Source organism: Nicotiana tomentosiformis, chromosome 9, assembly GCF_000390325.3.
Source record: "Nicotiana tomentosiformis chromosome 9, ASM39032v3, whole genome shotgun sequence".
Classification (NCBI taxonomy): domain Eukaryota; kingdom Viridiplantae; phylum Streptophyta; class Magnoliopsida; order Solanales; family Solanaceae; genus Nicotiana; species Nicotiana tomentosiformis.
This window is the reverse complement of record NC_090820.1, coordinates 26,206,150-26,278,238: the sequence shown is the minus strand read 5'-3', so window position 1 is coordinate 26,278,238 and position 72,089 is coordinate 26,206,150. Positions and strand designations below refer to the sequence as shown.

Below are 72,089 nucleotides of genomic sequence, written 5' to 3'. Positions count from 1 at the left end.
AGGCAAAAATCTCGTTAATGGGAAACTGGTCTGATAGAGGAGACCACAAGCTCTTTCAAGCGTAAGCTTTAGATTTGGGATAAAATCATTCAATGTTATATTTCTTCAAGTTGCGTGACTTTATACTTGAAGAGTTCCCAAAAGATTAGCAACTGACAGGAACTAAAGGTTGTTTAACTATTGCAATTGCATCCTAAAATAAAGGAAATGGATCTGCTCATTAGCTACTCCTAAAATAAAGGAAATAGAGAACACAATTTGAATGACTTTTAATAACTAGGAAATAGTTAGCTAAAATTACTGCACGTGATAATTTCGCTCATGACCTATACAAAATGTAAATTTTATCTTCTATTTTATTTTGGGAATCTTACATAAATGTCCCAAAAAGTCCCAACTTACCAATCTTTAGCCATTAATCATAAACTTACCAAAACTAGCCAAGCACATATAAAAATTAAAAACCTAAAGAAATAAGGTTCTTTCTCTCCAAGAATCACACACAAAGATCTCCTTCCATAATTTAAAGTGTACCCTTTAGATGCAAAACGGAAAATAAATTTCATGGATGAGGTAGCAAATAAGGTGATGAAATACAATATATATAAGCAAAAAAGGACTTTTTTCAATGGGTATGGTTGAAATTCATTGAAAACATATATATGAGTCAATATACAAAATTTGAGGAAGATTGGAGATGATTTGGATTGATTTAGTATCAAAATTCGTAGTTAAAATTGAGTTCAATTTTTTTTTCCAGCGACACATGTATCAAACATGTATCACGCATGTATACATGGATATACATGTGATACATATTTGATACAAATATGATACATATGTGATACACCTATCATTTTTTTCATGTTCATCTTCTGCTTCAAAATTTCAATTCAAACCACCTCAAAACTCTACCAAATCATCCCAAAACTGAGATTAAAGTTCCTTAAGATGTACCCAATCTATTGAAAGCAAAAATTTGACCTTTTTTTGCTACAAATAGCTAATTGGCTAATATTAGTAATATTTTATGCATTTGCCAATTTTTGTAATAAACTACTTATAAATGGACATATCTGGTATTTTTTATTTTATTTTTGGCACAAAAATGCTCTTACGTCAATTAAATAGCTCAAAATACTCTCATCATTAGCTAAGTAGCTTAACATGCCTTGCCCACTTACGGTGGGCGTCAGTCGGTTCGATTCGATTTTGTAAAAGTCCGATTTTCAGTTTGTGATTCTAATAAATCGAACCAAATTTTTTTCGGCGCGGTTCCGATTTCTTACGATTTGGTGCGGTATTTGATTTGATTTTTCGGTTTTTGGCTTCTCAAATTAGACTTCTTTCTTAATCAATAAATGAGCCTCATAATTAAATTCTTACAAACTTTCTGAGGCTCAATGCATGTGCTCGGCAAATTGTCCTACACTGTGATATGCTATAATATGAAATTTAACTAGGAAATAATAAAATATGCACTAAGACTATTTGGCCATCGTAGTTGCTAAGAATATTAATGGTTTATTAGTAATACATATTTTTTTATTGTTTAATTTGCAATTCAATATTTTCTTAGTAACAGTCGTTATGATTTGCACATTGAAAGTAACATAAGAGATTTATGTTATCGTAGGAACCAATAAATATCATAATCTATGAAATAATGATTATGGTGTGCTTACGGTCATTAATTGATGGACACTGCAACTTTGGGGTTAGTCGAATTTATGAAAGTATGACACTTGAGGTTTGGGCTTCAATATTCATTATCAATTAATAAATGATTGGGCTCATATTTAACATGTTAAGACTTGAGAGTTAAGATGAGCCCAGAGACTATAGGACCCATACTTTAAAAAACGGGGTGAAATTAAAACAATAGCCAGATTTACAAGTAGTAACTGAAAAATAGCTATGGTTTCAAAAGTAATCGAAATTTAGTCACTTTTCATGTGAAGATAAATCTGAAGAAAAACACTGTTCAAAATTCGGAAAATATTCCAGCATAATATACTGGAGTTCGAATTTTTTGCATGTGAACTTCCAGCACAATATACTGAAGGAGTTCCAGCATAATATACTGGTCCAACATAATAAGCTGGAAGTTCATACACAAGTGCTCCAATCTTCAGTATAGTATGCTGGAACTTTCTGTGTGCTGGAGTTCAAGTTCATACATAGGTGTACCAATCTCCAGTATATTATGCTGGATCTTTTCGTGTTGCAGCAAAATAGTGGCTATTTTTCAATAACTTTGCAAACGCTTACTAGTTTTCAATTACTAGTCCGAAAACTGACTAGCCCATGCTATTTTTACTTAAAAAACTTCATTATTTTGGTTAAACGGAAAAACTAAGATACTAAAACTGAAAATCCAATTGAACACCAAACTTTTACTTGATTAATGTCAAGGGCAGTTTTGTGCCAAAAACGAAATAAAAGGTAAAATTATTCATTGCGAATAGTTCAAGGGAAAAATAATAAGTCAGATCTATAATCATAGTCCAGCATGTATAGTTCAATGTGTAGATTTTTCTGATTTGACTGTCCAGATTGTACTGTTAATAAAGTACACGTAACGTTGTTATGCACTAATGTCTGATCGATATTAAAATTATCTCCTTTTGCATGCAGCATGCATTTGCTTTCCCAGCATATATGTAGAATTAATTAAAGCCGCTATCTTCCTACTGCTCTTAAAACAAACCATAAATATCTATCTATGGGGATCTTTACGCGCAAATAATTATTTACCTAATCACTTAAATTAAAAATATTGACGGGCGCATAATATATATATAATTTATGTGTAATATGTATATAAACATATATAATTGATGTGTAATCTTTATCTACCACTTAAGAAAAGTAAACAATAAATCAGACAAACTATTTGAATAAAGATCCAAAACAATATAGCCAATCATTTCCACCATTATGTTATTATTCTGTATTGCTATAATAAATAATTAAACTTTTTGAAAAAACAAAACAAAAAGTTAGTAATACTTGTTTAACGAAATAGATTCTGGAAAACAAGAAAACAATATAGGAATAAATCGAGCCCACTGAATACACAGTGTGTCCTTAAGGAAATTATTCCCCTCAAGTACCCGATGTGCTGGAATATATCCTCCTAGGATAGAACGATTTAACTCACCAGTGTATAGGTACCAAAACTCTGATGAACTGCGAACCACTCAATGGTCGTAAAACACACTGGAAAATATTGTGTAGAAGAAGAAGAAGAAGAAGCAGCTCAGAAAATTTCGTGAGGAAAGATTCTGGGATTCAAACTCTATTTATAGAGTTGATGGCAATGTTTCTGAAAAGGTTTGCAACCTTTCAGAAACAGCCATCCGAAGCCGAAGCCGAAGCCGAGCGACGACGACGGCACGGGACTTGCCTTTTTCTTAACTCTTTAAGAGTTAGAAGAAAAGCAATCACTACTAGAAATTCGGCAAAAACCGACCAAGGTCGACCGACCAACTTTGGTCGGTTTTTCAAAATATTTTTTTTAAATTTTTTTTTTACGAAACCGACCAACTTTGGTCGGTTTTCTTTGGCGCAAAAATGCGGGAAACTATTTTTGCGTCCCGCGAAATTTATGTTTCAAGAAACCGACCAACTTTGGTCGGTTTTTCAATTAAAATAAATAAAAATTAATATTAAAAAAACCGACCAAAATTGGTCGGTTAATTTGGCGGGTCATTTTAAAAAACCAACCAACTTTGGTCGGTAATTTTACTTTTTAATAAAACTGACCAACTTTGGTCGGTTATTTTCGTGCGAAAATACAATTAAAGAGTATAAATCAAATAAAAGACAGTCTTAAAATAAAATATACCAATGGTCTAGTAGTAGATTAGTATCCTGCCACAGTACAGACCACGGTTCGATTCTCAGATGGTGAATCTTTTTATTACATAATTAAAATACCGACTAACTTTGGTCGGTTTTTTTTGCAATATTTTTTTTTTGAATTTAATTGACCGACCAAAGTTGATCGGTAATTTCCGACCAACTTTGGTCGGTATTCCTTTCCGACCATAAAAATACCGTCCACATGTAAATGGTCGCGTTTTGATCATTTTTTTGCCATTACCGACCAACGTTGGTCGGTTTTTACCGGATTTCTACTAGTGAATTATATATATATATATATATATATATATATATATATATATATATATATATATATATATACCCATCAAAAACCTTTTCTTCCTCCGACATGGGACAATGTCCCTTTCCCAAGGGAAACTCAAATATTTCATTTTTCCTCCATTTCTCATTCACCCTCTTTAAGCTACACAAGCTTAAAATTCCAACACATTATTGATCAAACAATCCTTAACGATACAATATCCAAAGGCAAAGCATATCAACTTTCATTAAAAAAACCAAACTACTCCAATAAAAAAGATGAAGAAACACACAAAAAAGAGCAAAATCACTCGCAAAAATCCTATAGAAAAAAATTATCTTATAGGCCTATTAATTAACCCCAATTGTAATGCAAACCACATCCTGATCCAAAAGGTAGACAAATTCCATCTTCACGTATATTCCAAACGCAAAACTTGTCTTGACATAACTTAGCAATGTTATCAAAGTTAAACAATTGGAAAACTCCATGCTTTGGCCCTGAACTTATGTTGCATACAATAGTATTATCTCCTTTGATAACTATGGGAATAGTTATTGTGTATTCACCTTTTTGTTGTATTGGATGGTTTCCAATATCTTTCCCTCCTACAGAACATTGCGTTTGAACCACGTTCGGAGTTTGGTTGTATATAAGAATATTGTAATCAAACAATGTTACTGAAGTAACAGGCAATGAAAACAAAGTTAGTACTAAGCAAAATATGAAGATGGGATATAATAATAGGGAAGACATGGTGAGTTTTTCTATATTCTTGAGGGTTAATTTATCACCTATTTTATAGTGGTGGACTTACCTTCTCATGAATGGTAATTACAATAATTTTGGAAGATTGTTAATTAGTGAGATGATGTAAATAAGATTTGTTTCCTTCAATGTAGTTGACTACCATTATAACTGGATTCTCCATGTAAAACTGAAGATTTGACCAATAATATGAGATGGTTATTCCCAAAGGCAAAAGAATCACTTTTTTCCCATTCCATATAAAAATACCGAAGTTATATATAGAGAAAATTTTGAAAAGAAAAGGGAAAAAGATGTAGAAAAACATTGTTGTAGTAATTGTTTACACGTGCTTGCATTAGTCATATAAGAGAAAAATATTCTTGCATTTAAGAGTACTGTGAAAGCAGGAATTTATAGTCTTTTTGAGAATTTCCAACTATCAATAATTTAAGTCGTGCTTCAAAAATTTCCCATTCCACGGGGAAATACTTGTAATTAGTAACGAATTTTGCAAATATTCCCATGAGCTTGTTATGAATTATTCCATGAATCTAAAAATCATCAAACTTCAATATTTTTTAGTATCCAGAACCCACGTCCGACTAATCCGATTTCGCAACAAAATGCTTCCTACGAAGAATTTCTCCATTATTAGGACTCGACCCGAGACTTCTTCTAATAACGGGTGGTAGCAATGGTGGTAAATTCCAATATAAACGAAATCGACAACTTTCATCAACCACAAAGCAGAGCGCTTCATCTTCAGCATTCAAATGACAAACATTATTTTCACAAGAACCACCATCTCTATTAAAATCAAACAATAAAAAATCTCCAGTCTTGTCTCCACCTGGACTATGCATAGCCATATTACATACAATTGTGTTATCTCCTTTCACAACAATTGGAATACTAAGATTGTAAACTTCATTGAATCGCAATGGGTGAGGGCCAACATTTTCTCCTGCAACAGTGCAATTAGTATCCACTAAATATGGGGTTGTATTGGAAATACTAATTTCATAATTAAATAAAATCACTGAAGTGACTGAGATTGTATAAGAAAATAATAGAAGGCTAAGTATGAAGACATGAGAAACTGGAAAAGACATGATAATGAAGTGTTTTTTTTCTTTAGTGTTAATAGAGACTTAATTTATAATTATTAGGTCTAGAGCAATGAATGACAATTAGATGTTTCAATCTCGGAATATATAGGAAAAATGATCTGATTGATTGCTCAAATCAAATGATATATTCAAATATATTCAAAATTAAAACGGATGAAAAATGAAAATGTCATGCTCTGTATCAATGTATCTACCAAACATTAAATTTCTATAAGAAACTGCTCCCTTTTTGTTAACTAACATATAGATAGTAGAAGAGTTTTTATTTCAACAGATGGAATTGAAATTTTATTGATATGCTTATTAAATTCTCTAGATGATCTTACAATAATTTATTTCCTTATAATGCATATAGACACACATAAACAAACGTAATAAAGATAATTTAATTTTCTTCTAAACTTATTTATTGCGAGAATTTATATTGGAAGAGAAGTAGCGTTATCGATTTGTGCTTAACATGATTTTTAATTGTTATATTAAACTTCTCTAATATAATTATGTAACAGACGTGTTCCTAACAACATTAATACTCTTATTTGACTTCACAAAAATAAAATACCGAAAATTAACTCAACTGAATCAAAACCAAAAAGAAATCGATTGAGATGATTAGCATGCTGCAAAAAGTTTAATTTTAATTATACACATAAATTAACCGAAAAATTAGTATGATATAATTTTTTCAAATACTCGATTGAAATGAACGAACCGTTGACTCCCCTATGGTTAGCGATCGTAATAGATAGAGTAGCGATAAAAGATGCATTCACATGAATCATTGAGTGAACAACTTGATGATATTTGAGAATTTGTCCGATATCTGAATGATCCGGGCCTACTAAAAACTGATAGTAGTTATAAAAAAATATATTACAAGATGAGATCTGAATAATTAAGATATTTCAAACTTTTATTAAATGAAAACTAATAGAACTTTACTAAACCCAAAAATTAGTTTATAAGATGCGAATTATCCAATGTCGATGATGTTTGGCTATAATTATATATTTTTAGTGTATTACTTATCTTATATTTAGGTGCTTTAATACTAAATTATCCTATATTTGTGCTTAATTTAGTTTATTTTATATGTAGATATTTTTGGAGTTAAAATTGTGAGCAAAGCAAATATTTTGGCAGTATATTATATGTATTTAAGAGAATACGCGCAATTATTGACACAAGAATTAAAGAATGAAGGTTTGGAGATTACCTGGCAGCTCTCAAAAGCAACGAGCTTCGAGAGAAAAAGTTAGGCAACAACAAATTGGATAAGCAGGCGAAGCGAGACTTTCTGCTCGCGTTTCAGCTCGTGAGGCGCGGTTTGCGGCGAGATGCTTCGCGCATTTCGCGTGGCGACGCGTGGTCCGAGTCTCAAGCCTATTTTGTCTCCTTTTTGATTTTGAATTTGGTTATTTCATCTAGGCCTTTTCCTACACCTATAAATAGTCTTTAAACACCATTTTTAGAGAGGAGACTAAGGGAGAGCATGGAGTCGTCGTGGAGGCCGGAATTCATCAGATTCCATCTTTCTTCCATCAAACTTAATAATCTTTACGTTTCTTTGGATGAATTGTCTTTTTGCTACCATGTCTATGTGAAGCTAAATTTCGCGTTCTTGGGTTATGGTTGTCATGAATATTGAAGTTTATTAATTATATTACTGTTAATTCGAGTTATCATCTTTGGTTGTTTCTCTAATTCTGTGCATAATTGCTTAATTGTTTGGCCAGCAGTTGAGTTCTATTTACTATCTATGCTATGCTTGAGAAAGCCGTGTTTAGATTAGAGTAGAATTAGAGATAGCTTGTTTCTGAACCCGTGGCACAGGGAAAGATTTCGCGGTTAGGATAGGAATATACCTAACAGTCTTGCTTAGTTGAATACCGTATTATATTTGTTCATGATAGATTCAAGACCATAGGAATATAAGGTTGATATATTATGGATAGACGGATAGTATTGTTGGAACATGCTATTTATATAAACGATCCGATCAACTAACAATAATAGATAATGTGGATTAACATGTGTAATTACGAACCTAATAGGATTGACAAACCGACCACAACCCTGGAATCTATATCTCCCTTGGTCACGTGTATAAATTTCGCGATAGTAGCTGTAATAAGAAAACCAAACTTTTGATTATCTTGGACAGTTAATTAATTTTAGTTTGCTTAGTTAATGATTAATCTAAGTCTCTGTGGGTTTGACATCCAACTTTCGAGTCACTTTATTATTTGACGGCCACATATACTTGCGTGTACTTGGAGAACCAACAAGTTTTTGGCGCCGTTGCCGAGGACTTAGTTCTTGATTGTTATAAGCTTTTAATTGGTTTCTGTTCAAGTTTGTAATTTTCCTATTTAGTTATTTTTCTAGATTAGACTTTTACTTTTATCTTTATAGGTTTTTCTTATTTTGTCTTTTTGTAAATATTTTTATTTTTATAACAATTTATTTTTTCTCTTTAGTGTGTTCATAGTTCTCTCAACATGACATCTGGGGATGTAATATTCGGAGGTAAGGTTATTGATGAAGACGCTTGGTTAGCGGAAGACTTTTATGCCTCGTCTTTTTAAGTTTGTTATGACCTAAACTCCGGGAGGTCTGAATTTGAATATGGGAGTAAGGGTTGGTATTGGGACGGATATTCACGATTAAGAGAATACGCGGAACGACGTTATCTTCTAACAAAGTTGGTGAATGATTGGTCGAAGAAGAGAGTTGATCTTACACAAAAAATTGACAAGTTTGGCTTGGCTTTGCACAACTTGGATGCAGATTTGAGTGTCAAAGTTGATGCGTTCAACACCAAATAATTTAATAATGAGTTGTGTGAAACTGAAAAAAATCTTCTAGACCAAATTGAGGAGCTAAAACAAGAATACCAAGCATTAGACCATATCTCTCTTGAGGATGCCAATGTTGAGAAGAGTATTCTAGAGTCATTTGAAGACTCTAGTATGGGTACATATGAGGATATAAATAGTGACGCAGTTCTAGAGTTGGAACGCATTGATCCTCATCCCATATATTTTTTGACATTGTGTTTGGATGATGATATAAAAATTGAGTCATTCGAGCCTTTGGAGGAGCCAACGGACGAGGAACAAGGTGCTTACATTCTGAAATTTATCGTGCCATAGAGACATAATTACATACCTCATCTGAAGGCCAAGAAGTGTAGAATGCGAAATTGGTTACTTGGCCCGATTACATTTGTCCCACCACCCCGCGAGCATAGCAAAAAACTTGAATCCAAATTGGGGGCTCAATTCATAAGTTCGATATGGAGACAAAAAGTGCTTCAAATCTTGCCGCGATGTTAAATCAAGCGCTTGTTGGGAGGCAACCCAACTTTACTGTTTTCTTTTATTTTTATTTTTATTATATTATTTTTGTAGTGTCTGTATATATTTTGTAGGATTATAAGCATAGGAAGCAAAGCCATTGGAAGAGTGCAAAAGCGAGCTAGATGGTGAGAACTAAGTGTGGGGTGCCCACACAAAGGACCATACTTGAGGGAAGTCTGAGTACCTCGTGAGCCGCTATTGCTTCGGCCTTTGTCCTTTCAGGGAGTTTTTTGTCCACCCTCATTATTGTTTTACTTTATTTGTGCATTGGGGACATTGCACTTTTTTAAGTATGGGGTTGAAGAATTCCTCTAGATAATTAGTAGTAGTATGTTAGAAAAATGTTAACTTCTTATTTTGATTTTAGCTTCTTATTTTTTATTTTCGTAGTTGTGCAGTATTTTAGTAGCTTAAATAAAGAAAAATAAAAATAAAAAAAGGTAGAAAAATTGAACTTTTCCCGACGATGGATCTCCTAGACAGTTTTCTTTAGGGATTAAAGTCTAAACAAAAATCCAATAGGATTGACAAACCGACTACAACCCTGGAATCTATATCTCCCTTGGTCACGTGTTTAAATTTTGCAATAGTAGCCGTAATAAGAAAACTTGGATAGTTAATTGATTTTAGTTTGCTTAGTTAATGATTAATCTAAGTCTCTATGGGTTCGACATCCGACTTTCGAATCACTTTATTACTTGACGGCCATGTATACTTGCATGTACGTGGAGAACCAACAATAGCCATCTTGTTTTCTCAATATAACACTCTAACACAGAGATACATCAATATAAGAAGGACTAAATTTTTTAATACCAATGTATTTGTAATGAAACAATAAAGAAGAATATTGCAAAGAAAGAGAGAGAATTCTTATTGATTTGGGATGAATTACAATAGAATAGAACACCTCTATTTATAGAAAAAAAATGGCTTAGCCACCAGGTAACACATCCTAAGATCTCTCTAAAATATAAACATTCATCTTAAATATAATTCTATTTATAACACTCCCCCTTGCATGTCTATTCAATAGATAATGTGCCTTGTTCAAACTTTAACTAAAATAAAACCTAGTGGGAAAAAATTCTAGTGAAGGAAAAAGCGTACACATGTTTAGAAATACGCTTTTTGGTTGCCTCGTTAAAAACCTTGCAAGGAAAACCTAGTGGGACAAAACTCTGTAAGGAAAAAAGAGTACAATGCTTATTAGCTCCCCCTGATGAGAGCATCAATTCACATCCTTGAGCCTTCGCATCCCAATCTTGTACACTAGTTTCTTGAAGGTTGACATCGGTAGAGATTTGGTGTTTAAATCAGCCATATTATCACTTGAACGAATCTGCTGCACATTGATATCACCATTCTTTTGAAGATCATGTGTGAAAAACAACTTTGGTGAAATGTGCTTTGTCCTATCTCCTTTTGTGAATCCTCCCTTCAATTGGGTTATGCATGATGCATTGTCGTCATACAAAATCGTGGGTAGTTTATCACGCTCCAAACCATATTTTTCTCGAATAAAATGTATTATAGACCTCGACCATACACATTCTTGGCTTGATTCATAAATAGCAATTATCTCAGCATGATTAGATGAAGTAGCTACGATTAATTGATTGGTCGATCGCCAGATATGACAGTGCCTCCGCATGTAAACACATAGTCTGTTTGAGATCGAGTCTTGTGTGGGTCAGATAAATACCCAACACCGGCATAACCAAAAATATTGAGACTACAATTATTGTCATAAAATAAGCCCATATCGGTAGTCCCTTTTAGATACTGCAATATGTGTTTGATTCCATTTCACTGTCTCCTTGTAGGAGTAGAGCTATATCTTGTTAAGATATTAAATGAAAAAGTTTTTTCAGGCCTTGCAATATTAGCAAGATACATTAGTGCACCAATTGCACTAAGATATGATACTTCAGTACCAAGAAGCTCTTCATTCTTTTCTTGAAGTCGGAACAAATCTTTATCCACATCAAATGATCGAACGACCATCGGAGTAATTAATGGATGTGCTCCATCCATGTAAAACCGTTTCAATACCTTTTCTTTGTAGGTAGATTGATGAACAAAAATTCTGTTTGCCAAATTTTCTTTTTTCAAAACGAAACATTGCATTGTCTTTCCGAGATCTTTCATTTCGAATTCCTTCTTTAAATAATCAATTGCCTTTTGGAGTTCTATAGGAGTTCCAATAAAGTTTATGTCATCAACATATACGACAAGTACAACAAATTCCAATATTTTTTATTTATTTATAAAAATACATGGACAAATAGCATCATTTATATAACCTTCCTTTAATAAATACTCACTAAGGCGGTTATACCACATTCTTCGTGATTGCTTTAGACCATACAAAGATCTTTGTAATTTGATTAAAAATATTTTCCGAAACTTTGAATTATGTGCCAGACATTTTAAATCTTTCGAGAAATTTCATGTATATCTCATTATCAAGTGAGCCGTAAAGGTAGGCTGTAACCACATCCATTAAATGCATGTTAAGCTTTTCATGGACAACAAAACTAATGAGATAACGAAATGTTATTGCATCCATAACAAGTGAATATGTCTCTTCATAATCGACTCCAGACCTTTGTGAAAATCCTTGTGCAACAAGGCGTGCCTTATACCTTTATACCTCATTTTTCTTACGTACAAAGACCCATTTATGGCCAACAGGCTTAACACCATTAGATGTTTGGACTACAAGCCCAAAAACATCACGTTTCGCAACTGAATCCAACTCGGATTGGATTGCTTCTTGCCATTTTAGCCTATCACGTCTTTGTCGACATTCTCCAATAGACTGAGGTTCAAGATCCTCACTATCTTGTATAATGCTAGATGCAACATTATATGCAAAGACATAATCCACCACTATATCCAATCGATTAATTATATGCGTGTAATATTTGATTTGCTATTTTCTGCAAATGAATAATATTTTGCACCTCTTTTTCACAAATAGAGGCATGTGGATCAAGATGAGACAATGATGGATTTTTCTACGAAATTTCCCATTTGGTTTAACCAATATCTCCCCTAATTTTGGGAAAAATGCCTCATCGAATCGACAATATGCAAATCGAGTAGTGAACAAATCTCCCGTTAATTTCTTGAGGTAGCGAATAATGGAAGGCGATTCAAAACCAACATATATTCCTAACCTTCTTTGGGGACCCATTTTGGTGCAATATGGATGTGCTACAAGCACATATACTGCACATCCAAATTTTTTTAAATGGGATATATTAGGTTCATGACCCAAAACTAATTGTAATGGGAAATATTTATGATAATTTGTCTTGTCTGAGACGAACTAGCATTGTTGCATGCAAAATGGCTTGACCCCAAACAGAAGTGGGTAACCTCGTTTTCGTGAGTAACAATCTTGCTATCAATTGCAGATATTTAATCAAAGACTCTTCAAGGCCATTATGAGTATGAACATGTGCTACAAGATGTTCCATTTTTATCCCAATTGATAAGCAATAATCATTAAATGCTTGGGATGAAAACTCAACAGCATTATCAAGTCTAATAGACTTAATTGGATTATCGGGAAACTATGTATGTAAATGAATTATTTGTGCCATTAATTTTGCAAACGCGAAGTTGCGAGATGACAATAGGCACATATGAGACCATCTAGAAGATGCATATATTAAAACCATAAAGTATCTAAATGGCCCACTAGGTGGTGAATAGGTCTACAAATATCCCCTTGTATACGTTTCAAAAACACAGGGGATTCAATCCCAACCTTTGTTGGTGATGGTCAAATAATTAACTTGCCTTGATAACAAGAAATGCAAGAACATTCATTATTTAAAAGAATCATTAAATTCTTTAATAGATGCCCATTTGAGTTTTCTATAATCCGTCTCATCATAATTGACCCAGGATATCCCAATCGATCATGTCAAAGTACAAAAGTATTGGAATCAGTAACCTTTTGATTTACGATAGAATGTGCCTCAATTGCACTAATTCTTGTCCAATACAGGCCACAAGAAAAAGATGGAAACTTCTCAATAAGCCTTTTCTGGCTAGAGACATTCTTGGTAACGATGAGCTTTTCAAGGTTATTCTCATCTATTGTATCAATATGATATCCATTTTGGCGGATATCTTTAAAACTCAACAAGTTCTCCTAGACTTGGAGGAGAACATTGCATTATCAATATGACAATCTAGAATAGCATGACATGGAGATAACCAATCCATACCCAATATCACATCAAAGTCAACCATACTGAGCAACAATAGATCCACTCGGGTCTCCAGACCCCCAATAGTCACCGCACATGATCGATATACGCGGTCCACAATAATAGTATCGCCCACAAGAGTAGATACATGTACAGATGAAACTAAGGACTTACGGGGCATATCCAAAAAATGAGCGAAATACGAGGAAACATATGAATACGTGGAACCAGGGTCAAATAATACCGAGGCATCTCTGTGACAAACTGAGACAATAATTGTAATCACAGCATCTGAAGCAATAACATCTGGCAGGGAGAGCATAGAAACGGGCCTGACCACCCCCTGATCTGCCTCCCACTCTAGGGCGACCCCTAGCTAACTGACCTCTACCCCGAGCTGACTGGGCGGGTGGTGAGGTAGCTGGTGCTATAGTCGGAGGCTGACTCCTCTGCTGAGATAGACCTCCATGATGATGAGGACACTGCCTCCACATATGCCCAAGCTCCCCACACTCAAAACAACTCCCTGGTGCTGGCGGCGGAAACTGAAGGGAACCCCTAGCACCGAGATGACTAGTAGAAGAACCTGGCATGGAAGAGCCCTGAACAGGTGGAGCACGGGATGAACTCTGAATTGGAAGGGAACTAAGTGATGAGTGGCCCTGATGAGAACTGTGAGAACCATGGACAGATGATGCACCCCGATGAAATGGCCGAGCTGACTGAGCCTGTCTGAAATGACGACCTCTACCGTGCTGGAATTGACCCCCAAAAGGAGAACTGCTGAATCCACCCTGACCACGAGGCCTCTTGGCCTCCCGCTCAACCCTCTCCTGACCACGAACCATCTCAATCTGCCAAGCAATATCGACAACCTCATCAAAGGTAGCACCCGAAACCCGCTCCCTGGTCATGAGCAACTGTAGCTGATAAGTGAGGCCATCAATAAACCTCATGATCCTCTCTCTGTCCCTGGGAACCAATCAGATAGCATGACGGGCCAACTCAGAGAACCGCATCTTATACTGCGTCACAGACATATCACCCTGGCGATGCCGCTCAAACTGTCTACGCAGCTCCTCTCTACGGGATCGAGGCACGAACTTCTCCAAAAAGACCACGGAGAACTGTGGCCAAGTAAGGGGTGCTGCGCCAACAGGCCTACGCCTCTCGTAAGTCTCCCACCATCTGAGTGCAGCCCCAGAAAACTGAAAGGTAGTGAAAGAGACCCCACAAGTCTCCAAAATACTAGCAGTACGGAGTATCCTCTGATACCTTTCCAAAAAGTCCTGAGCATCCTCTCTCTCTGCGCCACTGAAAGGTGGTGGCCGGAGTCTCTCAAACCTATCCAACCTACGCTGATCATCCTCAGGCATGGCAGGAACCACATAATCCTGAGCAATAACAACCGACTGTGCTGGTGGTGGCTCTGGAGTCTGAAGTCCCTAAATAACCTGCTTGGGTGTGCGAGCGACGGGAGTCTAAGTGCCTCCCCTGGCCTGAGAAGTGGTTGCAGCCGTCGAAATAGAGACCGCCTGAGCAAGGCCAGTACATGCTGTCAGAATCTGAGCTAAGGCCTCCTGAAGGCCTGGAATCACAGTAGGCACAGGTGGTGCCTGAGCTGGTGCATCAATAACTGGAACTTGATCCTGATCTAGGACAACCGGTGGATCTGTAGGTACTGCCCCAACTGTTTTATGGGCTACACCTCTGCCCCTACCACGGCCTCTACCGCGGCCTCGGCCTCTCACGGCCCTGGCTGGTGGTACTAGTGGCTGTCCCTCCTGACCGGTAGTACGAGTCCTCACCATCTAAGAGAGAATGAAACAACAGATGTTTAATTACTAGAAACAACAAATTCGCACGACAAGAATCCAAGATTGTGAAGTTTCCTAAAGGTTCTCCAGCCTCTCAAAGATAAGTACAGACCTCTCTGTACCGATTAGCAAGACTCTACTAAACCCGCTCATGACTCGTGAGACCTATGTAACCTAGGCTTTGATACCAATCTGTCACGACCCAAAACTAACCCCTGTCGTGATGGCGCCTATCGTGAAACTAGGCAAGCCGACTCATTTCCAAAACAAACTGATATTTTAATTTTAAAGATAATTCCAAGGTTATTTAACATAAAACCTCCATTTAAAGAGTTCAAATAAAAAAAAAATAGAAGTGCGGAAAAAAAAGCCCGACATCAGGGTGTCACTAGTCATGAGCATCTACAACAATTTGTCTAACAATATCAAGGCTAACTCATCCTGAAAAATAGCTAAATATAACTAAAGGAAGATAAGAGGGAGAAGAGCAGGGGCTGCGATCGCCAAACAGCTACCTTGCTATCTCCAAGAAAAATCTGCAACCAAAACACTCAATAATCGCTACCGTGTCCAGCTATACCTGAATCTGCACAATGGGTGCAGGGAGTAACGTGAGTACGCCAACTCAGTAAGTAACAACAATAAATAAAGATTGAGCAATAGTGACGAGCAATAAAGCATATAACGTTCATATCAGGAAATCTCAGTAAAATACTACATGCTTTTTAAAAAAATACGGATTTGAATCAAATTATCTAGTTTAAACCCAATTCCAGTAAAAATTATTTAAAGACATTTTTTCCAACAGTTTTTCAAACAAAGGCTTAATGCAAAGGTGATAAAAAATGATGAAATCATAAACAGCCCCTCGGGCAAAACATCACTCATATACAGCCCCTCGGGCAAACCTCACAGTCACTCGTGCCACTCGGGCATACCTCACAATCACTCTTGCCACTCGGGCATACCTCACAATCGCTCATGCCTCCCAGTCACTCAGCACTTATACTCAGTAGGTACCTGCGCTCACTGGGGGTGTGTACAGACTCTGGAGAGGTTCCTTCAGCCCAAGCGCTATAATCTGCACGGACAACTCACGTGCGATAATAATAAAATATGCTGCAGGCGGGCAACCCCAATCCACACTCATCCTCACCAATCAGGCCCTCGGCCTCACTCAGTCATAAGTATGCTGCAGGCGGGCAACCCCGATCCACACTCATCCTCACCAATCAGGCCCTCGGCCTCACTCAGTCATAAATATCTCAAACCACTCGGGCATTTCAGTAAAACATGGTATTCGGCCCAAAATATTTATATGCATCAAAATAGAGTCATAAAAACTGAGTTATGCGGTAAACAAGTATAAACATGACCGAGTATATATTTTTAATTGAAAACAATGAGAGGATGGTAAGAAACAGCCCCTAAGGGTCCAAACAGCATTGGCGCAAGGCCCAAACATTGCATTCCGCCCAATTTACAGAAATTCTTTCTAAAACATATAAGTATCAAACGGTTTCAACAAAGTATGCAACTTTACAGTTTCTACGGGACGGACCAAGTCATAAATCCCCAACAGTGCACGCTCACATGCCCGTCACCTAGCATGTGCGTCACTTCAAAATAGTAGAATGATACAAAATCCGGGGTTTCATACCCTCCGGACTAGATTTACAATCGTTACTTACCTCAAAACGTGAAACTTTTTACTCTGCTATGCCTTTGCCTCGCAAATCGGCCTCCGAATGCCTCGAATCTAGTCACAAATAATTCGTTTCAGTCAATAAAATTTATTGGAAGTAATTCCATAAGAAAATACTAATTTTTCATAAAAATCCGAAATTTAGCTCAAAAATCGCCTGTGGGGCCCACGTCTCGGAACCCGACAAAAGTTATAAAATCTGAAAACCCATTCAACCACGAGTCTACCCATACTAATTTTACCAAAATCCGACCTCAACTCGACCCTCAAATCTATAAATCTTATTTCTAAGTTTCTAAGTTCCAATCTCCGATTTACACCTCAAAATCATGTAATCTAGTCGGATTATTCGATGCTAATTCAATATTATGGACTAGAAATGATCACAAGGGACTGACCTCAAGTTTTCCTTAAAAATATATCAAAAAATCGCCTCTCCTCAAGCTCCAATTTGTCAAAAATGGCAAATGGGACGAAGTCCATATTTTTATAATTCCGCCTAGACAACCTCAGTTCCGTCTCGATCTTGGCCTTCGATCGAGGTCCTCGATCCTAGGCCTTCGATCATCACCCTCGTCCCTGGGCTCGATAATTACTTCGATCGTGGCCCTCGACTCTGGGCTCGATCATGGCCCTAGACCCTGGGCTCGATCATGGCTTCGATCGTGGCCCTCGACCCTGGGCTCGATCATGGCCCTCGACCATGGGCTCGATCTGGGCTCGATTCTGAGAGATTTCTGGTCTTGAATCTGGCAGAAAATAATTTCGAACAGAAGGAAATTGCTGCAGCTGTTGTAGTTCAATTTTTGATCCGTTAACCATCCGAAACTTACCCGAGACCCTCGGGACCTCGACCAAATATACCAACAAGTCCAAAAACATCATACGAACTTAGTCGAATCCTCAAATCACCTCAAACAACGCTAAAATCATGAATTACGCCCCAATTCAAGCCTAATGAACTTTGAAATTTTTAATTTCTACAAACAACTCCGGAACCTATGAAATCACGTCCGATTGACCTCAAATTTTGCACACAAGTCCTAAATACCATAACAGAGGTATTTCAATTTTCAGAATCGGATTCCGACCCCGATATCAAAAAGTCAATCCCCAGTCAAACTTCTCAAAAATAAAACTTTCGGTATTTCAAGCCTAATTCCTCTACGGACTTCCAAATAATATTCCGGACACGTTCCTAAGCCCAAAATCACCATACAGAGCTATTGGAATCATCAAAATTCAAATCCAAGGTCGTTTACACATAGGTCCATATCCGATCCACTTTTCTAACTTAAAATTTTTAATTATAAGACTAAGTGTCTCATTTCACTCCGAGTTCCTTCCGGACTTGAACCAACTAACCCGATATAACATAATATAGCTGAATAACACAAAAAGAAGTAGAAATAGGGAAAACGGGATTATAACTCTCGAAACGACCGGCCGGATCGTTACATTAAGTCATTAACTCAATAATGACATTGTAATTTCGAGCAAACTCTGATTATGATACAAATAATTCCTGTTAATAGATTGTGACTGAAAATTAAAAAATTTAATAGTTTTCAGAAGAGGACGTGTATTTCCGTGGGGTATGTCACACTTCACCGCTGTCATTTTCCCTTCCAGTTAACAGTTCTTAATTCTTAACTTTCAAAATCCTCTTCGGAACTTACAAAGGAAACAAACTGAAAAGACCAAGAAATATACTAATTTATTATTGGTAAGCAGAAAGAGGCCAAAAAGAAAACAAGATGACGAAGTTCCACGAGATATCACTGGAATTACAATCACATATAACTAATTACCCACATGCATTATGCAAGTAGAAAAAGGTCATGACAACATGTTATGCACCAAAACATGTATTATTATTGATGATTTCTTTAAAACAAATACTAGAACTCCATTTAATCAAATGAACTAACACTATTTCATAAAATAAATAGTACTAATTTGTACTAATGACTACTCATTAAAAAAATGTGATTAGATGAAGTTTATTCACTAGCTACTACGAATAGGTAAAAAGAAAAATTAAACTACTCAATCATCTTTAACCACGGATCCATCACCGATCAAGTAGTCTATTTTTCCATCAGGGTGCTCAAAAAAGTCTGCCACATCCAAGTGGGTGGTGTCAAATTTATTGGCAGAGACAAAATTAGCTTCAGGGTCTTTGATCTTTAAGGATGCTTGATAAAGCTCAACCAAATGTCTTGGTGTACGACAAATATTTGCCCAATGTCTTTTTCAACCGCAACGATAATATTTAGTTTCTGAATCCTTTGCTTTTGGCTTCTCATCTTTCCCTTTTCACTTTTGGTGGTTATTTTTCTTTGGGGGATGATTAACACCAGGAAAATTTTTTCCTTGGCCACGGCCACGAACAGGGCCACGACCTTCTCTACGCTTAGTATAATGGGAATTCACCTCATCCACTTCAAGCAATGGTGTAGACCCAGTGGGTCGATTAACGTGATTTCTCATGAGCAATTCGTTATTTCGTTTAGCCACAAGGAGAAGAGAAATCAACTCAGAGTATTTCTTGAAACCTTTCTCTCGCTAATGCTATTGCAAGACCATATTGGAGGCATGAAATGTTATGAACATTTTTTCAAGAATATCATAGTTAGTGATACTATCTCCACAGAGTATCAATTTAGAACTAATTCTGAACATCCTAAAATTATATTCAGAAACAGACTTAAAGTCTCGGAGCCTCAGATGAGCCCAATCATATCGTGCTTGTGGAAGTGTGACCAACTTTAAGTTCTCATATCTTTCCTTTAAGCCATTCCACAAAATAAATAGATCTTTGACTGTGAGATATTATATTTTCAACCCTTCATAAAGGTGATGACGCAAGAAAATTAAGGCCTTAGCATAGTCTTGGGTAGATGATTTATTTTTATCTTTTATGGCATCTCCAAGACCCATTGTATCTAAATGAATTTCAACATCCAAGACCCATGTCATATAGTTCTTGCCCGAAATTTCAAGGGCAACGAACTTTCGTTTCATAATATCAGTCATAGTTAAAAGATGAGAAAAACTATACCTTAGTCTTCTCAAAGAGCTTCTTGAGATGGTAGAATCTCGTGCTGATAACGTGTAAGGAAACACCTCTGTTTATAGGAAAAAAATGGCTTAGCCACCAAGTAACAAACTCCAAAATCTCTCTAAAATATAGACATTCACCTTAAATATAATTCTATTTATACCATTATTGATTTTTTACAATATTGCACCCTATTTTGCACAAGATAAAACAAACTACAACTTATAGTACTCTACAAGGGTAATTAAGGTTTAGAGTCGTCACCTAGTATTTAAGGTATACTAGGACACCTATATTACACTATATAATGTACACTAAATTATGGTATGCAAAATCGTTGAGATTCCAAGTAAGGATTCAGGTTATCTCGAGGGAAAATGTCATGACTCAAAACTCAACCTGTCGTGATGGTGCCTATCATGATACTAGGCAAGCTGACAACTCACACATACCAACACTTTCAATTTAAAAATATACTAAAACAAGTTTAAATAAGTGAAAATCTCATAAAACTAGATGAAAACGCCTCAACTCATTACAAAAGTTTTTCCCAAAATCTGGGTGTCACTGAGTACATGAGCATCTATACAGTAACACAATCTAATACACTGTCTAAGAAAGTAGAATAGAATAATCAAAAACTGAGCGATAGGGGAGGAGAGTCAAGGTCTACGGACGCCAAAGCAGCTACCTCGATAATCTTCGAATAGGTAAAACTCCATGATAAACAACAACCATGCCAGGAAATTTCTGGATCTGCACACGAGGTGTAGGGTATAGTATGAGTACAACTAACTCAATAAGTATCGTAAATAAACGAGGCAAGGTAAGAGTAGCTAAAATTAATGAGGATACTAGTTATTCCAGTGTAATTTTGCCTTTTTAGACAAGCATAACACAATATTTAAAACTAACTCATAAGGCTTCGTGAGAAGAATATCTATGTGTGCATGTGCACTTTTTCTCAAATACCATGCTCAAACAGTGTTATGGCTTGTAGAGGAAGGAAACAAGTAAATTAAATAAATGATCAAGAAATACAAGTTCCATACACTGCACGGACAACTCACGTGCTAACAATAGAACCTGCACGGACAACTCACGTGAGACACGGACAACTCATGTGCCAATATTAACAATATATGGATCTGCACAGACAACTCACATGCTTCGCGGATAACTCAAATGCCAATAATATCAATACATGGATCCCCACGGACAACTCACGTACTGCACGGACAACTCACGTGCCAATAACATATCCGCTGGCATAGCCGCATGCCCCTAGTGAAAACATATCATACAAAAGAAATAAAGCACGTATACAAGTATATGATGAATGAAATAAGATTCTCATGTCCCTGGACTTGTGTAAATGACACGCTAAAGTGTAGGCATGTGCAAAGTGTGCTATCATAGCTCAAACCGACAATTTCATCAATGAAAAGCATTTACCAAGTTCGTTTTGGGGTTAAACCTCTATGTAGCCTCATTGTGGCTCAAATAGATCACATAAACTGTTACAGCATGTGAGATAACATAGCCTAAAGCTTAATAGTCATTTCTAGGATTATAAGAGCCCGAGCACAACCCAAACATGAATATATATTCCCGGTGCCCACATATGGGCTCATCCCTATGCATGTGCATACACAAAAGCACGTGGCTATCATAATAATTCAGCCAACTAGTACCTCAACCGAGTTTAAATACGATACTTACCTCAAGCAAATGGAATCGCTGCGCTAGAAAGCCCTTGCCTCGCGTATCGGCCTCCGAACGCATCGAATCTAACCACAAACAATTTGATACAATCAACTCAAGCTATTGGAATCATTTCCATATGAAAATTCTAAATTCTTAATCAAAAGTCAAATCAAAAGTCAACCCACGGGCCCACGTCTCGGAATCCAATAAAAGTTACAAAATTTGAAAGCCCATTCAACTATGAGTCAAACCATACCAAATTTACCAAATTCCGACACCAAATCGTCATTCAAATCCCCAATTTTTACTATTCAATCCCTAGCCTAAAACTCCCAAAATTCCACCTCAAAAACACATAAACTAGGTGAGAAATTCAATGGGGAAATAATATTATTGCATAAAAATGATCAAGAGTGACTTACCTCAAGAAACCCCTCGAAATCCCTCTCAAAATCACCATAGTCCGAGTTTGCAAAGTCCAAAATAATAAAAATTACGAAAACCCTTTGACCTATATTCTGCCCAGAGATTTTCGCACATGTAACCCTTTTTTTCGCTTTTGTGGTCAAGTCTCCGCATCTGCGGAACTCACTTAAAACTCTGCCCCATCACTTCTGCGGCCCCCAATCCCGCATTTGCGGGCTTGCTCCTGCACAACAAGGTTCGCTTATGCGAACTACCATTTCCAGCTCACCCTCCGCTTCTGCGGAGCCACACACGCATATGCAGCATTTCCCTCGTACATGCGACCCATCAGCAGCCCAGTGAAACTCACTTCTGCTACAGCATCCCCCCACCTGCGGCCTCGCACCTGCGACCATGACCCTCGCAGGTGCGATCACCCCAGTTCAACACTTTTAAGCTATTTCTCAAGTCTAAAATTCACGTCCGATTGACCTAACATTTTGCACAAAAGTCATAAATGACACAACGAACATATTGTAACTCCCGGAACCAAAATCCGAGCCCGGTAACCACAAATTCAACTCTCGGTCAAACCTCTCAACTTTCGAAACTTCTAATTTTCCAACTTTGGCCGTTTCAAGCCAAAATCAAATACGGACCTCCAAATCACTATGCAGACACACTCCTAACTCCAAAATCACCCTACGGAGCTATCAAAACTATCAAAACTCCATTCCAGAGCCACTACACATAAGTCAACATCTGGTCAACCCTTTCAACTTAAGCTTCCAACCTTGGGACTAAGTATCCCAACGCATTCTGAAACATCCTCGGAACCAAACCAACTACCCCGACAAGTAACATAACGACAATCGAGCATAAAATAAGTAGTAAATGGGGGAACGGGGCTATAACGCTCAAAACAACCAGCCGAGTCGTTACATCCTCCCTCTCTTAAAAAAATATTCGTCCTCGAATGGGTCTAGAATTATACCTAGAGTCTCATATAGGCGTGGATATCTGCTCCGCATCTCCCGCTCGATCTCCCAAGTAGCCTCCTCGACTGGCTGACCTCTCCACTTTACCTTCACTGAAGTTATGTTCTTTGACCTCTACTTTCGAACTGTGCTGAAGTCCAAAACATGAGATGGATCGCCGACATACTTCCGGAGCATGAAAACATGAAACACTGGATGAATAATCGACAGACTAGGCGACAAGGCAAACTTGTAAGCCACCTCTTCAATCCTCTGAAACACCTCAAAAGACCCAATATACCGAGGGCTCTACTTGCCCTTCTTATCGAATCTCATAACACCCTTCATGGGTCAAACCTTGAGTAATACATTCTCCCCCACCATGTAAGCAACATCGCGAACCTTTCAGTCGGCATAACTTTTCTGTCTAGACTGCGCCATGTGAAGCCGATCATGAATCACTTTAACCTTTTCCAAAGCATCCTGAACTAAGTCAGTACCCAATAGCCTAGCCTCACTCGGCTCAAACCAACCCACCGAAGACCGATGCCTTCGCCCATACAAAGCCTCATACGCAGCCATATGAATGCTCGATTGGTAGCTAATGTAATAGGCAAACTTGGCAAGCGGCAGAAATCGATCCCAAGAACCCTCGAAATCTATGACATAAATGCGTAGCATATCCTCCAATATCTTAATAGTATGCTCTGACTATTCATCCGTCTGAGGGTGGAATGTTGTACTCAACTCAATTTGCATGCCCAACTCTCATTGCACTGCTCTCCAAAACTATGATGTAAACTGCATGCCCTGATCCGAAATGATGGACACCAGCATACCATGAAGGCGAACAATCTTGCGGATGTAGATCTCAGCCAACCGCTCCGAAGAATAAGTAGTCCCAACTGGAATGAAGTGCGCGGACTTGGTTAACGATCCACAATCACCCAAATAACATCAAACTTCCTCGAAATATGTGGGAGCCCAACTACAAAATCCATGATGATAAACTCCTATTTCCACTCCGGAATCTCAAGCCTTTGAAGCAATCCGCCCGATCTCTAATGCTCGTACTTCACCTACTGATAGTTTAGGCATCGAGTACAAACCCCACGCTGTCTTTCCTTATTCTGCTCCGCCAATAGTGCTGCCTCACGTCCTGGTACATATTTGCGGCACCCGAATGAATGGAATACCGCGAACTGTGGGCCTCATCAAGAATAAACTCACGTAGCTCATCCACATTGGGCACACAAATCTGACCCTGCATCCGCAACACCCCATCATCCCCAATAGTGACCTCCTTGGCATCACCGTGCTGAACTGTGCCTTTAAGGACAAGAAAATGGGGATCATCATACTGGCGCTCCCTGACTGATAAGGCTTCGTGAGAAGAATATTCGTGTGTGCATGTGCACTCTTTCTCAAATACCCTGCTCAAATAGTATTATGTCATGTAGAGGAAGTAAACAAGTAAATCAGATAAATGATCAAGAAAATACAAGTTCCACACACTACACAGACAACTCATGTGCTACACGGACGACTCATGTGCTAACAATATAACCTGTACGGACAACTCACGTGCGACACAGATAACTCACATGTCAATAGTATCAATATATGGATCCGCACGAACAACTCACGTGATGCACGGATAACTCACATGCCAATAATATCAATACATGGATCCGCATGCACAACTCAAATGATGCACGGATATTCTGCCCAGTGCTTTTCGACCTATATTCTGCCCAGTGCTTTTTGCACCCGTGACCCTTTTCTTCGCTTTTGCTGTCAAGTCTACGCATCTGCGGAACTCACTTAAAACTCTGACACATCACTTTTACGGCCCCCAATCCCACATATGCGGGATCGCTCCTGCACAACAAGGTTGGCTTATGCGAACTACCATTTCCAGCTCACCCTCTGCTTCTGCTGAGCCACACACGCGTATGCAGAATCGCAGATGCGGCATTTTCCCTCGCATATGTGACCCATCAGTAGCCCAGTCAAACTCGCTTCTGCGATGCCATCCCCCCGCCTACGGCGTCGCACCTGCGACCATGACCCTCGCAGGTGTGATCACACTATCCCAACACTTTTCAGCTATTTCTCAAGTCCAAAATTCGATCCTCTAACCATCCGAAACAAACTTGAGCCCCCCGGGACCTCAACCAAATATACCAACAAGTTATAAAACATGATACAAACTTAGTCAAGGACTCAAATCACATGAAAGAACATCAAAAATACGAATCGTACCTCAATTCAAGCCTAACGAAAACTAAGAAATTCAAACTTCTAAAATCGATGCCGAAACCTATCAAATCACGTCCGATTGACCTAAGATTTCGCACAAAAGTCATAAATGACACAACGAACATATTGTCACTCTCGGAACCAAAATCCAAGCCCGTAACCACAAATTCAATTCTCGGTCAAACCTCTCAACTTTCGAGACTTCTAATTTTCCAACTTTGGCCGTTTCAAGCCAAAATCAAATACGGACCTCCAAATCACTATCCGGACACGCTCCTAACTCCAAAATCACCCCACGGAGCTATCGGAACTATCAAAACTCCATTCCAGAGCCATTACACACAAGTCAACATCCGGTCAACCTTTTCAACTTAAGCTTCCAACCTTGGGACTAAGTGTCCCAACTCATTCTGAAACATCCTCGGAACCAAACCAACTAACCCGGCAAGTAACATAACGACAATCGAGCATAAAATAAGTAGTAAATGGGGGAACAGGGCTATAATGCTCAAAACAGCCAGCCAAGTCGTTACATCCTCCCTCTCTTAAACAAACATTCATCCTCGAATGGGTCTAGAATCATACCTGGACTCTCAGATAGGCATGGATATCTGCTCCACATCTCCCGCTCAGTCTCCCAAGTAGCCTCCTCGATTGGCTGACCTCTCCACTGCACCTTCACTGAAATTATGTTCTTTGACCTCTACTTTCGAACCGTGCTGAAGTCTAAAATATGAGACGGATCACCGACATACTTCCGGAGCATGAAAACATGAAACATTGGATGAATAATCGACATACTAGGCGACAAGGCAAACTTGTAAGCAACCTCTTCAATCCTCTGAAACACCTCAAAAGACCCAATATACTGAGGGCTCAACGTGCCCTTCTTATCGAATCTCATAACACCCTTCATGGGTCAAACCTTGAGTAATACCTTCTCCCCTACCATGTAAGCAACATCGCGAACCTTTCAGTTGTCATAACTCTTCTGTCTAGACTGCGCCATGTGAAGCCGATCTTGAATAAACTTAACCTTTTCCAAAGCATCCTGAACTAAGTCGGTACCTAATAGCCTAGACTCACACGGCTCAAACCAACCCAACGGAGACCGATGCCTTCTCCCATACAAAGCCTCATACGGAGCCATCTGAATGCTCGATTGGTAGCTAATGTAATAGTCAAACTTGGCAAGTGGCAGAAATCGATCCTAAGAACCCTCGAAATCTATGACATAAATGTGTAGCATATCCTCCAATATCTGAATAGTACGCTCTGACTGTCAGTCTGTCTGAGGGTGGAATGCTGTACTCAACTCAATTTGCATGCCCGACTCTCATTGCACTGCTCTCCAAAACTATGATGTAAACTGTGTGCCCTGATCCGAAATGATGGACACCGGCATACCATGAAGGCGAACAATCTTGCGGATGTAGATCTCAGCCAACTACTCTGAAGAATAAGTAGTCCCAACTGGAATGAAGTGCGCGGACTTGGTCAACCAATCCACAATCACCCAAATAGCATGTCACGCCCCGAACCTAGGAGCGAGACTGGCACCCGGTGCCTCACCGAACCTAGCGTACCAAATTGCCACTAAGGGACTCTGAACATATAATGTCATAATTTGGCCATGGGGCCACCTTGCAATAAAATTTGTGAAGCAAAATATAAAACACTGACTAAACATCAATATAAAGTTGGATTGACAAGGCCTTCATAACTACTACAACTGACAAACCACCAAAATATCTATACCAGGCCTATAAGACCAAAATAATACACTAACTGACAGGATATGTCTACAAGCCTCTACTGATGGATATATTGTGATCGAAACACAGCCCCGACCTACCCATAACATATATACATACATATAGAAGATGTACACGAAAACCTTGACCCGATAACTCCGAAGGACGTGGAGCTTACCGATCAAGCTGAACTCTGGAAACACCTACTGAGGAGGTCTACCCGTCTATCTATCTGAACCTGCACGCATGAAATGTAGCGTCCCCAGAAAAGGGACGTTAGTACAAAATAATGTACCGAGTATATAAGGCAATAACATAATTGAAAGTTGAAACTGAACTGATAATATAATAACTGAAAGTAACTAGGAGTCAAAGATGATCTGGAGATATACTTACCTGCTGATACTAACTCAACTCCTTCAATATAGTAAGTAAAATAATTGTTCGGCCTTATAAGGCTCGGTATATATAACTGCTCTGCCGTAGTAGGCTCGCTCATAGGCGCTCGGCCATACTAGGCTATGTATCTTGGCCATGCTGGGCTCGCTCATAGGTGCTCGTCCACAGTAGGCTCAGTATATAACTTACCATCTGATAAGAGGTTGCCCAATAGGGGCCTGTCCATCGATTATAGCTCGATGGTAATAAAAATACTGTAATACTGTATATATATAGGCTCTCTGGTCTCTTGACTGGAAGAAGACAATACTCAATTAAAATATGAAGTCCCAATAAGGAGAATACTGTAATTTATGAGACTAGGATAGTATATATAAATTTAGGAGTATGAACTTCTCTTTATGCCTCGTTATCAAACATATATAATTACAAGATCATGCCAAAATGAAGGAAGGGCTTAGCCATAGCATACATTATCACAATCTTTCCAATCACCAAGTTGAACTTGTCTCTTCTCACCTTAATCTACAACAATGATAATAATAGTATCATTAAGTTACGAAAGGTACAACTATCGCACAACGAACGACAAGCTTATTTTGTATTATAACGGACAACATCTCCCCTATAATCCTTACTTCCTCTTAATTCAGGATAACATCAACAACACCAAAAACAACAATAATAACATACATACATTATTTTCCAACCTTATGTACACCACACAATATATACAAAATAGCCCAACACGTCCCAATCTATTTATACACAAAATGACTACCGTAGTAGTGTCAACAACCCGAAAATGTTACGATGAACGACCAGCCAAACATATTGCATTTATGTGGTGTTTCTCCGCATCCTTCCTCATCCCAAACTCCACAAAACAATAGTAAATCACGCATCCCAACAACAATACCAAACAATCCACAAAACAATCCACAAAGCAGTCTGCTACAAGTGAATAACTCGAACTCACGGCTTCCGATCACCGTCCCGTGAGTTCTTACAAATATAGAATAACTTACTATGCATCTACAGAAGAAAACAATAAATGAAAGAGGGCAGTAAACTTACCTTATTTGTTGGATAACTCATCTTCTATCTTGGTTCTTCAAACTCTAGGCTTTACCTTCAATTAGAATTTGAAAGGGAGAGAAAATCAATTGGGATTTGTGGGAAATTTTTGGGTGGATTTTGGCAGAAACTAAGTCTGGTTATTTTGCCCTATTTTCATCCTAATATATGAAGGGGATAGGCATTTAAAAAGGCCTATTTGAACGACCCTAACTGGCCCATTTTTGGACGACCCGAACTGGCCCAGTTTTGGATTCTCGTTTAAGCAAGTAGGTGACAGTCTGCGCAGTCTTGCAAAAATGCCCATATCTCTCTACTACGATATCGTATTGACAAATGGTTTAATGCGTTAGAAAATAAACTCATAGATATTTAATTTATGGGTGGAACACCCCATAACTATAAGTATATTGGGATAAAATCGTAGTTACATTTGACCCAAAGTTTCAGTAAAACTTAAGAACGTAACTTGTGATGACTTTCATCAAATTTTGTTCCACCACTCGCTTGACTTCAAAACATAACACACGACTATCATAATAATAACATAACTCATAACATAACCTACTTATCATATTAAACACCCTGGTCTTACCCCAAAAGTACATGCTATAACATTCCCAACTTGTCGACTTTCGACGAAATATTATTTTCTTCAATCCCTTTATATTCTGAACCTTCCAACCCTCTTTGAACTTGTTGTTCATGATCTTCAATATTTGTAACTTCCGAGGTAACATTATTAACTTGCTTTATATATTTTCAAAGATGATCTCATTTTTGGGTCCTACATTAGTTTGCTCAAGACGCAGTTTTACGTACGAAAATATAGGGTGTAACATCATTCCCCTCTTGGGAACATTCATCCTCGAATGTTTAGTTTTATAGACTTTGGAAAAATTTTGCCAGAGTTTCCTTCGTACAGTAGTCTATAACCAACCTGCATGCAGCCAGAAAATATACTATGCATGCCACACGTGGCCAATGTCTATAAATAACAACACTTTACCTCACACAGTCGTAATTCATAAATACTAAAAGTCAGGAAATAAGAGCTTACCTGATGACCTACTAGCCTGAATAGAGTTGTGCGGTAGCATCCCATCTCGAGCCATATCTTTAGTTTGAAATAAGTGGGGATATTTATACTTCATTTCTTCCTCCGCTTCCCATGTCATATCTTCTACATTCTTGCTTCTCCATAAAACCTTCACGGAGGCTACCTCCTTATTTCGTAGCTTGCGGATTTGTCGGTCTAGGATGGCAACTGAAATTTCCTCGTATGAAAAGTCCTCCGTAATCTGTACATCATTCGTGGGTACCACTATGGTAGGATCACCAATGCACTTTCGTAGCATAGATATGTGAAAAATTGGATGGACTGACTCCAGTTCTGAGGGAAATTCTAACTCATAAGCTACTTGGCCCACTCTCTGAATGATCCTAAAAGGCCCAATATACCGTGGGCTAAGCTTTCCTTTCTTGACAAACCTCATCACGCCCTTCATTGGGGATACCTTTACGAATACCCAGCCATTAACCTCAAACTCTAAGTCTCATCGCCGCACGTCAGAATATGACTTCTGATGACTCTGAGCTGTCAACAATCATTCTCGGATAAGCTTTACTTTCTCTACTGCCTGCTGAACTAGGTCTGGCCCACGTAACCCAGATTCTCCAACATCAAACCACCCTATCGGATATCTGCACTTACGCCCATATAAAGCCTCGTATGGAGCCATCTGGATACTGGGGTGGTAATTGTTATTATATGCAAACTCGACAAGAGGTAGATGTTCATCCCAACTTCTTTTAAAATCCAACACACATGCTCGTAACATATCCTCGAGCGTCTGAATTGTGCGCTCGGCTTGCCTATCAGTCTGTGGATGAAAAGCTGTGCTGAGATTCACCTGAGTCCCCAGACCTCTTTGAAATGACCTTCAAAAATGTGTTGTGAACTGGGCCCCACGGTCAGATATAATATATACTGGTACTCCGTGTAGCTGCACTATCTCCTTAATATATAACTTTGCATAATCTTCTGCTGTATATATAGATCTGACCGGTAAGAAATGAGCTGATTTTGTGAGCCTATCGACTATCACCCATATAGAATCGAACTTACGATGAGAATGAGATAAACCCGTGACAAAGTCCATGTTTACCGCCTCCCATTTCCACGTCGGGATCTCTATAGTCTGCATTAGCCCTCCATGCTTCTGATGCTCTGCCTTCACCTGCTAGCAACTAAGACACTGGGTGACAAACACAACAATATTCTTCTTCATATCGTTCCACCAGTATACATCCTTAATGTCATGATACATCTTCGTTGACCCAGGATGAATGTAGTACCACGAATAATGTGCCTCTAACATAATCCTGTCTCATAGCCCTGCTACATCTGGAACACATAGATGACCCCTATATCTGAGAACCCCATCTCCCTTGAGCTCTAACAACGGCTTCTTCTGCTGCAGAACTCGCACTCTCAACTCGACCAACTCTAGGTCCTCGTACTGCTTTTCCTTGACTTCAGCTATGAGAGATGATTTTGCAGTGTTTTGGACTGCAACTCCACCATCGTTGGAATCTACTAACTGAACCCCCAAACAAGCCAATTGATGAATCTCTCTAGTTAATTGTATTTTCTTGGCCTTTATATGTGCTAAGCTACCCATAGATCGACGACTTAAGGCGTCTTCTACAACATTAGCTTTCCTTGGATGGTAGAGAATTTTAACATTGTAATCTTTCAATAACTCAAGCCATCGCCTCTGTCACAAATTCAACTCTTTTTGCTTGAATATATATTGCAGACTTTTATGATCTATAAATACATCAATATAAACACCATATTAATAATGCTGCCATATCTTAAGTGCATGGACAACCGCATCTAACTCGAGGTCGTGGATTGGATAATTCTTCTCGTGCTTCCTTAACTGCCTTGAAGTATACACAATTACCTTTCCATTTTGCATCAGGACACATCCTAACCTGACACCCGAGGCATCACAATACACGGCATAACTCTCTGGACCCTCTGGAAGTGTTAGAACTAGCACTGAGGTCAACCTGTTCTTAAGCTCTTAGAAACTCCGCTCGCAAGCCTCCGTACACTGAAACTTAGTTGCTTTCTGCGTCAACTTCGTCAATGGTGCCGAAAGGGAAGAAAAACCCTCTACGAACCTCCGGTAGTATCCTGCTAAGCCTAGAAAGCTACGAACCTCTGTCGGAGTGGTAGGTCTAGGACAATAATTCACGGCCTCAATCTTCTGAGTGTCTACCTTTATACCTTCATCGGATACAATATGCCCCAAGAATGCTACAGACTTCAACCAGAACTTACATTTAGAAAACTTAGCATACAACTTACGATCACAGAGGGTTTGGAGTACCGCTCGCAGGTGGTCCACATGCTCATCCTCTGAACTTGAATAGACCAAAATATCATCAATAAATACTATCACGAACAGATCTAAAAATGGCCGGAATAGGCTATTCATCAAGTCCATAAATACGGCGGGTGCATTCGTCAACCCGAAGGACATGACAAGGAACTCGAAGTGGCCATATCAGGTCCTGAAGGCTGTCTTCGCAATATCTTTCTCCCGAACTCTGACCTGGGGGTATCCCGATCTCAAATCTATCTTTGAAAAGAATCTAGCCCCTGTAACTGATCAAACAAGTCATCGATCCTTGGAAGTGGATACTTATTCTTAATAGTTACCTTGTTCAACTGCCTATAATCAATACACATCCTCAATGAGCCATATTTCTTCCGCACAAAGAGTACTAGTGCACCCCAAGGTGAGGTACTGGGCCTGATTAAACCTTTTTTCCAGCAAATCTTTTAACTTCTCCTTCAACTTCTTTAATTCAGCAGGTGCCATTCTATACAGAGGGATGGATATTGGTTGTGTTCCTAGAAGCAAATCGATGCTAAAATCAATCTCTCACTCTGGAGGAATACCTGGAAGCTCATCTGGAAACACATCTACATAGTCTTTGACTACGGGAATAGACTGAAGTGTAGGTATCTCAGCATCTGCATCTCTAACTCTCACAATATGATAAATGCACTAGGTAACTCAGCATCTGCATCTCTAACTCTCACAATATGATAAATGCACCCCTTTGCAATCATTTTCCTCGCCTTCATATAGGAAATAAACCTACCTATGGGTGTCGCTGTATTACCTAACCATTCAAGGACTGCCTCACCCGGAAAATAAAATTTGGCTGCCTTTACTCGGCAATCAACTGTGGCATAGCAAGCTTCCAACCAGCCCATGCCCATGATAGCATCAAAATCCATCATCTCTAGCTCAACTAGGTCGGCTGAGGTCTGACGACTACAAACTGTCACCGTACAACCTCGGTAAACCCGTCTAGCAATAATTGATTCTCCGACCGGTGTAGATACCGTAAAAGGATCACTTAGTATTTCAGGCACTATACCAAACTTCCTCGCGACAAATGGGGTAATATATGATAAAGTAGATCCTGGGTCTATCAAAGCATAAGCATCGTGAGAGCAAATAGTCAATATACCTATCACAACGTCTGGTGAAGACTTCTGGTCCTGTCGACCCGCTAAAGCATAGATACGGTTCTGATTAACACCTGAACTGGAACCTCTACCTCTGCCTTGACCTCTACCAGCCGAAAACTAAGACTCATACCCTGAAGTATGCACAAACATAGATGATCATGTTGCTGAACTTGCTGGTTGTGCCATACCCCCAAAATCTCTATTTGGGCAATCTCGCATCATATGCCCCAGATTCTCACATGTAAAACAAGAATCAGAATCTGCTCGGCATTGGCCCAAGTGTCCTCTACCACAGATGTCACACCGCGGCAGAAATGACCATGTCTGCCTTGAACCTCATTGTCGCTGCAAACTCGATGCCCGTGAGCTATCACCTCGTCCTGACTTAGTATAGTGGTCATACCTGTAACCCTGTAACTGAGGTGGCGGAGGCCTAGGTGGCCGTCCGAAGTACTGGGGCCTATAACTACCCTGAGACTGCTCTTGAGACCTGGGAAATCTCACCCTCTTACGCTGCCCTTGCTCAATCTTCTCTGTACCCTACTGTCGACGCCTACCCTTTTCTATATTCTGAGCAAATGCCTGAATCCGGGCGATATCCATACTATCATGCAATGCAGCGGTGGCACATGCCTCGATCAACTCTAGGGCTAACCCTGATATAAACCCGTGGATGCTGTCACGCATAGTAGCAACTATGGATGGTGCATATCTGGCTAATGAGTCAAAATTGAGACTATACTCTAGGATACTCATATTGCTCTGCTTGAGGGCTAAACACTGATCAACCCGAGCATGTCAAATATCCAGCGGTAAGTACTAGTCAAGGAAGGCATCTGAAAAATTCTCCCAACTAGCTGGAGGTGCATCACGTGCCTTGGACCTCTCCCATCCCTCATACCAAAGGGTGGCTATATCTCGGAGTCGAAAAGCTGCTAGCTCAACTGCCTCCTTTTCGGTGGCATGCATAACTCGAAAGATCCTGTGAAGTTGATCTATGAAATCTTGTGGGTCCTCCCTCTGATATGTCTCTGTGAACTCTGGGGGACTCAAAGCAATAAACTCTTGGACCCTTGAACTCCCAGACCCCTCAGAAGATCCTGCACCAGTTGATGCACCAGCTTGTTGCTAGGTAGCTGCCAATTATGTCAACAAATGCACCGCACTCCTCAAGTCCTGATCTGATGGAAGTGTTCCCCTGGATGTGCGGTATCCCTAGGAATCTCCTCAGGTGGTGGAGGAGCCGGTAATGGCCGAGTAGGGGTCTCGCCTTGGGCCTCAGATTGGGACCCATCTACTGGCGGTACCCTGCTGGTCCCCTCACCTTATGTTGTATCTCCCCTCTGGCTAGTCGTAGTCTTCCTAGTCATTGTCATCTGTGTATGCAAACACCATCACGTAAGTTTAACTCAAATTTCCTATAACTCAATTCTACAACATGATTTAGATTTGAAAGAAGGGTAACCAACTCCTAAATGCCCTGTAGTTCCCTGCTTATATAATGTGGTGCACAACATATCTATAAACAAGATCCTATTTGACACGGCTTGTATACTCTTTAGGATAGAACTGCTCTGATACCAAGTTTGTTACGCCCCGAACCTGGGAGCGAGACCGGCACCCGGTGCCTCACCTAACCTAGCGTACCAAATTACGACTAAGGGACTCCGAACATATAATGTCATAATTTGGCTATGGGGCCACCTTACAAGACAATTTGTGTAGCAAAATATAAAACTGAATGGAAACTAGCGCTGACTAAACATCAATATAAAGTTGGACCGATAAGGCCGTCATAACTACTACAACTGACAAACAAACAAAATATACATACTAGGACTACAAGCCCAACATAGTGCACTAATTAACAAGATATGTCTACAAGCCTCTACTAATGGATATATTGTGATCGGAATAGGGACCCGACCTACCCATAACATATATACATACATACAGAAGATGTACACGAAAACATAGACCCGATAACTCCGAAGGACATGGAGCTTACCGATCAGGCTGAACTCTGGAAACACCTATTGAGGAGGTCTACCCGTCTATCTATCTGAACATGCACGCATGAAATGCAGCATCCCCAAAAAAAGGACGTTAGTACAAAATAATGTACCGAGTATATAAGGCAATAACGTAACTGAAAGTTGAAACTGAACTGATAATATAATAACTGAAAGTAACTGGGAGTCAAAGATGATATGGAGATATACTTACCTTCTGATACTGACTCAACTCCTTCAATATAGTAAGTAAAATAATTGTTCGTCCTTATAAGGCTCGGTATATATAACTGCTCTGCCGTAGTAGGCTCGCTCATAAGTGCTCGACCATACTAGGCTATGTATCTCGGCCATGATGGGCTCGCTCATAGGTGCTCGGCCACAGTAGGCTCGGTATATAACTTACCATCTGATCGGAGGTTGCCAAATAGGGGCCTACCCATCGATTATAGCTCGATGGTAATGAAAATAATGTAATACTATATATATAGTCTCTCTGGTCTCTTGACTGGAAGAAGACAATACTCAATTGAATATGAAGTCCCGATAAAGAGAATACTGTAATTTATGAGACTAGGATAATGTATATAAATTTGAGACTTAACATACCTTATCACAATCTTTCCAATCACCAAGTTGAACTCGCCTCTTCTCACCTTAATCTACAACAATGATAATAATACTATCATTAAGTTACGAAAGGTACAACTATTGCACAATGAACGACAAGCTTATTTTGTATTAAAACGGACAACATCTCCCCTATAATCCTTACTTCCTCCAAATTCAAGATAACACCAACAACACCAAAAACAACAATAACAACATATATACATTATTTTTCAACCTTATGTACACCACACAATACTACAAAACAGCCCAACATGTCCCAATCTCTTCATACACAAAACGACCATCGTAGTAGTGTCAACAACCCGAAAATGTTAAGACGAACGACCAAACCAACATCCTGTATTTATGTGGTGTTTCTCCACACCCTTACTCCTCCAAAACGCCACAAAACAATAGTAAATCATGCAGCCCAACAACAAAACTTAACAGTCCGCAAAACAATCCACAAAACAGTCAGCTACAAGTGAATAACTCGAATTCACGGCTTCCAATCACCGTCCCGTGAGTTCTTACAAATATAGAATAACTTACTATGCATATACAGCTGAAAAGAATGGGTGAAAGAGAGTAGTAAAGTTACCTTATTTGTTGGATAACTCAGCTCCTATCTTGGTTCTTCAAACTCTAGGCTTTACCTCCAATTAGAATTTGAAAGGGAGAGAAAATCAATTGGGGTTTGTGGGAAATATTTGGGAGGATTTTTGCAGATATTAAGTCTGGTTATTTTGCCCTATTATCGGCATAATATATGAAGGGGATAGGAATTTAAAAAGGTCTCTTTGAACGACCCTAACTGGCCCATTTTTGGATGACCCGAACTCGCCCAGTTTTGGATTCTCGTTTAAGCAAGTAGGTGACAGTCTGCGCAGTCGTGCAAAAATGCCCATATTTCTCTACTACAATATCGTATAGACAAACGGTTTAATGAGTTAGAAAATATACTCATAGATATTTAATTTGATTGGTGGAAAACCCCATAACTCTAAGTATATTGGGAGAAAAGCGCAATTACATTTGACCCAAAGTTTCAGTAAAATCTATGAACGTAACTTGTGATGACTTTCATCGACTTTTGTTCCACCACTCGCTTGACTTCAAAACATAAAAAACGACTATCATAATAATAACATAACTCATAACATAACCTACTTATCATGTTAAACACCCTGTCCTCACCCCAAAAGTACATGCTATAACATTCCCAACTTGTCGACTTTTGACGAAATATTATTTTCTTCAATTCCTTTAGCTTCTCAACCTTCCAACCCTCTTTGTACTTATTGTTCATGATCGTCAATATTTGTAACTTCCAAGGTAACATAATTAACTTGCTTTATATATTTTCAAAGATGATCTCATTTTTGGGTCCTACATTAGTTTGCTCATGACGCAGTTTTACGTACAAAAATATAGGGTGTAACATAGCATCAAACTTCCTCGAAGTCTGTGGGAGCCCAACTACAAAATCCGTGATGATACACTCTTATTTCCACTCCGGAATCTCAAGGCTCTAAAGCAATCTGCCCGGTCTCTAATGCTCGTACTTCACCTACTAAAAGTTTAGGCACTGAGCTACAAACCACACTCTGTCTTTCTTTATTATCCTCCACCAATAGTGCTGCCTCACGTACTAGTACATCTTTGCCGCACCCGGATGAATGGAATACCGCGAACTGTGGGCCTCCTCAAGAATCAACTCACGTAGCTCATCCACATTGGCCACACAAATCTGACCCTACATCCGCAACACCCCATCATCTCCAATAGTGACCTTCTTGGCATCACCGTGCTAAACTGTGTCCTTAAGGCCAAGAAAATAAGGATCATCATACTGGCGTTCCCTAATGCAATCATATAAGGAAGACCGAGAAACCATACAAAATAGAATCCGACTGGGATCTGAAATATCTAATCTCATGAACTGGTTGGCCAAGGCTTAAACATCGGCTACAAGCGGTCTCTCACAAATAGGAATAAATGCAAGGCTAATAATACTCACCGCCTTTCTACTCAAGGCATCAACTACCACATTGGCCTTCCCGGGATGATACCGAATGGTAATATCATAGTCCTTTAGCAGATCCAACCATCTCCGCTGTCTAAAATTTAGATCCTTTTGTTTGAACAAGTGCTGGAGACTCCGATGATTTGTAAACACCTCACAGGACACACCATAGAGATAATGTCTCCAAATCTTCAATGCATGAACGATGGCTGCCAACTCCAAATCATGAACATGGTAGTTCTTCTTGTGGGGTTTCAACTGACGTGAAGCATAATCAATCCCTGCATCAACACACACCCGATACCGATCCGAGAAGCATCACAATACATTTTATAAGATCGTGACGCTGAAGGCAAAACTAGAACTGGAGTTGTGGTCAAGGTAGTCTTGAGCTTCTGAAAGCTCTCCTCACACTCATCCGACCATCTGAATGGAGCACCCTTCTGGGTCAATTTGGTCAAAGGCGCTACAATGGGAGAGAAACCCTCCACAAAGTGACAATAATATCCGGCCAAGCCGAGAAAGCTCTGAATCTCAGTAGTTGAAGACGGTCTAGGCCAACTCTGAACCACCTCTATCTTTTTTGGATCCACCTTAATCCCCCTCACCGAACACCACGTGCCACAAGAATGACACCGAACTAAGCCAGAACTAACACTTTGAGAACTTGGCATATAGTTTCTCCTTCCTCAGTCGTTGTAGTACAATCCTCAAATGATGGACATGCTCCTCTTGGCTATGTGAGTACACCAAGATATCATCAATGAATACAATGACAAACAAGTAGAGATATGGCTGAAATACACTGTTCATCAGGTGCATGAATGTTGCTGGGGCGTTGGTCAGCCCAAAAGACATCATAAGGAACTCATAGTGACCATAATGGACCCTGAATATCGTCTTTAGAATATCTGAGTCCTAAATCTTCAACTAGTGATATCTAGACCTCAAATAAATCTCAGAGAACACCCTCGTTCCCTGAAGCTAGTCAAATAAATCATCAATGCACGAAAAAGGATACTTGTTCTTGATTGTGACTTTGTTCAACTGCCTATAGTCGATGCACATTCGCATAGTACCATCCTTCTTCTTCACAACTAGAACCGGTGCACCTCAAGGCGACACACTAGGCCTAATAAATCCCTTATCAAGATGTTCCTAAAGCTGCTATTTTAATTCCTTCAACTAAACTGGTGCCATAAGATACGGAGGATTAGAAATGGGTTGGGTGTCCGACACCAAGTCAATACCAAAGTCAATATCCCTGTTGGATGGCATGCCCGACAGGTATGCAGGGAACACATCGGAAAAGTCTCGCACCACCAGAACATAATCAATAATAGGGGTATCAACACCAACATCCCTCATAAAGGCCAAATATGACAGACACCCCTTCCCAACCATCTGTTGGGCCTTCAGATAAGAAATCACCCTGCTGGGAACATAATCTAGAGAACCTCTCCACTCGATCCTTAGCAACCCCGGCATCGCCAACATCACTGTCTTAGCGTGACAATCCAAAATAGCATGTCATGGAGACAGCCAGTCCATACCCAAAATCACGTCGAAGTCAACCATACTAAGAAATAAGAAATCAACTCTAGTCTCCAATCCCCCAATAGTCACTACACACGACCGATATACATGGTCCACAACAATAGTATTTCCTACCGGTGTAGATATATGAACAGGTGAAACTAAGGACTCACGAGGAATATCTAAATAACGAGTAAAATAGGATGGTACATAGGAATAAGTAGAACCGGGGTCAAATAATATGGAAGCATCCCTGTGGCACATTGAGATAATACCTGTGATCACTACATCTGAAGCAACAACATTTGGCCTGGCAGGAATAACATAGAATCAAGCCTGACCACCACCTAATCGACCTCCCCCTCGAGGGTGACCTCTAGCTGCCTGGGCCTCACCCGAGATGGCTAAGTGGGTAGTATAACTGCTGGCGCTGGTATCCTCGACCGAGAACTCTACTGGGGAACCCCACTCAACAATATAGGGCAATCCTTCTTAAGATGACTCAAGTCCCCGCACTCGAAATAACCCCTCCTTTGATGGAGCTACTACTCTTGATAACCCGAGGAACTGCCTGTAGAAACCTGAGTAGACGAGGGATGGTAAAAACTCTACACTGCTAATGCACTGAATGATGACTGACTCGAACGAGCACTCTAAGAACGGTGGCTAGCTAATGCACCACGATGAGCTGGCCGAGCCATCTGAGCGGGCTTATAAAGACGACCCCTGCTGTGGTGGGACTGGCCCCTAGAAGAAACACCGTTGAAACCACCAGAACCACGAGGCCTCTTGGCCTCCCTCTCCTCATGCTCCTGGCTAAGGACCAATTCTAGCCACCGAGAAATGTCAACCACCTCGTCGATCCTAGCACCTGATACACTCTCCCGAGTCATAACAAAATGCAACTGTTAGGTGAGACCATCAATGAACCTCCTAATCCTCTCCCTCTCAGTGTGAGCTAACCAAACTGTGTGATGAGCTAACTCTAAAAACCTTATCTCATACTGGGTCACAGACATGCCCTCCCGACATAGCTGCTCGAACTTCCTGCGTAATTCCTCCTTGCAAGTCTATGGCACAAACTTCTCCCAGAAGAGGACGGAGAACTCATGCCATGAAAGTGGTGTTGCACTGACCAGCCTGCTTCTCTCATAGTTCTCCCACCATCTGAAAGCTGCCCCAGTCAACTGAAAAGTAGTAAATGAGACCCTACTGGTCTCCAGAATACCCACTGTGCGAAAAATCCATAGGCACCTATCCAAGAAGTCCTGATCATCCTCTGACTCAGCCCCACTGAATGATAGAGGTTGGAGCCTTCCAAATCTCTCTAGTCTCTTATGCTTCTCATCACTCATAACGGGACTGACCTGGGCCTGAGCAACTACAACCGCCTGGGCTGGTAGTACTCCCGGTGTCTGAAGTCCCTGCATAACCTGCTCTAGAGTGCGGGCGACGGGAGTCTGATTACCTCTCCCGTCCTGAGAAGTGGCTCCTGCGGCCGAAACTGAAATTGCCTAGGCAAGGCTAGTGCAAAATGTGAATATCTAGGACAAAGCCTCCTGAAGACCTAGAATCACAATAGGCACAACTGGTGTTTGAGCTGGCCCTACCAGCTCAACCACATATGGAACCTGCTCTTGAACTGGAGTAATTTGCGGGTCTACAGGTGCTGCTCTAGCTGTCGTACGAGCTGCACCTCGGCCTCTACTCTGACCTCGGCCTCTTGTGGCCCTAGCTTGTGGGACTGTGGCCGTCCTCTCGATCCGGTAGCACGTGTCCTCACCATCATTGAGAGAATAGAATAATAGAAGTTTAGTTCCCAGAATCAACAAATTCGCACGACAAGAATATAAGAATGTAAAGTTTTCTGAAGGGTTCGACAGCCTCTCGAAGATAAGTACAGACATCTCCCTACCAATCCGCAAGACTCTACTAAACCTACTCATGACTCGTGAGACCTATATAACCTAGGCTCGGATACCAACTTGTCATGACCCAAAACCCAACCTATCGTGATGAAGCCTATCATGATACTAGGAAAGCCGACAACTTACATATACCAACACTTTCAATTTAAAAATATACTAAAACAGGTTTAATTGAGTGAAAATCTCATAAAACTTGATGAAAACGCCTCAACTCATTACAAAAGTTTTTCCCAAAACCTGGGTGTCACTGAGTACATGAGCATCTATGCAGTAAAATAGACTAATACACTGTTTAAGAAAGTAAAACAGAATAATCAAAAACTGAGAGATAGGGGAGGAGAGTCAAGGTCTGCGGACGCCAAAGCGGCTACCTCAATAATCTCCGAACAAGTAAAACTCCACGATCAAAACCACCGTGCCCGAAAATGCCTGGATCTGAACACGAGGTGCAGGGTGTAGTGTGAGTACAATCAACTCAATAAGTATCGTAAATACACAAGGCAAGGTAAGAAAAGCTAAAATTATTGAGGATACTAGTTATTCCGGTGTAATTCTGCCTTTAATAGACCACCTCAACACAATATTTAAAACTAGCTCATAAGGCTTCGTGAGAAGAATATCCGTGTATGCATGTGCACTCTTTCTCAAATACCCTGCTCAAATAGTATTATGTCATGTAGAGGAAGTAAACAAGTAAATCAGATAAATGATCAAGAAAATACAAGTTCCACACACTGCACGGACAACTCACGTGATGCATGGACGACTCACGTGCTAACAGTAGAACCTGCACGGACAACTCACGTGCGACACGGACAACTCACGTGTTAAAATTATCAATATATGCATCCGCAAGGACAACTCACATACTGCAAGGATAACTCACGTGCCAATAATATCAATACATGGATCCGTATGGACAACTCAAATGATGCATGAACAACTCACGTGCCAATAACATAATCCGCCCGGCATAGCCGTATGCCCCTAGTCCAAACATATCATACATAAGCAATAAAGCAAGTATACATGTATATGATGAATGAAATAAGATTCGCATGTCCCTGGACTGGTGTAAATGACATGCTAAAGTATAGGCATGTGCAAAGTATGCTATCGTAGCTCAAACCGGTAATTTCATAAATGAAAAGCATTTAGCAAATTCATTCAGGGGTTAAACCTCTATGTAGCCTTATCACGACTCAAATAGATCACATAAACTGTTACAACATATAAGATATCATAGCTTAAAGCTTAACAGTCATTTCTAGGCTTATAAGAACCCGAGCACTACCCGAACATGAATATATAATCTCGGTGCCCGCACATGGGCTCATCCCCACGCATGTGCGCACCCAAAAGCACGTGGCTATCTCAACAATTCAGGCAACTAGTGCCTGAACTAAGTTTAATTACAATACTGACCTCAAGTAAATCGTATCACTCCGCTAGCAAGCCTTTGCCTCGCGAATCGGCCTCCGAACGCCTCGAATCTAGCCACAAACAATTTGATACAATCAACTCAAGTTATTGGAATCAATTCCATATGAAAATTCTAAATTCTTAATCAAAAGTCAAAAATTCAACTAAAAGGTCAACAACGGGTCCACGTCTCGGAATCCAATAAAAGTTATAAAATTCGAAAGCCCATTCAACTACGAGTCCAACCATACCAAATTCCGACACCTAATCGTCACTCAAATCCCCAAATTGAACTCTCCAATCCCTAGTCTAAAACTCCCAAACTTCCACCTTAAAAACACATAAACTAGGTAGGAAATTCAATGGGAAAATATTATATTTTTGCATAAAAATGATCAAGAGTGACTTACCTCAAGAAACCCCTCGAAATACCTCTCACAAATCTCCTTAGTATGAGTTTGCAAAGTCCAAAATGATGAAAATCACGAAAACCCTTCGACCTATATTCTACCCAGTGCTTTCCGCACATGTGGCCCTTTTCTTCGCTTCTGTGATACTGCTTCTGCGATCAAGTCTCCGCATCTGCAGAACTCACTTAAAACTCTGCCCCATCACTTCTGCGGCCCCCAATCCTACATCTGCGGGCTCGCTCTTGCGCAACAAGATTCACTTCTATGAACTACCATTTCCAGCTCACCCTCCGCTTCTGCGGAGCCACGTATCTGCGGGCTCATAGATTCGGCATTTCCCTCGCACATGCGACACATCAGCAACCCAGTCAAACTCGCTTATACAATGCCATCCCCGCACCTGCGGCCTTGCACCTGTGACCATGACCCTCGCAGGTGCTATCACACCAGTCCAACACTCTACAGCTATTTCTCAAGTCCAAAATTAGGTTCGCTAACAATCTGAAACCAACCCGAGGCCCCCTAGACCTCAACCAAATATACCAACAAGTCCTAAAATATGATACGAACTTAGTCAAGGTCTCAAATCACATCAAACAATATCAAAAATACGATTTACACTTTAATTCAAGCCTAATGAAAACTAAGAAATTTTAACTTCTACAATTGATGCTGAAACCTATCAAATCATGTCCGATTGACCTCAAATTTTGCATAGAAGTCGTAAATGGCACAACAGACCTATTCCAACTCCCCGAACTAAAATCCCAGCCTGGTAACCATAAAGTCAACTCTCGGTCAAACCTCTCAACTTTCCAAGCTCCCCGAACCAAAATCCGAGCCTGGTAACCATAAAGTCAACTCTCGGTCAAACCTCTCAACTTTTCAAGCTTCTAAATTTCTAACTTTTATCGTTTCAAGCCAAAATCAACTACGGACCTCCAAATTACTATCCGAACACACACCTAAGTCCACATATTACCATACGGAGCTATCAGAACCATCAAACTCTATTCCAAAGTCGTTTACACACAAGTCAACATCCGGCTAACCTTTTCAACTTAACTTTCCAGCCTTGGGACTAAGTATCCCAACTCATTCCGAAATATCTCAGGAACTAAATCAACTACCCTGACAAGTCACATAATGACAATTGAGCATAAAATTAGCAGTAAATAGGGGAACGAGTCTATAACCCTCAAAATAACTGGCGGGGTCGTTACAGGAAGGTATTAGGTATCCCTCAAGATCCACAAAAAGTGGTTCCTGCGGACTCAATCAAATAAATAAGGGAAGGTTCAAAAGAAAGATTTATTTGATATATACAAAGAACGGTAAAATAGCCCGAATGAAGAGTAATTGAACAAGAATGTCACATGGTGAAAGATAAATGTCTATGTATGATAAATTATATACGAAAGAAGAATAAAGTAAATGAGAATTATATTTTTATAAATTGACAAAATGCAAAGCAAAAATGTAGTTACAAGTGAAGTATTTTTTTAAATTAACTAGATGAATTGTAAATAAAGAATGCACTTGGAAGAATTTGATTTATGTTCAGAGATAAACTATTTTGAGTAATGAGCTAAAAGAAAAGGAAAGCTTACTTTAAAGTAACTGAACATAAGTGAGAAAGAATCACCTTTGAGTAGTTTTGTATAATGAATAGGACAAGAAATAATTGGTTTAACATTTACAAGAAAATTAAGAAAGTAAATCAAATAGAGGACAATTAATTATGGCAAGCGAATAGTAAAATATTTATAGTTAGGTGCATATATAATAAAAGCTAAATGGACAAAGTGTATGTAATAATTGCATCTTGAAAATCCATGCACAAGACCTAAAGAGAAGAATTTAGTATTTTAAAAGAATGTTTTAAGTAGATGAAAAATTGATAATGTGTGTATTTGACTAAAGTACATAAAAATGTAGTAAAGAATAATAACAATAAACAAGATAAGGTTAAATGATATACAAACACAATGTCATGCACTGTCAATTAAATGTGTAACGTATGGAAGCATTTGTTTTGAAATGAATGAAAAAGTATAAGAAGTTGGTAAAGAAATAAAAATATAAGAGAATATGTAGTGATGAGTGGAATATGTGTAAATTGACTAAATGAATATTAATTAAAAATATGCTTGAAAGAATTTAACTTATATACAAGGGTTAACTATTTGAAGTGGGAAAGCTAAATGTAAGAAATAGAAATTTATTCTAATTGATTAACAAAAGGTGGAAAAGAATAATATTTCAATAACCTTAGTACACAATGAATAAGGTGAAAGAATGAATTTGATGAATAAAGAATGAATGTGGTATAAGAAAATATGTCTAACATGTTTATGACATAGAAAATCATCGCATCAATACAAAGAAATATTTGCGCCAAAAATGAGTTATCATTTCCTTTAGAGTCATGGTCTTGAAACACAACTCATGCAAACCAAACTCAAATGACTACAAGGCCTAAGTCTCTTAACAGAAGTACAATAATTCAATTACAATTTTTTTACAATTATGACCATCCAAAGTGTATCAATTAAAGAACAACTTACATATAGAGTGGCTCAGAAATGTGCTCATATAATTTAAGAAAAAGAAAAAATTATTTATTTTATTTTTTGCAAGAAGATGACATATTTTTATTTTTATGGATATAATTAATCTAATTAGTTAAGTATACACCAGTCCTAGATTAAATAACCACATCATAAAATATATTCAAACATCCCATACACACTTCATGAATTATTTGACACACAATATCACTTCGATTATTAACTAGATGCAATTCCCTAAGTGTTTAGCAAATAAGCAATATCAAAGTAAGCAAGCAAACACAAATTCTATCTACAATTTTTACTATACTTTACGTTTTAGGTACATCCGAGAACGTGAAATATGAAGCGGGGATTTGCCGGGGTAAGTTTCGTCTTCGGGTTTCGTCTTCCGAAAGCGACTCCACATAATAGTACCTCGCAACAAGAGAAGTAAAATTGTTAGTAAAATAATATGCAAGAATCAAACTAATAGAGTGACATATTTATGAAATAATTTTTGTTTTTAAAATACTTTTTTGAAAAATTTCTCTTGAAGTGATTTGAAAATGTTTTTGTTTGTTGAAATATTGTTTGGAATTTCTTTTTGAGAAAATAGTTTTTGGAAAATAGTTTTTAAAAAAATAGTTTAAAAAAAAATAGTTTTAGAAAATAATTTAAAAAATAATATAGGAGGCTCATATATGTGTAGTATCCGTTTAGACATGAGAATGAGAACCACCTTGTTAGCGACTACGGTAGCTAATCGTATCGCCTTCCGAAGGACTATTGGTTCGTCTCGTTCTCATCTTTTTTCCTTTCGATGTTTATCGTCATCGCCTCTTTATTTAGGGCCAGTCCGGATGGTCAATTGGCGGTCATGGCCTCAATAACACGGTCATGTTCTAAATTCCTTACTGTACAGTGTCATGTTTAATATCAGTGTTGCCCGCCTCAAAATGATATTTTAGTAGCGTAACCAACACTGACAAAGAACCAACAAATCTTTCAACGAAATATTGCAAACGAAATCGACCATAAACTTCCACATCATAACAGCATTATCAATGATTGCAGGAAAATAAGTCAAGCTAGAGATGCAACATATAAAAATAAAGAGACTACAACGCTGCAACAAGAGCAAGGGCCAATGAACAGACCGCCAAAATTCTATCTAAAAATGGTAATAAACAACAAAAGAGACAGAGATTCGTCGGAGTAAATTATTTGCGATCAAACTCGCCGGAGAAAGGACCTCTGGTCGAATCTGGTCTAACATGCAAGGTAAAATAAAAGGAGAAAACAAAGGATGAAGCGGAAATTCGCCGGTAAATCTGGAACACTCCCCAAACTACCAATAAAGTTCACATTTCACGTAAGCAAATCAAAACCAGGCTCAATGAAGAACTGGTTCGCTGGATTTTGACGTTCTCCCTGATAAACGGCCAAAAATGCATATTGTTCGGTGTACTTTCATCTCATAACTTGTGTGGTTATGGTAGGTTACATGAGTTTTTGTAGTGAATTATGTTTATTACGTGCATTCTTATGTGTAGGAGCAAGTTGGACGAAATGTGAGCAAAAAGAAGTTGATTCGTGACCAAAAGACAAAAGAATGACTTTGCTCGTTCACTCTCGCGTGCACACGAGAGAGTGAACGAGCTATTGAGGAAAAACATGGAAAAAAGCGAAGTATAGCAAAAAAGCATGGAAGTGCACGAGAGACCTAGAAGAAAAAGAAAAAGAGAAGAACTTTGCTCGTTCACTCCCGCGTGCGCACAAGAGAGTGAACGAGCTAACCTAAAAAGGCTGTTTCGAAGTGGGCTTGTATTATTTCACCCCATGTTAACCCTATCCCATATAAATAGTCTTTAAACTCACTTTTGCGAAAGGGAGACGTAACTTGTGAAGGAGGAACGTGACTTTTGAAGGAGGCAAGAACATCACGTGGAATAACTTTTGGTGGAGAAAATCATCGAGTTGTTCATTCCTTTATCTTTTCTTTGTAATTTGTTTATGCAAAATACTTGAAAAATTGTTGCTACGAACATGAGTGGCTAAGCACTCTAGTTTCTAGGGTTGTGGTTGACATGAGTATTAATGTTTATTAATTACATCTCTGTTAATTCGAATTATCATCTTGTGGTTGTTTCTTTAATTCTAGTTTTAACTTGTGAATTGTTGTAGCTACCAACTCACCCTACTATCTATGCTATGCTTGGGAAAGCCATGTTTAGATTAGAGTAGAATTAAAGAGAGCTTGTTTCTGAACCCGTGGCTCGGGGAGCGATTTCGCGGTTAGGATAAGAATATACCTAATAGTCTTGCTTAATTGAACACCGTATTATATTCGTTCACGATAGACTCAATACCATACGAATATAGGATTGATATATTGTGGACATGTGAGTAGTATTGTGGGAACATGCAATTCATATAAACGATCCGGTTAATTAGCAACCATGGATAATCTGGATTAACAAGTGTGATTATTGAACTTAATAGGATTGATAAACCAACCACAACCCTGGAATCTTTATCTCCTCTGAATTAAAATCTCATCATACACATTTGCATTCTTGATAAATTAGTTGTTACTTGTTTCATTTCCACAGAAGTAGATTAATAGAAAAACATCGCTCTTAAATATCTTGGACAATTAATTGATTTTAGTTTTCTTAGTTGACAATTGATCTAAGCCTCTGTGGGTTCGACGTCCAACTTTTGAGTCACTTTATTACTTGACGGCCACGTATACTTGCGTGTACTTGGGGAACCAACAAATATTTGGCGCCGTTGCCGGAGACCTAGTTATTGATTGTTTAGTTAAATTAAGCTTTTATTCGTTATTTGTTCAAGTTTTAATTTTTAGTTTGCTTTATTTGTGATTACGCAGGATCTTCTCTTGAATGCGGAGGAGTAGAAGCGCAAACAATCTCCTTCCTCTTGATCCTGAAATCGAACGAACACTTCATATAGTGAGGAGGAAAGTCAAAGCTAGAACTAGAATTGAAAGAGAGTTGGACATCGTAGTTCAATCACTGCCAATAGAGATGGCGGGTAATGAAGAGCATCCGGTGATAGAGGCTGTAAGGCCCAATCTAGATCTTATGATTCAAGTGATTGTGAAGCTTGATATCACGACTCACTTTGAACTCAAACAGTACATGGTACAGCTGATTCAATGCACATGGCAATATGTGGGTCTATCTCATGAAGACCCACAGAGGCACATTCAGAACTTCCTGGAAATTACAAACACTTACAATTATCCGAACGTTTCCAAGGACTATGTCAGACTGACACTGTTTCCCTTTTAACTGATGGGGGAAGCTAAGGAATGATTACAAAAGGAGCTCGAGAACTCAATCCACAATTGGGATGATCTAGCAAGGAAATTCTTAATCAAGTTTTTTCCCACAAAGAAGACAAAGTCGCTGAGAAGCCAGATTCTTGGGTTTCAACAACGAGATGGTGAGATTCTTCGACAAGCTTGAGAAAGATACAAGAAGCTACTCAGAGACTGCCCACACCATTGTCAGACTAATGAGGTGTTGGGTCACACTTTCGTTGATGGGTTGGACGAGGCATCAAAGATGAATCTTGACTCAGCATGTGTGGGTAGTTGAATGGTAAGACCGTATAGTGAGATCCAGATCCCGCTAAACAATTTCATTGCTAATGATAATAATTGGTAAGGAGATGAGGAACCACGAAGAACACTTAAACAAAAGGCAACATGTGTGATTGAGCTTGATGATTTCTCAGCAATGAGGGCAGATATAGCGAGACTAGCAAATCAGATGAATAAAATGACAATGCACCACACACAACATATGCAACATGTGCAATAGATGTCTACTTGCTGCGAGTTATGTGGTGAAGTTCACACAAGTGATATATATCCCTGAATCAATCTACTAGACAAGCTAGAGGGAAGATGAATCAACATGCTCAATATGGTAACACATACAATCCGAACTGGAGGAATCATCCTAACTTCTCTTGGGGTGGAAATCAAAATATTAGACCTCAAGCAAATTACAATCATCCACCTCAACCTCCACAACAAGAAGAGGAGAGTTTGACTGACATGATGAAAAAGCTCTTGATAGACAATCAGAAAGTTATGGCTAAGAATCAACAAGTCAAGGTTGGGAATCAACAATTGCGCACAGAATTCAGAAATCTAGAGAGTAAGTTTGGGCAAATAGCTAACAATCAAAATACTAGACCTGCTGGAGCTCTTCCAAGCAATATAGAGAAAAATCCTCAAGTCAATGCAGTGACGCTGAGAAATGGGAGAGAGTTGGTAGAAGTGCCTAAGAAGAAAAATGAGTAGTCTGGGCTCGAAGAAGAAAGAGTGCCAAAACCTGTAGAGGTAGATGAGAGAAAAAAAAACAGAGCCTAAGCAAATATCAGAGAGGGTGCCACCACCTTTTCCTCAAAGATTAAGAAAGAAGAATGAAGACCACATGTTTCACAAATTCCTAGATATGCTGAAGCACATACGCTTGAACATCCCTTTGGTGGACATACTCCGTGAGGTCCCAAAATATGCAAAATATATTAAGGACATAGTGTCAAATAAAAGAAGGTTAACTGAGTTTGAGACCGTAGCACTTACTGAGGAGTGCACTTCTAGGATTCAACATAATCTTCCACAAAAGCTTAAGGATCCGGGTAGTTTTACCATCCCCGTGAGGATTGGTGAATTTGATGTGGGTAGAGTCTTGTGTGATTTGGGTGCAAATATCAATTTGATGTCGTTGTCAGTATTCAAACAATTGGGCTTAGGAGTCCCGAGACCCACCACAGTGATGCTACAGTTAGATGATAAATCTTATGTTTATCCTGAGGGGGTAATTGAGGACGTCTTGCTGCAGATTGGGAAGTTTATTTTTCCTGCAGATTTTATCATCCTAGATTACATAGCTGATGAGTTAGTTCCTATCATCTTGGGACGACCTCTTTTGGCCACTGGAGATGCAATTATCAAAGTTTGAGAATGTAAGATGACCCTGAGGGCGGACAATGAAGAAGCAGTCTTCAATGTATATCGAGCCATTCAATTGCCTCGTCATTACAAGGACCTGTCCATGATTTCGATGGTGGAGATAAATGAACTAGTCGTAGAGCCAAGTGCGTTTAAAGAAGATGCACTGGAAAAGGAATTGATGTTTTTCAATCACTTGGAACTTGAAGAAGAGGTTGAGGAGATGTTGCAAATTTTGGATGCATCGTGCGAATATATACGAGAAAGAACCCAATCCGAGCCTCTGGATAGGCCAATCGGCCCACCTTCTAAACTCTCAGTTGAGGAGGCCCCAAAATTGGAACTTAAACTCTTACCATCTCATCTTCATTATGCATATTTGGGAAATTCTAACACTTTACCTTTGATTATTTCTTCTCATTTGTCTGAATTGCAGGAAGAAAAGCTCTTAAGGGTGCTGAGGGAGCACAAGCATGCCATTGGTTGGACAATGTCTGACATAAATGGTATTAGCCCTGCATTCTTCATGCACAAAATACTCATGGAGGAGGGACACAAGTCTAGCGTGGAGCATCAATGCCGCCTAAATCCAATAATGAAAGAGGTGGTAAGAAAAGAAGTAATTAAGTGGCTCGACACAGGTATAGTATTTCCTATCTCTGATAGCAAGTACGTAAGCCCTGTTCAATGTGTACCTAAAAAGGGGGGGTATGACTGTTGTAGTAAATGAACAAAATGAATTAATCCCAACTAGGACTGTGATTGGTTGGCGAATATGCATAGACTATAGGAAGTTGAATAATACTTCCCTCTCCCCTTCATTGATCAAATGCTTGACAGGTTAGCCGGACATGAATACTATTGTTTCCTTGATGGCTATTCGGGGTATAATCATATTGCTATTGCCCCGGAATATCAAGAAAAGACCACTTTTACATGTCCTTATGGCACTTATGCATTTAAGAGAATGCCATTCGGGTTGTATAATGCACCTGTGAATTTCAAAGGTGTATGATGGCTATTTTCACCGATATGGTGGAACGGTTTGTGGAGGTTTTTATGGATGATTTTTCTGTGTTTGGTCCTTCTTTTGATGAATTCTTGACCAATCTTGCTAAAGTGCTTTCCAAGTGTAAGGAGACTAATCTGGTACTAAATTGGGAAAAATATCATTTTATGGTATGCGAAGGTATAGTGTTGGGACACAAGGTATCCAAAGATGGACTAGAAGTTGACAAGGCTAAGGTGGAAGCAATTGAAAAGTTGCCACCACCGATTTCAGTGAAAGGAGTTAGGAGTTTTCTGGGACATGTAGTTTTTTATCGTCAATTTATAAAGGATTTCTCAAAAATTTCTTCTCATTTGTGCAGGTTGTTAGAGAAGGATGTGTCGTTCAAGTTTGATGATGCTTGTCTGAAAGCATTCGAGGAGCGGAAAAGAAGTTAGTGAGTGCACCAATCATAGTGGCTCCTGACTGGAACGAGCCATTTGAGCTGATGTGTCATGCCAGTGATGGTGCAATTAGGGCCGGATTGGGCCAGAGGAGGAGCAAAATATTTCACTCCATTTACTACGCAAGCAAGAATCTCACTCCCGCTCAAATAAATTTTACTGTGACAGAAAAGGAGTTGCTTGCTGTAGTGTGGGCGTTCGATAAATTTCGGGCCTATTTGGTTAGCACCAAAGTCATCGTCTACATAGACCATGCAGCCATCGGGTATTTGTTTGAAAAGAAAGATGCTAAACCAAGGCTAATCCATTGGGTTTTACTCTTGCAGGAATTTGATTTGGAGATCCGAGACCGAAAAGGAATAGAGAATCAAGTGGATGATCACTTATCCAGGTTAGAAACATGAAATCATGTAGCTGATGGAGATGTCATCAAGGAAACATTCCCAGATGAGAAAGTGTTGGCCATTACTGCTGGGGAGGTGCCATGGTATGCAGATTTTGTAAACTATCTGGAAAGTGGAGAGATGCCGCCTGATCTTGAACCTTATGCTAAAAAGAAGTTCTTGCGAGATGTGAGGTCATATGTGTGGGATGAGCCATTTCTGTTCAAATCTTGTATTGATCAGTTAATGAGAAGATGTGTGCCCGAATCTGAAATAAATGTTATCTTACATGAATGCCATGCATCGCCTTATGGTGCTCATCATGCAGGTGACAAAACAATAGCTAAGGTGTTGCAATCGGGTTTCTATTGGCCTAGGGTGTTTAAAGACACCCATGAGTTCGTGAGGAGATGTAATAGGTTCCAGAGAACAGGAACAATTACGAAAAGGCATGAGATGCCATTGCACGATATTATGGAGGTTGAAATTTTTTATGTTTGGGGAATTGATGTTATGGGTCCGTTTCCCTCGTCCAGTGGGTGTAAGTACATTTTGGTGGCCGTTGACTATGTGTCGAAGTGAGTGGAGGCCATAGCTCTTCCTACCAATGATGCCAAGGTTGTGGTCAAGTTTTTGAAAAAGCATATCTTTACAAGGTTCGGCACTCCGAGAGTGATGATAAGTGATGGGGGCACCCATTTCTGTAACAAGCTCTTGGACAATGTCTTAGCGCAATATGGGGTCAAACATAAGGTTGCAACCGCTTACCATCCTTAGACTAGTGGGCAAGTTAAAGCCTCAAATAGAGAGATAAAGCAGATCCTGGAGAAGACGGTTAGTGCAAGTAGGAAAGATTGGGCTGTAAACCTTGATGATGCTCTATGGGCATACTGGACCGCCTACAAAACTCCAATCCGAACTTCCCCTTACAAGCTGGTTTATGGGAAATCATGCCATTTACCGGTGGAACTTGAGCACAAGGCCTATTGGGAAATAAAGAAGCTGAACTTTGATGCAGACTTAAGGGGTAGAAAGTGGGTGATGCAATTGAACAAGCTTGATGAGTTTCGCTTGCATGCGTATGAGAATGCCAAGTTATATAAAGAAAAGACCAAGCACTGTCATGATAAGAATATCTACCATCGCGAGTTTGAACCGGGCCAATTGGTTCTCTTGTTCAATTCAGGTTAAGACTCTTTCCGGGGAAGCTCAAATCGAGATGGTCGGGCCCGTTTGAGGTAATGAGAGTCACTCCACATGGTGCAATTGAGATGCGCGTCTTAGGTGGCGAGAGAATGTTCTTAGTGAACGGACAAAAAGTAAAGCATTATTATGGAGGTGACTTTGATTGTCAGAAGTAGAAGGTGTTACTTGACAATGATTAGACGAGATTCTGTGTCGTGCCGCAACGTTAAATCAGGCGCTTGTTGGTAGACAACCCATCTTTACTGCTTTCTTTTATTTTTATTTTTTATCTTATTATTGTTGTAGTGTTTGTTTTTGTTTTGCAGGATTATAAGCATATGAGGCAAAGCCATTAGAAGTGTGCAAAAGCGAGTTAGATGGTGAGAACTAAGTGTGGGGTGCCCACACAAAGGACCATGCCTGGGGGAAGTCTGAGTATCCCGTGAGCCGCTATTGCTTCGGCCTTTGGCCTTTCAAGGAGTTTCTTGTCCACCCTCGTTATTGTTTTGCTTTATTTGTGCATTGGGGATACTGCACTCTTTTAAGTGTGGGGTGGGAGATTTCTCTAGATAGTTAGTAGTAGGATGTTAGAAAAATGTTAACTTCTTTTTTTTGTTTTCGTAGTTGTGTAGTGTTTTAGTATTTTAGTAGCTATGAAAACAATCAGAAAAAAAAAATGAAAAAAGTAGAAAAATTGGACTTTTCCCGACGATGGATCTCATTTGACAGGTTTCTCGAGGGATTTAAGTCGAAAGAAAAAAGAAAAAAAGATTTTATTTTGTTAGGCATTGTAATAATTCCCCCTAGGTTTTTCTTTGAGTCGCAGTTCTTTTTCAAGGATTTTGTTTGAACCGGGTGTAGTTAGTTGTATTTTTTTAGGAGTAGGAGCCATTGTATTGTGATTGGAATTGAAGCAATATCTCTTGACTTTGTTATGCTTTGAGAATAGTGAGTACTTTGGTTGTGACGCTTAGGCTTAGTTTTTGACTCTTGTATAAGAACCTTAAATTGTATGATCTTAACTTTGCTTAACTGCATTAACTAGAGTGTCTTGATGAGTCCAATCCTGAGTGAGTTATGTGCCATGTGTGTGTGACATTTGTGTGTCATTCTGTGCATTGTATTTGATATCTAGAACTTGCCCCGTGTGTTTGCAAAGCGAAATAGTAGTTTTGTTCAGTCTTGGAAGTGATATAGGCGTTTCTTTGTTGAGCCAGATATATATATTTTACCCGCCTAATTGTTATGTATCATAGTTAACCCCTTGAACATGTAATCCTGTTTCATTGGCAACCACATTACAAGCCTTATCCATTTGTTTGAATTATCCATCTATTTGAACCTTTCACCTCTCATAAGCACTTGAATTGTAATGAACTTTGTAAAAGTTAAAGTGTGGGGTGTTGGTTTGGCTTTTGAGTGGAACCAATAAAATAAAGAGAAAGGTGCACTATTTTGAAAAAGTAAGAGCCACTTGAATTGAAAAAAAATGTAGTTGTATTGTGTGAAAAATATTCCTTGATAGTGGTGACTCTTAATATAATTGTGCTTAAAGAAGTATGGAGTTAATATTCATTGATGTGAAGGTGGAGTTATGGTTTGACATAAGTGTGGGGATTTAAATGTTAAAGTGTATATATTAAAGTGCTTAGGGAGGTGTATTTACTCGTATATCTAAATGTATCCTACCCGTCCCGCAGCCTACATTACAACCAAAAAAAGTCCTAACTGATCCTTGACTGAATGAGCTCGATTAGTAGAGTAGTACACTACGGGCAAGCCTAGGTTCATCTTTTGTGGCATATGAATGTTATTTCTGAGAGTGAGTGAATTCTTTCTATATTGAGTTCCTAATTGTTCTTTAATTTTATGTGTGTGGAACTACTCTCTTTTGTTGTGTGAGGGCACTTGATTCATGAAGGAAAGATAGTGTCGTTTACCTCTATGTTAGAGTAAGTGAGTGGGTTGTGAAAATGTGTGGTGCTTGTGAGTCAAATCTTGAGGTGAGGATTTTACACTATTGTGATTAGTATATTTTAAATATTCATGGTATGATGAGTTATGAGAGTGGTTTAAAAAGGTCGTGTTGTTGTAAAGTGTAGAAAGTTGCTCGAGGACGAGCAAGAGTTGAAGTGTGGGGTGTTGATAAAACGGCCAAAATTGCATATTTTTTGATGTACTTTTATCTAATAACTTGTGTGGTTACGGTAGGTTACATGAGTTTTTGTAGTGAATTATGCTCATTACATGCATTCTTATGTGTAGGAGCAAGTTGGACGAAATGTGAGCAAAAGAAGTTGATTCGTGACCAAAAGACAAAAGAATGACTTTGCTCGTTCACTCTCGCGTGCACACGAGAGAGTGAACGAGCTATTGAGGAAAAACTTGGAAAAAAATAGCGAAGTATAGCAAAAAGGCATGGACGTGCACGAGAGACCTAGAAGAAAAAGATAAAGAGAAGAACTTTGCTCGTTCTCTCCCGCGTGCGCACGAGAGAGTGACCGAGCTAACCTAAAAAGGTTGTTTCGAAGTGGGCTTGTATTATTTCACCCCATGCTAACCCTATCCCATATAAATAGTCTTTAAACTCACGTTTGCAAAAGGGAGACGTAACTTGTGAAGGAGGAACGTGACTTTTGAAGGAGGCAAGAACATCACGTGGAACAACTCTTGGTGGAGAAAATCATCGAGTTCTTTATTCCTTTATCTTTTCTTTGTAATTTGTTTATGCAAAATACTTGGAAAATTGTCGCTACGAACATGAGTGGCTAAGCACTCTAGTTTCTAGGGTTGTGGTTGCCATGATTATTAACGTTTAGTAATTACATCTCTGTTAATTCGGATTATCATCTTGTGGTTGTTTCTTTAATTCTAGTTTTAACTTGTGAATTGTTGTAGCTACAATTTCGCCCTACTATCTATGCTATGCTTGGGAAAGCCATGTTTAGATTAGAGTAGAATTAAAGAGAGCTTGTTTCTGAACCCGTGGTTCGGGGAACGATTTTGCGATTAGGATAGGAATATACATAACAGTCTTGCTTAATTGAACACTGTATTATATTCATTCATGATAGACTCAATACCATAAGAATATAGGATTGATATATTGTGGACAGGTGAGTAGTATTGTGGGAACATGCTATTCATATAAACGATCTGGTTAATTAGCAACCTTAGATAATCTGGAATAACAAGTGTGATTATTGAACTTAATAGGATTGATAATCGAACCACAACCCTGGAATCTTCATCTCCTCTGAATTAAAATCTCATCATACACATTTGCATTCTTGATAAATTAGTTGTTACTTGTTTAATTTCTGCAGAAGTAGATTAATAGAAAAACATCACTCTTAAATATCTTGGACAATTAATTAATTTTAGTTTGCTTAATTGACGATTGATCTAAGTCTTTATGGGTTCGACATCTGACTTTCGAGTTACTTTATTAGTTGATGGCCATGTATACTTGCGTGTACTTGGGGAACCAACACTCCGATCAGATCCTTTTTATTTTTATAGCATAATACCAGTGGTGAGCGAAGGAGCATTGAACAGGAAAGTAAAATGACGGGTTGTGTATCATTTCATATAGGAACATTGTTAGTACGAGTCTGGGTACCGTTCCATTTAGGAGCGCTGACAGAAAAGTGCAATGACGGGATATGTACCATTCCGTATAAGAGCATTGTTAGTACGGGGCTGGGTACTATTCCATTTAGGAACGCTGACAGGAAAGTAAAATGACGGGTCGTGTACCTTCTGTATAGGAGCATTGTTAATACGGGGCTGGGTACCGTTCCGTTTAGTACCACTGACAGGAAAGTAAAATGATAGCCTGTGTATCGTTTCATATAGGAGCATTGTGAGTATGGGGCTGGGTACCGTTTTGTTTAGGATCACTGAGAGGAAAGTAAAATGGCAGAATGTGTATCGTTCAGTATAGAAGCATTGTTAGTACGGGGCTGGGTACCATTCTATTTAGGAGCGCTGAGAAGAAAGTAAAATCTCCACGCAATGGGAGAGATAATAAAGTAAATCTCCGCACGATGGGAGCATTTTTTGATTTATTTTGAAAAAATGATATCGAACCCAGGGAGGGTCCTTGATTGATGATTTTTTTTTTGGAAAATGAGATCCGACCCGGGAAGGGTCCTTAATTTATGATTACTTTTTACTGTTGGAAAATGAGATCGGATCCGGGAAGGGTCCTTGATTGATGACTTTTTTTTTCAAAAATGAGATTGAACCCGAGAAGGGTCCTTGATTGATGATTTTCTTGATTTTGTTTTTGAAAATGTGACCTAACCCACAGGTTGTCTACGTATATCATCGAAACGAAAATCAAGTTAAGTGTAGTTCGGGAAGTTTAGAGACAAAGGGGAGATGTTTTGGATTTTTGAATTTCCTCAAGGAAAGAGAATGATATTTTTGGATTCTAATGTTGAAATTTCACGGGGAGACTTCTAGAGGAGTACCAGATGAAGATGTGTGCATGTTTATTTTCTTTTGACTTTTTAGAAATGATCTTTTCGCAAAGATCCTCGGTTAACTGTGGCCTGAGTTGCCAGACTTGTCCGATTTGTCTAGTTAAGGATGAGAAAAACCGGATCCATTATAGGTTGCCTACGTATATTGACACAAGGTCAAGAATCAGGTACGTGTAGTTCCTGAAGATTGGAGAGTATGAGATGTAATCAGGTTCAACACTTATTTTACTCTCCTATTTCAACGCATTGCAACTAACTATATTAATTGCATCAAAGATATGTATGAAATGTAAGGGTATAGACAAACTCAGAGCGATGCCTCGTTGTACCCATGATTGGGTGTGGTATATTTGGAGTTGAAGAGTGTCTCCCTCCAGAATATGTGCCCCAGTTTCTCCTTCGAATAGTTGCCTTGATGCCCCTGACTGTTCCCGAGACAGTTGTTGCAGTTGTCTCCCAGTTGACTGTAGAGATGTTTTGTTGCGACCTTCCAGCTGTCCACAAGAACCTTTTGGTGATCGTCCCTGACTATTAGCGGGGGCTATAATCTGATCAAGATATAGAAATATTGTGAGAGTAGTGCCGCCACAAAATGATGGGATCAAGAATTATAACTAACACTTCCGTGAATGTTCAGTTGATATTCCACAATGTCCGATGTCGGATTCTATTTCTCGTGCAGTCCCAGGGTGATGCACCATTCGACGGTCCGGGGAACCATTTGATAATCGTCCCCGGTTGACAATCGAGAACGATGTTCTGATCTGAATATAGAAAAATGGTAAGAGCAGCGAAGTCATGAAAAAATGATGGAGTTGATTGTAAAACTACTACTCCCCTGATTATCCAACTGATGCTCCACTAAGTCCGAGACCAGATGTTATCTCCCGTGAAGTTCTCCGATAATGTATTTGCAAAACTCAAAGGAGAAAATGTTAGAGTCCCTCTCAGGTGAATTTATAACATTAAAAGGGTGTAGAGTTAGGCCGTGTGGCCAGTGATGTATTTGATGGTGGGTAAAAACTTGATGTTGACATTCCGTGACAGTTCCAAAGATGATGTTGTCCTTCCTGCGTACAAAGAAAAATTCTTAGTTCGAGGGAAAGGAATTGATTCATGTTGACTTGAGGTTTTTCTTGTCCTTCTTCGTTTGTCCAAGTCGTGCGAGTATGACATTTCTCGAAGGTAGACTAACAACTTTCCCCTGCAACAAAAGTGGGTTGACTTGTATCAAATCCCTGAATTTGAAAAATGGGACTAAACACCATGACTCCATAGCCAGGTGTTTGAAGAAAGGACTTGCATCCCATATGTTGGAATTTAATTCAATTGAGGGTTAGAGTAATGTTGGTACGGTAATTGATGTTTAGATTTTTTGGTTAAGTTTGGTTGACGCTCTCCGATATATATGGGTTGAGAGCATCATTGCACTCTTCTAAAAGAACTGCCCCAATTTCCAATACTGAGGAAATCATTTTGAAACAGTGGGGAGACTGAACCCTTATGTAGGGTTGCCTACGTATCCTGCTAAGGCAGGAATCAGGTCAAAACCTAGTTCGGGCCAACTAGTGAAATTATAAGATCAGGTCAAAATGAGTGATTGTTTCTTGAGAAGAAGTGTGATTATGAATGAAAATTCTTGGGTGTGTGGATACTGGTAACGTCTGAATAAGATATAGATGGTAGCATAGCGCATGGATCGGATTTAAATGACGGGAATCAATGAAAGTGTAAGGTATGGTTGAAAAGAATATGTCAGATCAATGGAAGATGTACTAAGCTGAATTGATGTATGTTTGGAAAAGGATGGTAGATTCCAAAGAATGGTATGATTGTAATGGATTGTCGTAAAGAACGAAATGGATATGCGTATTTGAAAGGTCAAGATTCAGCACAAGTCAACCAGAGTTTAGTCACACAAAGAGAACCTAACAGTGTGTAACGACCCGACCGATCGTTTTGAGCTCTAGCACATCGTTTGGCAGTTTGAGGCCATGAGTAGCTTCACTTCATGTTATATGACTTGTACGTGTGGTCAGAATTGAATTTCGGGAATTTCGGAGTTGTTTCAGAATGAAAATTCTAAATTCGGAAGCTTTATGTTGGAAAAGTTGACTAAGATTTGACTTTTGAGTAAACAACCTTGGAATTGGGATTTGAAGGTTCCAATATGTTCGTATGATGTTTTTGGACTTGGGCATATGTTCGGGTTGAGTATCGGGTGGTCCGGGAGCATTTCGACGCTTATTATGGAAATTTTGCATTTTGAAAGGTTAAGAATTTCTTAAGTTTGATTTGACGTAGACTTTGATGTTATCGATGCTTGTTTGAGGTTACGAGCCTTGGAAAAAGTTCGTATCATGATTTATAACTTGTACGTAAAGTGTGAGATTATTCCGAAATATTTAAATATGAAACGGGTGCGTTCGTCAAAATTTGAATGTTTGAAAGTTGAAAGAAGGTTTCTATCGTCGATTTGTAGTTTTTATGTTTTTTGGTGCAATTTGAGGCCTCGAGTAGGTTCGTGTTATTTTTTGGGGCTTGTTTATGTGATAGGACGGGGTCCCGGGGGCCTCGGGTGTGTTTCGGGATGGTTTCCGGCCATTTCTCCCTATTTTGTTGTTGTTGTTGTTGGTTCTGGTTTTGTTCTTCGCGAACACGAAGGGAGTCACTGTTCGCTAAGAAGGAAAATTGGTGGCTGCCTTTTTTGTGCTTCACGAACACGAAGGAGGACGTGCAAACGCGAAGGAGAGTTGTGGGTCAGTGGGACTTTACCCTACGCGAACGCGACAAGGTAGTCGCGAATGCGGAAGGACAACCGCGAACGCGAAGGAGGAGTTCCAGGCTGGGGGCAAGTTGGCCATTGCGAACGCGTAGTCTTGGATGTGAATGCAATGATGTGGACTGTCAGGCCTTCGCGAATGCGACCATGGGTACGCAAACGCGATGAAGGAAGGGCTTGGGTAGAATTGTTTTAAATCAAGATTTTTGCTCATTTCACTCATTCCCCTCTTGCTTGGGTGATTTGGAGGAGCCATTTTCATCATCAATCTTGAGGTAAGATATTCCTACATATTGTGAGTTAAATACACAGTTTATATATGGATTTAAATATGAAATTTGTGAAAATTATGGGATTTGGAGGAAAACCTAAAATTTAGTATTTTGGAATTTGACCACAAAATTGGACATGGAATTAGGAATAAACTATAAATTCGAGTTCGTGGAGCTATGGGTAGTGATTATCTTCAAGAATTTTAGAAATCCGGGCATGTAGGCCCGAGGATTTACTTTGTTGACTTTTTGAGTCGAGTTGAGAATTATTATAAATTGTTAAATTATACGCATTGGTGTATATTTTGATTGATTTGCACTTGGTTTGACTAGTTTCGGATCGATGGGCAATGGTTTGAGGTGTTAGAGAGGCGTTGGAGCCGGTTATGGAATTTCGGAGCAAGGTAAGTCTCTTGTATAACCTTGTGAGAGGGAAACTACCCTCTAGGTGATGTAATTGTTCTGTGCTACTAGTTGTGGGTGCTACGTACGTACGAGGGGACGAGAGTGCGTACGTAGCTGAAGCATGTTTATGTCCGGGTAGACTTAGGACTTTATCATGTAATATTTGAATTGTTTGGACTCATTTTGCTAGTTGTATTAATTGGAATTAATTGAAATTGATTTAGAAACATATTTATATTAGGTCGAGCTTTATCACCTTGAGTTGTTGCCAAGATATTTGATAAACGTAAATGGGCGTATTCACTACTATGCACCTGTATCTGTGTTGTAAGCATGTGACTCGTAATTCGATAAGTTTCTTCCTTTCTTGTGGAGCGGGCTGAATGCCTCGACAGTGTAATAGATGCATCTATGGTTCATTCCGCTCGACCCTCGACAGTGGACATATTATTTTAGATCGGGCCATACGACCTCTGCATAATCGTGCGTTATATCGCTAGTCATCCGAATATTCAAGAGATTATTCTTCCACTGATGTTTGGCACTTTATATGGTATTCCTTATCCATTTGATATTGGCACTTGATACATCAAAGCAATTGAGATAGATACGAGACTGGGAAATTTATATATACTTAAAAGAAATTTTTGGAAGGTTATGTAACTTACAGTTTTACTCCATTATTGTTCTTGTGCTTCATATTTGCTTATGATTTATTATATTGCTTTATTGGAACTCTAGTAAGTGTCGATGTTGACCCCTCGTCACTACTTCTCCGGGGTTAGGCTAGATACTTAGTGGGCACGCGTTGATTTATGTACTCATGCTGCACTTCTGCACTAAATGTGCAGGGTCTGACATGTTCAATTGGTGGTCATCTTGGCACGTAGGAGCATATGCTAAGGAGACTTTACGCTTAGCTGCATTCCAGGCTATGTACCGCAGCCCAAAGAGTCTCCATCGTACTATTTACTTTATCCTGTCTTATATTTACATTCCGGACATATGTTGTATTATTATTGTACTCCTTAGTAAATGCTCATGTACTTGTGACACCAGGCTTTGGGATGATTCTAGAGTTAGTTTATGGTTTGTTTAACCTCAATACACTTTTACTCGTATAATATTTAAATTATATTAATCTACGACTTTAACGCATTTATGTCTCCATCTATCAAGATTCATGATTTTAAAAATAATAAAATGAATAACTAAGTTGTTAGTTCACTGTTGGCTTACCTAACGGCAACGTTGGGTGCCATCACGACCTATAGTGAGTTTTTGATTATGACATAGTGGATAACAAATAGAATATACATGTAGCATATGAAAAATACATAACAATGCCAGGCAAAGAAAATATACCAAATATACAAAGAATATGTAGCAAGTAAAGGATATACAAGGATTGATTCAGCTAAAGCAAGTTGTAAGATGTGTGTACAGTGACCTAGGAAATCTAAGAGTAGATTTACCTAGATTCGATCATGAGTTGAGGACGACTGCGAGATGGCACATAGTTAACGTCGTATGCCAATCTCTGAAACTAGAGAGTTTTGAAAGAAGGTTCGGAGGGATGAAAGAACAACCTCGCGTAACTTGTGTGTGATTGTGCACAACCAAGAGTCGATAGAAAAGTGATGACAATTCAATAAGGCAGTACCATAAGCATGTGCCAAAGAATATACAACATGGGTATCTGTGAAAGCATATAAAACATGGGTATGTGTAGAAAGAACACATAATATAGGCATATTCAAAGAACGTGCAACATAGAAATGACAAAGAATATGTAGCCTGAAGCACGCAATAGAGAATACACGACTTGAAGCATGCAACATAGAATATGTTTCTTGAAGCACACAACAAAGAATATACAACTCGAGGCAAACGATAAAGAATATACTGCTTGAAATGCATGAAAAAGAATATGCCATATTGAAGCATGCGACGAAGAATATACAACTCGTATCAAAGAATATACGATTCAAAGCAAAAACTTGAAGCAAAGAGTATACGATTGAAGAATAGAATATACAACATGAAGCATGTGACAGAAAGAATAGAAGTCGGAGTATTGGAGAAACCTGTAATCCCTCAAGTAATTGATCGAATTTGCTGTGGTTAGAACCTGAAGTATCCCTAGCAGAGCCGCCATGTTGTTGCACCCTATTTTGCACAAGACAAAATAAACTACAACTTATAGTACTCTACAAGGTTAATTAAGGTTTAGATCCGTCACCTAGTATTTAAGGTATACTAGGATACTTATATTACACTTTATAATGTACACTAAATTATGGTCTGCAAAATCGTTGAGATTCCAAGTAAGGAGTTAAGTTATTTCATGGGAAAGGTGTTAGGCATCCCTCAAGATCCAATAAATATAGTTCTTACGGACTCAATCAAATAAATGAGGGAAGGTTCAAAAGAATGATTAATTTAATATATATACAAAGAACGGTAAAGTAGCTCGAATGAAGAGTAATTGAACAAGAATGTCACATGATGAAAGATAAATGTCTATGTATGATTAAATTATATACGAAATAAGAATGAAGTAAATGAGAATTATATTTTTGTAAATTGACAAAATGCAAAGCAAATATGTAGTTACAAATGAAGTATTTTTGTAAATTAACTAGATGAATTGTAATTAAAGAATGTATTTGGAAAAATTTGATTTATGTCCAGAGATAAACTATTTTGAGTAATGAGCTAAAAAAAAAAAGGAAAGCTTACTTTAAAGTGACTGAACATAAGTGGGAAAGAATCACCTTTGAGTAGTTTTGTGTAATGAATAGGACAAGAAATAGTTGGTTTAGCATTTACAAGAAAATTTAAAAAGTAAACCAAATGAAGGACAATTAATTATGGCAAGCGAATAGTAAAATATTTATATTTAGGTGCATATGTAATAAAAGCTAAATGGACAAAGTGTATGTAATAATTACATCTTGAAAATCGATGCACAAGACTTAAAGAGAAGAATTTAGTATTTTAAAAGAATGGGTTAAGTAGATGAAAAATGAATAATGTATGTATTTGACTAAAGTACATAAACAAATGTAATAAAGAACAATAACAATAAATAAGACAAGGTTAAATGATATACAAACACTATGTCAGAAACTGTTAATTAAATGAGTAGCGTATGGAAGCACGCCACGATCCAAAATCTGACTAGTCATGATGACACCTAACCCAACACGCTATGTAAGCCAGTTTAACAATAATCCAACTTCAAATGAGATTTACTGAGAAATTAATGATGAAATAATTGAACTCTTATACAACTACTCAAGGACTGATTGTACAAATCATGAGCTTTTAAGATTTAGAGTTTACAAAGCTGGTATGAAATAAATACATCATCTGTTCGAAATATACATAAATATATTCAAAATGCTAAAGTTACCAAGAACAAGAGGTAGCTATGACAGGAACGTAGGTATGTTTTCAATTCCAGCTCCCGCCACACACGACAACATCAATATCCAAAATATGCATGCAAGGTGTAGAAGTGTAGTATGAGTACAACCGACCCCATGTACTCAATAAGTAATATACCTTACCTTACCTTGAAAGTAGTGACGATCTGGGACAAAGGTCAGAGTCTAACACCAATAACCAATAACAACTCATAATAATATAATAAAAGTGGTACAAGAAATAACTCAAAGATATAATGCTCAGCTTGTTCACAGTTCCGAAAATAGGCATGCTTTTTAAGTATAATAGTGAAAACTCAAATCTTTTACTAAAACCACCAAAATATGAGTAAATATGAAAAACTGTGATTATTCCCAAAAACATTCAACGACAGGTAAGATGTTTCATTATCAAATGGCATAAGAAAAGTACATCTCTATGCTTACATGTCAATGTGTATGTGAAGTCATGAATGATGCAATACCATACAACATGAGGAAAATGCATCTCTATGCATGTATGTCAAGTGTGCATGTCGAATGAAATGCAACACAGAGATAAAACCATATGTATACTCTTAGAGTATCAACTTACTCAGTCCTCCGAGTCACTCAGTCCTCTCAATCACTCGGCACTCGCACTCGCACTTAGTAGGTACCTGCGCTCACTGTGGGTGTGCAGACTCCGGAAGGGCGGATCCCGACCAAGCACTAATATAAACCAATCAGGTCATAAATCAATAAAGAATGTTGCGGCATGCAGCACGATCCCATAAACATCCTCACAATCAGGTCGTCATCCTCATTCGGTCATCAATCTCTCCAGTCGCTCGGCCTCACGAATCTCATGCCAATCGGTCCAAACAATGATAATATGATGTGAGACAAATGATAAGAGAGACTGAGATATGATATAAAATGAATGTGTATGACTGATTATGTAATTGCAATTTAAGCAAATAACTCAACAGCAGAAATGACCTTAGTGGGTCCCAACAGGATAAACATATAGCCTAAACATGGTTTCTAATATGGATCACAACTCAATTACACTAGCACGTAGAATCTCATGGATAAAGACAAGATTAGATAACTATACAGTACCACAGAAACAAACGAGTCATAATTCACACGGTGCACGCCCACGCACCTGTCACCTAGCATGTGCGTCACCTTAACACCAAACACATAACACGTATATTCGGGGTTCATACCCTCATCACCAAGTATAGAAGTGTTACTTATCTCGAACAAACCAAATTCAATACCGAGCAAGCCACACAGTACTCTAGAAATGCCATCCCGCACGCATCAACCTCTGAATGACTCAAAACTAGCGAAAAACAACTCAAGAATACCAAATAATGCCAAAGGAAACAAACCCAATTGATAAAGGTCAAATCTTTAATCAAAAGCCCAAAGTCAGCCAAAAAATAAACCCAGGCCCGCACCTCGGAACCGTACAAAACTCACAAAATCCAACAACTCATTCAATTATGAGTCCAACCATACTAGTTTCACTCAAATCCGACTCTAAATTGATGTTCAAAAGTCCAACATTTGCCCAGGATAGATTCATGAAATATAATCAAATCCGAGTAGAGAACATTTGCCCCAATCCGTATGGTGAAAGTCGCTTCAAAAATTGTCTCAATCCGAGCTCCATAGCTCCAAATATGCAAAAATGGCCGATACCCCCAAAAATAGAGTACTTATAATCACTGGACGAACTAATGAATCGTGATCGCGGAAATACCATCGCGATCGCAAGGAAGATGCACTGCCCCAAAAATACACTATGCAATCGCAGAACAAGCTTCGTGATCGTGAACCACAAACTGCTCAGCCTCAAAAAGTCTCTACGCGAATGCGACCCCAAGCTCGCGAACGTGGCCCCAGGCTCACGAACGCGATGAAGAAGCCATGAAGACCTGCCCAGCTCAGCTCTACAATGTGAACGCGTACACACTTGCGCGAACATGATGCTCAATCTGCAAAAACCTACGCAAACGCGGACAAGTATTCACGAACCCGAAGAAGAAATACTCAGCTCTAGGTTTTTCCCCTACGTGATCGTATCCCTCAATCCGCGATCGCAGAGAACACTGGGTGCACCAGACTTCAGCAGAAACCAACAATGAAATATAAAGAATAAATGGTCCGAAATCAATCCGATACACGCCCGAGCCCCTCGGGACCACGTCCGAATATTCCAACAAGTCCCATAACATGTCATGGACCTACTCGAGGCCTCAAATCATGCATAACAATATCAAAACGACGAATCGCGCCTCAAATCAAATATAATGAACTTCGAATATTTCAACTTTCAAAACTCGTGCCGAAACATATCAAATCAATTCGGAATGAACTCAAATTTTGCGCACAAGTCCCAAATGACATAGTGAAGCTATTCTAATTTCCGAAACCACAATCTGAATCTGATATCCTCAAAGTAAACTCTTTGTTAAACTTATGAACTTTTCAAACCTTTAAATTTTCAACTTTCGCCAATTAGTGCCGAAACCTTCTAGAAATATTCAAATGCAAATTCGAGCATACGCCCGAGTCTAAAATCACCATTCGGACCTAACAGAACCATCAAAACTCCAATCTGAGGTCATATACTAAAAGTCAAACTTGGTCAACTCTTCCAACTTTAAAGATTCAATCACGAAATTCATTCTTCCAAATCAATTCCTAATAACCTGAAAGCCATAACCGACGATTCACACAAGCCATAATACATCATAGGATGCTGCTCAAGACCTCAAATAGTGAATGGAAAGCAAATGCTCAAAACGACTGGTTGGGTCACTACATTCTCCCCCACTTAAACATACATTCGTCCTCGAACGTGCCCAGAGCAGTTCCAAAGCCCTCAAATCGTCATGTAACCTTACTATGCACATACCCGGGGGTGATCCCATGTCACCCCAATCCATGTAAGCCTGACAACACATCATAACTAAAGATCATTACTTTAACCTTAGTCAATAAGCCATAGAATCCAATTTCTAGCATCCGAAACTTCCTACAAGACCCGAATCTCGCATTTACACATTGTATAAAGCTGAACAGGCTATATCGAGCCATAATCTTAACCCAAGATGTATTCACATAATATACCACATAACTCAAATACTCATAGCAAAAACTTCCGACCACAATAGTTGCTCAAAACAAATCTGGTACCGGTAATAAACCTAATATCAAAAAAAACCTCATTCTAAAACCTTCGTACACTGCCGATGATGGATGAAACACGCACAAACTCATAACAACTCATCAGATCAACAAGTCATGGAGCTCTCTCTCATTCGACAAGAACCAAAGCCAAATTCTAAAAATTTTCCTCCATACATACTGTAATCAAATCCGATAGTACCCATTTTGGCTCCTATGACCCCATTTCATCAAATAAAGCCACTTCACTAACATGCCACACCAATACGACCTCATGCCACAAACTGTGCAATCTGTGCACCAATACAAAACAATTCAAGTATACTCAAACATGGAAAATGTCTCAAATGAGAGAACCATCCCACAAGCTCAACAAGTACCACCACAACGCAATGCTAAGAACCCATCACACCGTAGAACCAAAACATAAGAATCTAACACAAAGGATCATATCCCATCATAACGCTGCTGCAATACGTGACCCATCCAAACACCGATCCATATGAAATACCTCGAGCCCCAATGCTCAAACTCAACAACCATAAGCAATACAACACCAAGTACACAAGTGCATGACCATAACCATAGAGAAGCAAATAACACCATATACCACAACCAAGATTGACCATAACCAAGGCACAATCAACCATTCAACACCTCAATCATTATCTTGCTCGAATTTCGCTATAAGGCCCAAACAGAACCGCACCATGTGTGCATATGACTAACGAATCACAACCCCTCGTAGCATGGAAGAGTAACACATAGAACATATCATATACAAATAAAATCAATTCTTACTGAATGGCACATTCCTCAAAAATAGCAGTACGGAGTCAACAAATCTGACCCGGTGTAGAATACACATCCTAACCATAATGGACAAATAGCCCACTGAAATTCCACAACAACCTAACCATAACACGTAGTATAATAAATCTAACTTTGGCCACATCTTCACAGTCCACAACCCCAAAAGAATATGCTTTTGAGAACTCCAAGCCTCCAAATCTACAGAACACATGAATTACCATAGTCGATCCCAACTCCACCACTCGAACGACTAACACATCTCCCATACACAATCATCCTATGAGAAATACTTCTATTATTCCCCAGCGTTACATTGAAAATTCTGAATATCAGTTGTCTATAAACCAGGCGAGTACCATAATACAAATGAAGCATTCGAAGTTAGAACACAGTGCGCCTTCTGAAATACGCAATCTTCTCAGGCAATACCAAGTAGTCATAACACTCATTTAATAATCGGAAATCGTCCATGCTGTCCAAAATTCACTAACTTCCCTCCAAAACTGAACTATTACCTTGTACATACAAATCTCAATCCCACAGGACGCATTGCATCTATCATGCCATTATGTGAAAATCACGAGAATCTCATTATCAACTCCGATTCACAAGAAAAATACATACCCGATCAGTCAAAAACCTTCCACTTGATCCTATCCAAGAGAAAATCACAATATGCAATGTGATCCTCACGCCAATAGGAAATATCCATCTCAAACTGTGGTAGAACCATCGAGAACTCTTCAAAACCCATTTGTATATAACCAAGTCATCAGAACTGAATCTCTCTAACTACACTAAGCCACGCAGGTCACCAAACCCAAGCATATTGCCATAAAACACCTATAGAGACTCACCACATCATAAGTACCCAAAGAACCGATCATATCCATTATGGTGCTGATCCAACCTACTACCAAACTGCCCTACTTCTCCGAGTTCCCTCCAAATTACCCTCAAGTTAACACATCTCCTTGTCAGAACACCACGATCCTTACCCAAAGCTCACCACAAGAGATCCTAGCATAAAACCGCACCACCCTAAGGCCCATAAGTCATTGTATTCCCTCTTAAGCACCCCAGAAGTGCCACAACTGAGACACCCACTCTGAAGAGACCTTTTGTGAATCAAATTCCATTTCCTTCACCTTTCTGATACAAGAATATAGAATCGACAATGATATATAAATACCACGAGTCTCGACACCATCCAATGTAAATCTCAGATTCTAGCCATATACAAATCTGAAAAATTCTCAATTGCTACATATAAATCTTAAATCCATTAGAACCTTCTCGAGAGTTATCCACTCTGCACAAATCTCAATTGCACTGCCCAAGCGGACCAAACGACTTGTGCCCCATTAGCACAAAATTACCCAATAAAGTAACCCCGTCTTAACACAACCAAGTAAATTCCTACTCTATGCGCACTACATCCTTCACCAATAACAACTCAAATCATCCCACGATTTTCATATACCCAAAACGTGTAATATAACCAGTATCTAGAAATTTCCTTACTCGAGTTATTCTCAATCTCAACCTCTGCCAGTTAGAATTGATCCACAAGTATGCCTCAGATAAAAACTAATATTTAACACATAACCAGGAAACCAAATCGTCAATATCAGGCTCTACCACTTGGCTCAAAGCCAAAGATCAAAACATTCGATAACTCACAATACCCATACTCTATTACTGCCAATAACCGCGGTGAGATTCAACTAAATTCTTCACAAGATCTTGCAACACCAACCATAAAATACCTCAAATCATCCGCTAAGCTCACCTTCATCCTCGTGATAGTTAGGTCAACCTACTCAAGCGATTCAAACCAAATCACAATACACATAAACCACTGGTAGCAAGAAACTCTCCACATAACCATCATAAGGGTCACACATTCGTAGATTACCTCGAAGGTGATAACCCACCTGCTTAGCCTCAAATTGACATCTCTCTATAGCCATTCACAGCCACAACTACTACGCAATAACTTAATCTTCCTGAGTCAGAACTCGTCAACAAGACGTGAAAAATCCACCTCGTTCCACAAATGAAATAACACAAAATAATCTATCTAAAACCTTCATAACTCAAGACCGTATGACACATCCACAGAAATTGAGTATTCAATAGTCCTTTTCACATCTCAAGCAAACTCTTCCCGTCACATTCAAACCATCTAAACACATCCCGCAACCACTGATCGAGCCACCAATCCCACTTATAGGGACACCACTAGATATAGAAGTTCAAAAGCACATGCTCACACAACTGAAACTACTGAGCCTAAGATGCGGTCCAAACCGGGCCTCAAGTCCTCCAAACTGGCCCATCACCAAAACACCAAAAACACATTTAGCATCTCATCTATGGAATCCACAAGCCATCGATGTACAACCGATACCGAGCTCCCACATGCACATACACGTGAGTGGTATGAATTCAAAGATATACACTTCAAGTTGAATCATTGCCGGATGATAAGGAAAGAAATATGGGAAGTTTATCCTATTTGCCTAGCAGCTTCTTGAAGATAGGTATGGACGTCATCATGCCGATCCGCAAGACTCTACTAGACATTAGCTCATGACTCATAGAACCTATGAACCTAGAGCTCTGATACAAACTTGTCACGAACCAAAATCTGACTAGTCATGATGGTCTGCGAAAATAAAGTCTGGATAAGGAATTTTGTTGACCAGGGAGAAGGTGTAAGGCATTCCCTGAGTCCCGTGGTTCTAGCATAGTCGCTTTATTGACTTAAACTTGGCTTAAATTAATTTTGGATAAACTGTAATTTATTTGTTTTCATATTTTATCTATCCACTTTTAATTATTAAA

General features: G+C 39.1%; 3 protein-coding genes across 3 annotated transcripts; 2 read left to right on the top strand and 1 right to left on the bottom strand.

The window, feature by feature from the left end:
* Positions 1-34,168: 34,168 nt before the first annotated feature.
* Positions 34,169-40,428, bottom strand: LOC138898509 (uncharacterized). The gene is made up of 2 exons (XM_070184578.1): positions 40,197-40,428; positions 34,169-34,449 (listed from the first exon to the last, which is right to left on the bottom strand). Exons 1-2 carry the CDS (start codon positions 40,426-40,428, stop codon positions 34,169-34,171), a joined length of 513 nt encoding a protein of 170 aa, XP_070040679.1.
* A 9,801-nt stretch (positions 40,429-50,229) lies between these two features.
* Positions 50,230-50,850, top strand: LOC104091821 (uncharacterized). Its single transcript, XM_009597245.2, has one exon. The coding sequence runs from the start codon at positions 50,230-50,232 to the stop codon at positions 50,848-50,850; it is 621 nt and encodes a 206-aa protein (XP_009595540.2).
* Positions 50,851-51,854: 1,004 nt separating this feature from the next.
* Positions 51,855-53,866, top strand: LOC138898508 (uncharacterized). The gene is made up of 3 exons (XM_070184577.1): positions 51,855-52,281; positions 52,707-53,023; positions 53,453-53,866. The coding sequence occupies exons 1-3, from the start codon at positions 51,855-51,857 to the stop codon at positions 53,864-53,866; spliced, it is 1,158 nt and encodes a 385-aa protein (XP_070040678.1).
* The last annotated feature ends 18,223 nt before the right edge of the window (positions 53,867-72,089 follow it).

Coding starts and splice junctions, on each gene's coding strand:
- LOC138898509 (XM_070184578.1), bottom strand. CDS start 40,428: ATGACTCGGGAGAGTGTATCAGGTGCTAGGATCGACGAGGTGGTTGAC. Junction 34,450..40,196: donor TGGTGCATTAGCTAGCCACC/GTTCTTAGAGTG, acceptor CAACTGGTGCAG/GATCTTCTGAGGGGTCTGGG.
- LOC104091821 (XM_009597245.2), top strand. CDS start 50,230: ATGAGAGAAAAAAAAACAGAGCCTAAGCAAATATCAGAGAGGGTGCCA.
- LOC138898508 (XM_070184577.1), top strand. CDS start 51,855: ATGGCTATTTTCACCGATATGGTGGAACGGTTTGTGGAGGTTTTTATG. Junction 52,282..52,706: donor ATTCGAGGAGCGGAAAAGAA/GTTAGTGAGTGC, acceptor GAAATCATGTAG/CTGATGGAGATGTCATCAAG. Junction 53,024..53,452: donor GTGACAAAACAATAGCTAAG/GTGTTGCAATCG, acceptor TACCATCCTTAG/ACTAGTGGGCAAGTTAAAGC.